The sequence below is a fragment of the Sebastes umbrosus genome, chromosome 21, assembly GCF_015220745.1.
Source record: "Sebastes umbrosus isolate fSebUmb1 chromosome 21, fSebUmb1.pri, whole genome shotgun sequence".
Taxonomy (NCBI): Eukaryota; Metazoa; Chordata; class Actinopteri; order Perciformes; family Sebastidae; genus Sebastes; species Sebastes umbrosus.
The window spans coordinates 10487316-10548508 of NC_051289.1; the positions used below are offsets into that span (position 1 = coordinate 10487316).

The following is a 61193-nucleotide window of genomic DNA, read 5'->3' on the forward strand; positions in this document are numbered from 1 at the left end:
TAATCACATGCAGTTTTGGGGCAAGTCATAGTCAAGTCATCACACTGACAGCTGTTGTTGCCCGTCGGGCTGCAGTTTGCCATGTTATGATTTGAGCATATTTTTTATGCTAGATACAGTAACTGTGAGGGTTTCTGGACAATATCTGTCATTGTTTTGTGTTGTTAATTAATTTCCAATAATAAATATATACATACGTTTGCATAAAGCAAGTATATTTGTCCACTCCTATGTTGATAAGAGTATTAAATACTTAACAAATCTCCCTTTAAGGTGCATTTTGAACAGATAAACAATGTGTGATTAATCAGGATTTTAATCAATTGACAGCCCTAATGTAAATACATGAAATTAATTGCGTGCACTTACAAAGATATTCCTCATCAATAAAAAGCAGCTCTTAGCAAAGGAGAGATAAATACTTTGAGTTCCATTGACAGATTAACACTTTCATTGACTGTTGAACAAGGGCTGTGTTTGTGACCGTGTACAGTGCCTCTGTGGGCCGCCCCTGACCCAGCATTGTTATGTGAAACCCCGGGCGCCATGCTCCAGTGCTCAGCTATGCCGTCACCCCCTCCAGGCATGTAGCAAACACAGCCCTTTGAGTAGCCAGTGAGTGAGTGAGCGAGGGAGCGAGCGAGCGGCTGCCCTCCCAAAGCCTCGGAAAGCAGCTTAGAGGCCCGGCCGCCTCCACGGTGGTCACACGTGTGAAACGTGCACTCTCGCTGACACACAAACACATGGGCTCGCCGATGCTTTGTGCATGGTCACACAGTGGGAGGAGGCGGGGCTTGCCCTGCTTCGTATGGACAGAGAGGGGACGGGTTAGGTCACAGGCACTCCCACTCAGCTGTACCGGAGCACGTTGCCCCTCAGGCACAACACACACCTGCAGAGAAACAAGCAGGGCAAAGGGACAGCGAACACACATACAATGTAGTGCTGCACGCTCATGTTCTCCCTCGGAAAAGAGGGAGTGTTTCAACAAATCATAGCCATGTGTTGGGAGAAGCTAACAGTGTGTTCCAGTGCTGGAAAGAATACACTTTCCTAATGACACATAGATTCCCACTTAGAGCCTTCCATCGGGCACTGAACACAAATGAAGTGAGAAATACTTTGGTCAAACTCAGCTTTAGTTTTTGCTCTGTTTTCCTCCAAAACATGATGCAGCCTGGGTGAACTGCTACACCTAATTACAATCAATTATGGGCAACAAAAACAGCCAAACAAGCTAGTCTCTCTGACAACAGAACAAAAGCGTGTTTATCTTGTATTCCCTCTCTGTGGACATGCGAATATCATCACCGTTTGTGTCGACTCCTACCACTGCCTGTTATTTTGGTGATCTAAGAAGCTTTTTATAGCTCTTTTCTTATCAATTAAATGACTAAAATCTTAAGCTCTGTAAGCTCAGCAACCACAGATCAGTTTTTTGGGGCTTCTTCTTGCATAAAGTAAGGCTTTGTGATTCCTTTCGAGCCTTGGCTCCTCTCCAGTTGTTTCTCTGATTTGTGACTCAGCTAAAGGATAAATATATACACCTTCATCTTGCGCCTTTCATTCCTCCTCGTCTCCTCCTCCTCCTCACTTTTTTCTCTGCTCGGGTAAGAATGAAGAACTAGCCAGTAGCGACCAGATTCACAAATATGTGAGGATCTGAAATCTATCCTGAGCTGATATTATTCTGTCTTCTCTGCTGACACAGACATTAATATTACAAAGTTCTCGCCTCAAACATTCAATAGTCTTACCAAAATGAAGTTTAGTCGAGTGTGCTAGTATACTTCTTATAAACTTAAAATAAGAGAGTATGCTTTCAGTTGACTTATTATGTACTTATCAGAGATATACTTAACAAAAGTATACTTAAGTATGGCATGGCCATTTTCAAAGGGGTCCCTTGACCTCTTATCATTGGTTCAGGTTTAGGTACGGGGAAACACATATCGACGGGGAAACAGTATTCAACACAACACTGGCAGTCAGTAGTTGTACGTACAGTAGACTGAGGGAAATATGAGTAGGTCTTTGTGGCGTGAGAAAGGAAAATATGTTTTTACGTGTTGGCCTGACACTTCTTTTCTAAAATGTAAAAACTGTCGACAGGAATTAAAGTGAAACCATTAAGAGTGCAAATTAATAGTGAGGGAAAGTTAAGTATGCTTCCTCTATATATATATATATATTTATATATATATTTATATAGCTATGTTTCTTCTTCAATGGTGGTCTGATTCTAAAAGATCTAGACTACAGATGGGACATTTCTAACTAATTGGGCTTCATCTTGGCATCAAAGTAAGCTGGCCAAGAGACGACTGATGAATAAATAAGATATTCTGTCATGTGCCAAAAATTATTTGAAGAATTAGTTTCGCAGTGTGTGATTATTAGACAAGCAAAACTACACCAGATGCGGTTGAGAGAAGTCTATTATTAACAGCTTAAATAAACATTTGGAATTAAAAAACATGTTTTCACAAATGACGAGTAATGTTTATTCTCGAAAGGCTCTGAATGAACCAGATTACCTCAATTACATGTTGGGCAGTATCACTAGTAGCAGCATGAATCACACACACACACTGCTGAGTCACAAACACTGTGCCTGGCCTCTGTGTCATGATGCATGCGTGTTATGCATCTTCAGGCGAACTCATGACTGCCGGTCGTGTGAGGTGCGTGGTGTGTGTCTGTCACTCATATCCAACAGGCCATCCAACCGGTATCACACGCTCCGTGAAGCACTGCAGACATCAGATTGGCATTTCTGTGATGCAGACAGGAAGAAAAAGAAATGACTGCAGCAGGGTTATATGAGGTAACAACGCCGTATGATAGCAGAATATCCCTCTGATACATGATGAGACAGACTGCATATAAATTGATTTTCACTGCTTATGTAAGAGCCAAACATTTATTAAACAGTGTCGACCTTATCTTCAACTGTCTGCTCTCACTGCTGTGCATTCTGGGTTATTTTGGTGCACTTAAATAACCTAGTTTGGCCTTGAATAGCCCCACTGTAAAGTCCCCACATAACCCCAAAAGGGGAAAAGACAATACAGAGCGTTGCGTCTTAGTGGTCTCTACCTCCCCCTGCTGGACTACCGTATAACTTACACATGAACAATGTGAGTTGTTTTTACTCACTCAAACACAGGCAGATGTGTCTATGAGTGTATTCATGGAGTGTAATCTGCAGGTATTTAAGTCTCCTTCCAACCAGCCAGGGATCCACCCTCTAAAAACAGCTGGCTGGCGTAAAGCAAGTGTGTTTATAACGCAGACAGGGCCAGTAAACTTCCCCTAATAACACCGCACAGTTCACAGTCAAAGGCGGGCGCATTGCATATTCCCTTTCATCTCTCCAGTGCCTTTGAGACAGAGACAGGAGTGGGTTTTGAAGGGAGGGATGAGGGTTGTAGTCAGAGGAGGGGCAGAGGAGAGGAGGGGTTGGGGGGGGAGAGACAGCCAGGCTGAATCTCTCATTTTTTTGCCCCAGGGGTGTGTGCTGCTGCTGCTGCTGTTGTTGCTCTCTCTTTGTCTGAGGACTGATTAACAGAAAGCAAGACTAAAGAGAGTGAATATGAATTGTGCGTGCCGACAAAAGCTTCCATTGTCTCAAACCTCTGCTGCATTTTACAAGTGTGTGAAAGAGAGGGAAACCCAGATAAAGGATACTACAAAGATGTGTTCAGATTGAGTAAAAATAGAAATACAACAGTGTAAAAATACTCCATTAGGAGGAGAAGCTTGTAGCTAAATAAATGTGTGAATGTTGTAAAAGTAAAATTAGTTATTAAGCACAAAGGCTCTTTTAAATGTTGTGGCTGGTTGTGGTAGCATTAGCTCTGATCAATTTTTTTTTAGGGCTGTTAAACGTTTAAAATATTTAATCATGATTAATTGCCTGATTGTCTATAGTTAATCCTGATTTATCGTAAATTAAAGTCCTATTTTTTATCTGTTCAAAATGTATCTTAAAGGGAGATTTGCCAAGTATTTAATACTCTTTTCATGGGAGTGGGCAAATATGCTTGCTGTGTTCAAATGTATGTATATATTTATTACTGGAAATCAATTAACAACACAAAACAATGACAGATATTGTCCAGAAAACCTCACAGGTACTGCATTTAGCATAAAAAATATGCTCAAATCATAACATGGCAAACTCAAGCCCAACAGGCAACAACAGCTGTCAGTGTGTCAGTGTGCTGACTTGACTATGACTTGCCCCAAACTGCATGTGATTATCATAAAGTGGGCATGTCTGTAAAGGGGAGACTCATGGGTACCCATAGAGCCCATTTTCATTCACATATCTTGAGGTCAGAGGTCAAGGGACCCCTTTGGCCATTCCAGTTTTTCCTCACCAAATGTTGCATATGTTTGGAGCATTATTTAGCCTCCTTTGCGACAAGCTATCATGACATGGTTGGTACCAATATAGTCCTTAGGTTTTGTAGTTTAATGTGATACCAGTATCTTCACTCTGGCTTTAAAACTGAGCCCGATACAACCTACAAACCTAACTGTGACAGCCCTAATTTTTCTATATTTACTCTATGGGTTTACTAGTAACTACAGCAATCTTGTAGTGGAGATAAAAAAAAATCAATTCCCATCTGAAATCTAGAGCATTATGTTTCAAAGAATGGAAATACCTCAAATGAAAAGTACCTCAAATGCAGGGATGCAGCTGAGCAGATGGGTAGGGAGGGTCAGGTGACTGCAGGGCTGATGAGGATCAGGTGTGTAGATGGGCGCGGCAGTCAGGTGACAGGGAAAGGAGGGAAAGTCCAAGGGCATCTGGTGGATGGATGTGAAATGGCAGTGAAAGGGCCTACGTTCCAAATCGCATACTTTTTCTTTTTACTTCTATTACGTACTGCAGTTGCCCTTACAAAGTTGGTACTGTTGCATGCAGTATGCATACAATTGGGACAAACTACTTCCTCATAACATTGCACCTTGAACTTTGACCCTCTTGCTCATATATCTGCTGTGCAGAGGATTGTGGGTCAGAATAGCCAGAAAAGCATGCTGGCTTGCATACTGCAAAATGCGACCGGATGTAGTAGAACATCCTGGTATTTTTTGGCATACTGCATTTGACATACTATGTATTGGGACATACTAAATCTTTTTGTGGCATACTAAATAGCATGGTAGTATGGGTATTGGAACGCACAGTAGGTACTAAAGGCGCAATGTTATGCATACTGCATGCAACACTACACAGCTGCAGTATGTACTAAAAGTAAAAAGAAGAAGTATGCGATTTGGAACGCACCCTTTAGTTACCGTACTTTACAAAACAGCTTGAAGAGCTTTCAGCGATTATTTTACAGGGTGTACAATTTATTTATTTATGTATTTTTTACTTAGATTTTCTTCCTTTCTGTATTTTGTTTTTAGTCAATGCGATGAATGTTCTTCAGGCTTCTGTGGTTTTACTGTAGTAGATATATTTTACCACAAGATGGCATTACTATCAAAATTGCCTATCATTTCACAAAAGGAAAAACCTTCTATGTGCACATACATACTGTATGCACTGTGATTATACCAACCAGAAAACTCAAATCATAACTACAGCACTGGAAGCTAAATGTCATGATGAGTAATTTGTTTGTTTAATAAACATTTAAACTTCATATTCAAATTTACTCAGGTGGAAAAGTTGCAGTAGAGACCTCATTTGTTAGTTGATGCAGTTTTGCTGCAGCATGTGTCGGGGGGAGTCTGGTTGGTGTCGTCGTAGTCAGCGAGGTCAAACGGGAGCAGAGCTTCCTGCTGCTCCTCCTCGACCTCTGAGGGTCAGCAGGTCTTGGAATTCCTGAGCGGAGACGAACTTCCACAACACTTGTTCCTCGCTGGCTGTCTGGGACTGCTGAACCCCAGCCAGATGAAATCTAATTTAAGAATCTTTAAAAGAAGCAGTAAAAAATAATTGTTTCATTTCAATGGCTATTTTAAATGGGGCTTTCAAAGGGGGGAACAGACTTAAAAGAGGGTTGCAAAACCATGTCATTTTGGATCTTCAGATTTTTGTGGTAAAGCTATGGTAAAGCTTACCAGATGTTCTCCTTATTTCTTGTAGTAGAGATTCATTAAAGTGCTATACTTAACAAAAACACTCAACAAAAGTGATATCTATCAAGAGTACAATAGTGAAACCGATAATGTTGTTGCATCCACCCTACTGGATTCAATAACCAGGGCCTCTAGGGGTGCTGTACAAGGGTACTTAACATTTATATTACTTAACATCTCTATTGTAGTGCTCCTTCAAAGTATTCAAATACACCTAAATGTACACATTGTTCTGTCTTTACAACCCGATGCATAATACATTTTTTTCTATTATCTTTGTTTGCATGGTTGAACTGTTTTTCTTGATGCATGTCATTTCTTAAGTGCGGCTGAAATCCTGGACCACTGGTTGTTTGTCCAGTAATAATCTAGCTACAAGTGATCCTTTACAAATATTTAGGAGTTGAATATTATTCCAATAGGCATTTTTCTCCAAAATAAAATAGTTATTTTTGCCCACAGTATGTTGTTTAGAAATCTCCTATTAAAATACAACAATGCACACTTTGAACATCTACTCTTGTGGATAGGTAGTACAGTTTACAGAGCTCACATGTTGCATTGTAAATGTGTAAATCTGTAACCTGTGTTAATCACTAACTCTCAAATGCCCACACAAAATGCTGTCGAAGCAAGATAGCTGCATACTATTATAATACTCTCATTTTCAATATTTTCTGTCTGTTGTTCTTTGTCTTTATCCCACTCTTTGCTGCGGTAATGAACCAAGATCAATAAAGTTAATGTTATCTTAATGGATGGTGTGTTGCTGCTCAAAGATCAAGTAATTACATCTGAGCTTTGGGGGTTTGATCTGACATCAAACATCAAGGATTCTCCTGAAAACACACAATAATGTCATAAGAAGCTTGATATAAAGTAAAATAGGGATATTGGATATTATTTCTGAATTGACAACAGATATTAGTTTCTGTATTTTCAGATGAAAGCAGCAGATGCAGTGTGTATTATTGATTGTTTTATCCTGTTGTTTGCTACTGTAGACATTTTTCATAGATCGTTTTGCAAAGTCTGGTGGTAATGAGGAAGAAAAAGGACTTTGCTCACAAACGCTTCCCATCGTGTGCAAGTCTTGTGATGCTGCGGAAGAGTCTCTGATTGTCACAGGGGAACAGACACTGACTGACATCTGTAAGGTAACGATTCGACTCAAAAACTACTTTATATAGCCCCGAATCTTGTTTTTTCTTTTGCAATGTTGTTAAATTGGATCTTTGTACATCACATTTATTACGGGCTGTGCATTATTGATGTTAAAACCTGCCATACTAGTGGGAAAATGTTTAGCTTTACGAGTAGATAAAATGCTCACTCGCGGTGTTAAGATGATGGTTAAACCAGAATTCATTGCTTGGCTTAAAGAATTAACAGACTATGACATCCAGGGTCTGCTGATCCTCTACAGAAAAAATGCTACTGCAATAATATATTGATTATCCGTCATGTATATTTGGTGATAAAGCCAATTGCCTACTGTGTGCTGCTGAAACGTGATTTGCCATGGAGTGGAAGAGTAACCTGAGGCGTACCCAGTCACTAAGGAGCGTCCCCTCGTCATGTGACAAGCCCAGCTGGACAGGTGCAGGGCTGCAGGACAAGATAACATCTGTGTCCCAGCTAGTTGCCAGGTGAGAGAACATCATCTTCCTCACTCTTTCTACGTCTGTGACAACTAAACACACACTCCAACCCTCTCTGTAACCTTCCATGTTCGGTACTTGTATGTTAGTAGATCCTCACTACAATTCTTTTTATATTTTATGTCCTTGGGGCAATAATCAATGTTTTTTTTTAAACAGACCCCACAGTTTTTTTTTAATATAGGCCTCTACTGAACGGTTATGATGTTGCTTCATGGTAGAAGAAAAATACAAACCATGTACTGTTCTTATGCTTGTAAAATATTTCAATTTGTTACCATGAAAGTAGTAGTATTACCAGTATTAGTATTATTTCCATATATTTATTCCAGATATTTACCATATTTACAGTAGACTAAAAACATCCCAGAAAAGGTGAAAAATCATATAATTTCTTCATCAAATATATAATGGAATAACATTAAATATATGAAGTTAACAAATTATATTAACAACAGTGAATGTTAATAAGTTTTTTTTATTTCATAAAAATATTAATATATTATCTTAGCATCATTACTTTTGGTATCTTTGGTTGAGCATGTTTTTAGACAGTAAAAAAAAAATCATACTTATTGAATTATTTCAGCATATATATATAATGAATTAACATTACATGTATAATATTAACAACAATCACTGATCAGAAGTTTTTTTTTATTTAGTAGCAAATCTAAAATTGTAATTACATTATTAGCTTTACTAGCTTTACCATAAAAGGACAATTGAACCGTTTGGTAGAGCAGGTTTTTAGAAAATGATTTGCCCCATATTAGACTTTTTTTGTTAGGTTACATAATTCTGTTTAGTAAGGCCTCTGAAACTATCATATGTCGATAAAATATGCTTGTCTTTGATAATTAGACCAAACAGAGTCCTCATGTCTGGAGTGGCTTTTTTGTTGCTCACTTCCTGTAAGGAGGCGGACTGAGAAGGCATGCTATTTAAAGACACAGCGACATCTAGTGTTTTTTTTTTAGCATAACATACCTAAATTGAGTGGTAGAGATGGCTCAATCAGGTTAAATTAAGTTCAACACATTTGTCAATAAGTTAAGTGACTCAATATGTGCTCTACCAAAGAGTCGAGCAGAACATTAAAAGATTAACATGTTTTTTTGTATATGCAACAGGTATCAAACTACAGTGGAAGTAAGCGCATCTCTTCAAGAAATGTCAGAAAATATCGGTGAAGCGAAGCCAAAGCAGGTGTTCAAAGAGGTAACCTCAAACACAAAGCATCTTCAGTTTGGGGAAAATAATTAACACAGCTGCATGCCAACATTTTTAGTTTTTTTTCTCACTGTCAGATAACACCATCTCTTCTGGAGAGTAAAGAGACTCACCCGGAGTCTCTGATGAGGAGAAACGACGCAAGGGAACGGTCTCGAGACAAAACCAATTTGACCCGCAGTAAGTCAGTGGGGAGCCTTCAAAGCAGCGCCGGGTCCATCGGGGCCCTGAAGGCTCTGTTTGAGTCAAAGGCAGACACACAAAACAAGGTGAAGAGCAGTTTCAGAGCTGCGAGTTTCACGTCACCTTACAAGGCAGCAGACATCGCGCCAATGGTGAATGGAGAACTTGAAGAGGTAAAGAGCTCTGCAGAGAAACCAAAGATCCAAATTCCTGCTGGTGCTCCAGTTAATGATGCTAAACCTGATCATGTGACTCGAAAGGTAAATACAACTTCCATCATGTTTCTTCTAAAAAATAAAATAAAAGACTACACATTGTCACATAGATGAACATATGGCTACTTAGCAGCAGTGACTGTTCATTATTCCTCTCTCTAGGTGGTGAATCAGACCCGAATGGAGAGGAGAAAAACAATAGGAGGCATTGATTTTGAAACAATTGCGGCCTCTCAATCTGGTGAGTACCAGACAACATTCATCAAAGTGTGCAATGTGATGAACCGCCAACCTGACCACTATGTTGTCCAATCTACTGCCCCATAAAGCATTTATAAGGTCACTGCAACATTTATCAGTAGCACTTAGACTTTTTTATTGTTCGGTGACGGAAATTTGATTGGCAGACAGAGATAACAAGAAAACACAAAACAAATATTAATTATAAAAAGTCCAATCATAAACTAGGCAATATAACAATAATATTTTAAACATCTTGAAATGAACACAATACAGGACAAAGACCAGTTGATAAGACCAAAAAATATACTGTGTATCATATACAGCCCTAATCAAGGTTGTGAACTGTAACTGGCATCGTGGCCTCAACCTGCTCCAGACCTCAAAGCAGCAGTGGATAGAAATGGAGCAAATATGATTTAAAAAATAGTTATTTTTATAAAAAGGTCACTATAATCTGACAGTAGTGCATGAGACAGGTTATCTGAAAAAAAAAAATCATGTGCCTCTGTGTCAACCAATCAGAGCCGAGCTGGAGCCTGTCGTCTCCGAGCAGCTGTCAATCACTCGCCAACTCGGATCAAACGGTCAAACTAGGCAGCGCTGATCAAATATGAAACAATATTCTGTTACTTTAATGCCTATTTCTCGCTTGAAATGTTTTCAGAAACATCTTGTAGTGTAGTTTTTTTAAAGCCTGAAAACAGAGCCATGAGGAGGTGCAGAAGTATAGTTATCTCTCATAACACTGAAAGGTTATTATGGATTTTTTGCCCGATGATGCCAGAAACATTCTGCCTACTGCAGGTTTAATTTGCTATAATTAGTTCAAATATTACAGTGAATAACAACAAAACTTTTCAAATGTTTAAAAGACACTGGACTGTCAGAGTAACACAAATATAATAGAAAAGTTCCACAAGAAACTTCCTGGAAATAACAATGTAATTTAGCACAATTTACACAGAAAATAGAGACAGTGTACAATAGCAAATATCATCTCAATTCAGTGTCTAAATCCTCCTGCAACTAAAAACAAAAAAGATCCCCTGGTAAACATTCCCTGGAAAGCCGTCTCTGAGTCCTATGACTCAGGTCAAAGCTGTGCACGGTATGAATGAAAGGGAAGAGGTGAAATGGAGATGAATATCAGCACAGTGACTGTGCAAGAAGCCGTGATTGACTCAACCTGGTGCGGGCATACATAGTAGTAGGACACTCCAGAACAGGACAGAAATAGCCAGCAAGCAACAAGTCCTGAATAAGTGCAGGAGGGTGAAAGGGTCAGCTGTCACTGGGGTACGAATGAGGCAGAGAGAAGGAGCGACCGAGAGCGGCAGAGGCTCCATTACCAGACACAAACCGACAGGAAATCGGACCGAACAAATTCACAAATATTGAAAGAAAATAAGAAGACAGGCAGGTCAAAAGGAACTAGGAGCTGTTCATTTTCTGTGAGTACAGATTTGTATTTTGATCGAACGTGTCTGCTGAGTTGAAACAACCTTACCCTATGGCTTGTACACGCTCTTGAAAACCTGCGTACTACTTCAAACCCTTAAAACCCTATGAAGCATAATAAACACAATATATTGGGGCAGCTAATAATACCTATAATTGATAGTTTTTGCAGCTATGTAAATCTTGAAATATTAGGCTCTTGACCTAAATGTTGTTGTCAAAATTCTCCAAATCCTTATCCTACAGGATTCTTGCTTTATACTTGCATCACAGTGTCTGTTTTGTCATGTGTTCCTGATCGGCAGCTGCTGACCGTGAACTATTGATTTACAATCTGTACTTCTACAAACAATTTTAAGACATAATGTGTGTTTACTGTTGCTCTTCTATGCCTAGTCAACTGTAGCTGCGGTGACATGCCTGTCCGTTTAACTCTCAGTATTTGTGTCAGCGGAGTCAGGTATCTGTGCCTCTCCACCACAAGTGGTTCATTTATAACTCGACCACATGGCAGCTGTTACATATCAACTTAGAAAGTGTTACAAGGGACCCTCAAAATGCTAACTATTAACACACAGTTTGATGCGAACATATAAGTCATCTTTCAAAATGAGTCACTTGTTAAAGTTCACATGTCACATGATGCTGTATCAGCCTCTGAAAATAGGACTTTATTTTGACACCAGCTGCCTTTTTAATAGCTAATATTAATCATGAAACTCAGTGAGATCAAATTAGGACTACTGTTATATTTAACCCAAAATTACACATGAAGAATTTGAAGATTTGCCGCATTTACATCACGGAAAATACTTGACAACATTGTCAACATGGATCTCAGACAGCTCTGATTAGGCCCACAGTATATCTTGTGTCATTAATACATTTAACACATTTAAACTTCTGTGTCTGATGTCTCTGCAGATGACAAGAGGAGGTCAATTGCAGATTTTAGAGACAGCTCCTTCATCCAATCCAAGGAGAAACCGTGTGTCTCGGTCAAAGCTATGTCCGCTCTCTATCTGTCAAAGGTGGCACCTCAGGATTCAACACGCAGCCTTTTAAAACCGGTAAACATCTGCTTACTCATTGTGTGCTCTCTTCTATTTGGTCCTTACCTCTATTTTATAGCATAATCTCAAAGAAAGTTAACTATAAATGCATTCTGGCAGTTACATCTTAAAATTTAAATTATAAGATTGCATTACATACATTAAATACCACCATAAAACTGTCTATCTATCTATCTATCTATCTATCCCAGCAATTATTTAGAAAGATTCATGATTATCAGAAAAAAGTTGTCTGTTGTGTCTGTTTTGACCTTTAAACTTCACTCCAGAGAGAAAAATGACAAACAAAACATAAATATCCAGTCCATTAATGCACACTTACGCTGCGGCAACATGTTTCACAAAGTAGATTTATGGCTGCACACTGCGGTTCATTATCTTTTACAGTGTCATATAACATATCATGAAACTGTAAAAGTAAAACATATCATATTATGATTACCAAACTGGCAGCACACATTGCTTATGTCAGGTAAACCTGACCTGAAATTGTTATTGATTCCGTGCAGGCACAAGGTCAGTCATCTGAATCTGGGAGAAGAATCAAACTAACCAAGGTAAGGTAGAATTTTACCACACATTATGCATGACGGTGTGCATTGGATTTGTAATGTCACAATAACATTGTCCACACATACTTAATGCTTGCTTTTATTGAGAGTTGCAAAAAATAGATACTGGATGCTAGTGATGGCGAGATGAAGCCTCATGAAGCTTTGAAGCTTTCCAGCAAATTGGTTCGGAAAAGGGTTCATTGCTCGAGGCTTCATGTGCTCACGAAACCACCTGGTGGTCAAAGAGTGTAAAACAGGCAGATATGATCTTAACCATGTGATAAGATAAGACAAGATATTCCTTTATTAGTCCAGCAGTGGGGACATTTGCAGTGTACAGCAGCAAAGGGGATAGTGCAAAAAACAAGATGCATTAGCTAACACAGTAAAAAAAGAGCTAAACAAAGTGCAACAAAATATGAACCAAGTATAAAGATAGGAAGTATAAAAATAGGAGCAGTATATACAGTATTGACAATAAACAGACTATTAACAAAATTGCACAAGTGGAAAATGATATTGCACAGTGAGAATTAAATGAAAATCCACCTGAAAATATCAGGTTATTGTCAGTTTGTCAGTTTTTGGTGTGTAAGTGGTCTACTGGGAGCCGTGCTGGTTGTGGTCTACTGGGACCACAGATCTGTGATATACTGTATTTTGCACCAGTAAAGGCTGTTGGGAATGACTATAAACAATGAAAAAAAATCTATTACCATGTAATCAATTTATATATATATCATATTTTAATAAAATGTCTATTTAGTAAGTATATTATGAGTATATAAAATACATGTATAATAAACTGTAATTGTTTTGTGAGTAATGCATCTTATGTGTGTAAACCAATCCTTTGGTCAATAATTGTATTGTAGTGTAGTGTAGTGTAATATAATATAAGAATTGCAGGAGGGGTAATGTTAGTGTTCTGTGTCACTTCTGGAAAGTGGCATTGGTTGAACCAGTGAAGATCTGAACCACTTCATGAACCAGTCAGTGGTATGGCCGGGCAGCTACGGCTTCGGATGTCATCAATGACGTCATTGGTCTAAAACGATACAAGCCTCGATACACGCATCGCAGGAAACTTCCTGGATTACTTGACACACGCTCCGAAGCCTCGGCACAGCACGTAACATCACTATTGGATGCCATGCACTCTACATTTATTCGATTTTATTTATCATTGTGGTTGTATTTGCTGGTTGCTTTGGAGCTCAACTAACCCACTGACACCTGGCATGTGGAAAGCAAATTCAACTGGCATGAAATGGAAGGTAACATCACTCTCATTGCTGTAAGCATGTCAGCACACTCAGGAGCATGGTTTTCATTGGATAGCTCTTTTCTGTTACAAAGGACTCAATGATGAGAACGTTACTTTGTTCTTCTAAGATGGCTGAAGAATCCCAACAAAGAAAAGATGACCTCCCTCCACCTCCTTCAGCCAGACATCATTCTGGACCAGAAGACATCTCTGGGACACATTCCCCACAGTCCGTGCCATCCCAACTTTCCAAAGAAAAGCTATACCAACAGCGGCAGAAATGTGAGCTGAGAAGGCTTCTGAAGCACACTCACCCAGAGCTGAAGATGTTAGATGAAGTTGTGGATGAGGAGCTTGCTGAAGTTTTGAGCTCAGAGACTGGGGTGACAGCTGGTGAAACTGGATACGAGGGAGAGGTCCTTTCAAGACGCTTGATATTTGAGAACTGTGCCCTGAGTAACAGAGTATCTCCTTACATACCCAAGATGCACAAGGCAGAGGGAACAGTGGGAAGAGGCGATGCCAGTAAAACATCAGCTGTGTTTGAGAAGCATGACGGAAGGCCATGTAATGAAAGTGATAAAGGGATCGTGGTGGATGACAAAATGCTTGGGTCTGGTCCAGATCCTAACAGAGAGTGTGAGGAGGAGATGATAAGAATAGATGTTCAGGCTACCAGAAGGCTATTTGAGAGTCAATCTGTGAACACATCGACACCAAATCCAGATAATAAGTTCCAGGGGAAAGTTTCTATTTATGGGGATGAGACAGGGGCAGTTCAAAAACGAAAACAGGAGTTTGTAATGTGTAGCAAAGAGAATTTACACAGTGAAAACAAACGCAATGCATGTACCAAAAGTCTTGATTTTACCAATCAGCCAGATAAACAAGGCCCATGTGTCCATAAAATTGGTCAAAGTACTGACGATGAGTTTTCTAGTAGGGAAGAGATTTCTACTTGTGAAACAGTCTTTGAGGGTGAGCCTACAAGCCTTCCTGATCCAGAAGAATACAGAGAAATAGTTAAAACGAGTGCAGCTCTTTTCCAAAACAACCCATTTATCCCAACAAACATAGAAAGAGAGGATTCCTTTCTGCATAAATCCCAAAGCCCAGCAGGAGACAGTGGGTCAGCTCAGGACTATCTGATAGCTAATGTCAAGAACAGAGCCCACTTGTTTGAATCAATGCCATTTGACCAAATTAGGCATCAGAACAAGGATGAAATTGAGACGATGGTGGAGAACATCAAGGAAACACTGAATTCCCTTCATCATGCCAATATTGTACATTCAGATGGCTCAATTATTGAAGTAAATGAGACAATGATAGCCAAAAAGGCCAAATTCATACTATCAGAGAGTGGGCCTAAGATAAAATATGACGAGGTGGCTGAAGGTGGTGCACAAAACTTCATACTCCAGTTGCTACCACGGGCAAACCTAAAGCCTCAGATCACTTACCTAAAGGAGGGTAGTAAAGGAAGTATGGAGGCCACAGTAGTGAATGTACCCCTGCACCAGCATCACTTCCCTTCCAACCAAGACGCAGAGTTTAAAACTGCAAATGTGGTTCAGGTTGTTGAGGATATTCTCAATCAAGATAACTCTTTGCGGAAAGGAGTGGTTATCCAGGAGGATGCGGACAGATGTGCTGAAGTCATTGTTTACGCCCTCTACAATTATTTTGATAACGAAGATGTGAAAAGTTATTGTCGTCCACAAGGTGCAGAGTATGATGAACCAGAGCCAGAAAGAGCTGATGTGAGCAAAACAGACAATCAAGAACTAAGAAAGGGAATTATTGAATCAACCATAAATTGCCTTTTAGAAACTCCCAAAGATCAAACGTGCCAAGGATCCATGAGGCCTGAAATCACAGTAAAAGGGAATGTAAAACTGTTCAAGAGTTGTATTGAAAAGGGAGATTTGGAGTATTTGAAAACACTTCAGGCTGAGCCAACAGCGCAAGAACAAGAACTCCCTTCTAACCAAAATATGGCTGGACAAGAAATGGAGCTTCATCGTGAACAGAGAGGTGATCAAGCAGAGGAGATTTCAGAATGGGTCCCAGTGGATGTAAAGAAACTGAAAAACAGGTTTTCTGGAGATCAAAGACCAGCCCAACCAAAGCAACATGTATATGAAAATCTTGCCCAATCCACTTCCATTTCTTGTGCATTCACAGGTCAAAATGTGCCACTTGGAAAGAGCCAGTCTTCTACAGAATGTATTCATGGGCAAGTAAAGAATAACTTTAGGGAGTGTGGTGGTAAAACACCAGAAGAAGTATGTAACTCTACAGTTGCACCACTCACCTCCTCCACTCAAGGATCATACCTGCATCTTGAGACACAGGACGATGGCTTGGTCAACCAGGTCAAATTAGTCAAGGTGGTAGATGACAATGACGAGATCTCTAACCTCCAAACTGCAATACATAGCCTCCAACAGGCCACAATCGAGTCCAAATCTTTGCATCACTCATCACAAGAAAAACATGAATACCTTGTTCAAGAACCCGTTGTCTTAGTTAAAGCAGGTAATGTCAAACAAACAGAAGCAGAATTATCTCAAGAAAGAGAGGACCAAAAAGAGGACACATGCACTGAGTCAACATGGGATGAGCTCCCATCAACTTCCAACATCACCTCCGAACGTAAATCAGACCGCCAACACGAGAGTACAGAGGCATGCTGTAAAGACACTAATTCTGAAGAAGTACAAACTACCGAGGCATGCAGGAAAAGGGTTCAAAAAGGCATAGAGGTGGTCGAGAAACAACATGTTCAAGCTGATATGGTGTCTGCACATAGTCCAGAAACAACCAATACACAGCAAGAGGATGAGGAAGTTGATTTTCAGGGTAAACTTCAAGCAGCTTTGGATTCCCTGGAGAGATCAAACATCAATGTCAGTAGAGGAGATTTCAAAGCAGCTATGATATACAGAAACGCGTCCAAACCTAACAAAAAAAGATCACAAAATGTGGATGCATTGTCTGCTCAAAAGCCCACTAAGGAGGAGTTTTGCCTTGTGACTGAACCTAAATCAACTCAAGCAACACTGGCACAAGAGGTCTCCAAAGAACAAGTGACAGCAGCAAATGTAGAGCCCCCAAGCCAAAGTGGAGCTCCAAATAAACCAGCTTTAAGTGCTGTCTCAGAGAAAATCAGAAGGCCTGTTGGTCCAAAACCTGCCATCCCACCTAAACCTGAGCATTTGAAAGTGAAACAAAGAGACATTCAATCAACCAACACAACAAATCCTGAGGCATCCCAAATTAATACTGTGAGACCTGAAGACACAGTTCATCAACTATTGCCAATGAGATCAATGTCACTTAAGGATGAACATAAGCAAGGCCTGTTCAAAATTAACACTGGTGTAGACTCAGGGCCTGATACAGTGGATCATCAAAGAAATAAGCTTTTTGATGAAGCTATACAGATGACTCAGGAAACTGAAGTAAGGCATCAAGTCCAAGGTTCAGTCATCACCTTGGAAAGTGATATTACAGATAAGAATATCATTAAGCGACAACAGGATATAAATACCACAGCACAAGAGAAAAGCCGCCAGGTTTTCCCCATTGAAGAGAATGTGAATGAAACAGATGAAAGCCATGTAGATTTTCATGAAGCATGTAAGAAATTTGGAGGTAAAAAGGCAATTTCAGCAAAGAATGCTCCTGTAAAGCCAAAAAGGGTAAAAATTGCCCAGTCTGACATCAAAAACCTAAAACACATGTCTAAAGATAATTCTGAAATTCTCACACATGTGGTTGAGGATCCACGACAAACTCTAACTGGACCATCATGCAATAACCCAAACGCCTGTGGATATAATGCTGACAGCAAAGACGAGCACAAGAAAGAAATGAAACAAGAAAGCAAAGTCGAGATGAGGGAAAAGAAAGGACGAACCGAGACAGAGGACGAACGCCGACAGCGGCTGTCAGTTCACATGGATGAGATCATGAGAGGGAACATAACAGCAGCCATGGAAATTTGTGACAACTTGCGAAAGCAGGAGGAACTGAAGAGCATTCTCAGTCGAGTTGAAGAAATTGAACAGGACACGAGTGAGGTTGATGTCCGGTCTCTGAGGGGAGTTTTTGAGAATGTTCCTGACTGGGTTGTCAGCTCACACAAAAAGAAACAAAAAAAGGCAAAAGTAGAAAACAAAGAAAAGAGGATGCCATTAACGAAAGACAACACTGAAAGCAAGTCCCCAATGGCACATGTTTTTGGAGATCTTGAGCGAGCCAGTGAGGAAATCATGAATCTAAAAGAACAGACATTAGCCAGGCTTATGGACATAGAGGAAGCCATAAAGAAGGCTCTTTATTCTGTCTCTACCTTGAAATCTGACTCAGATATTGCTGGTTTGTCATGCCTGTTCAAAGAGTCATTAGGGACAGAGCAAGGATCCCTATCCTCTGGTAGTATTAGCAAAATTAGCATCGAGTCCAGCAGAACAAAATCACTGCAGACACATGAAAGCCCCACAGCACAGGGAAACACGGCTCGACCAGTTAGTGCAATAATTGAAGTAGCCCCTGCAAAACGAGCAAGTCCTCCATCTTCACCTGCCTTCATCTCCATCCAGTCGGCTGCTAGAAAGACAAATAACACAGAGGTGCTTCCACCAGAGACCACAATCTGCCCGACATGTCAGCACATCCCAAAGACAGAGGAGAAATTCCGGACAACTAAAACCCTGATATGCAACAGTCCAGCTCAAAATAGGAAAAGGGACCCCAGAATAGGAGGTAATAAACAATCCTCTTACAACCCTAAACAAGAGCTCAGTATACTCGAGGTGCAGACTGACCGTGAGGGGAACAGTGTCATGGGCACCAAAACAGTCACAGAGAACTGCGAGAGGACTGATCATTTTGGAAACCGGATTTACTCTTCCAAAACCTCCACTGTTGTCCCTGGTCAGCCAGAAACTACAACATCCACAAATCAGGCAGCGGTCAGTCCAGCTACGCACCAGATCACCAAGTACCCAGATGTTCAGCTGCCGATAAATCAGAAACCTTAAATCATTCAAACAGGTGTAGTGTGTTACCTATTAGCTAAGTGTTTTCATATATTTTATGACAAAGTTCTTATGTACATAATTTTACTTGTGAAGATATAAATTATGTTGATTTATTATTGCTTGTTTGTTTATGTATTTATAAGAGGTCATTATTGGTTTAAGATTTTCTTCTTGATGTTTGAGGATTTATTTGTAGCTTGCATTCTTTAAAACTGTTTTTGATTTGCATTTAAAATTAAAGAAGTGTTATTGGTTTTCATTTAAGCTTTTGTCTTTGTTATGCTAATTACATATATTTTTGTTTTAACCAAGCTCGGTCTCATTTCTCTCATCAGTTTCAACCAGCTTGTCAAGAGACGTGTTCAGCCTGTTTGAAGACGGTTTATCCGATGGAAAAAATTACCGCGGACAAATACATTTTTCACCAAACTTGCTTTTGTTGTAAAAAGTGCAAGAAAAAATTAAGGTGAGATACTGAATTATTTTACATAAAATCACCTGTGACATTGATCAATTACTTCCAATTTTGATCTCTTGTGTGTTCCAAAAATAGTTACTTTTATCACTTTGATATTGATAAATTTTGCATTGTATTGTATTGATTGTATTGTATTGATTCCCTTATTTATTTACTCTTCTGTTAAATTTTCCCTTTTATTTAATTATGTATAGCTAGCTAGCATATAGTCATGCACCCTGACCCCATGATGACACACATTGAGTGACAGCCCCCTCAATTGCATAATGAAGCAGAAATGCATAAAGAAATGTGTAAAGAAATGTATAAAAAAAAGAATACAGAAATTTTGTTTGGGGAAATAAATAAGGTGTGAAATGCAAAGGAAAAATCTTGCATGAATAAATAAATTAAAAAATAAATACAAATTAAAAAATAAATAAATAAATAAATTCGAAAAATAATACAAATAAATACATAAATAAATAAAAGGAAAAATTATACAGAATAGTAAATAAATCAGGGAATTAATACAAAGATAAATAAATAAAGAAGCAAATTAAAAAATAAATATCAATTCATGTCACATTTTATCAATTAATTAATGGTTACATTTATTTCTAATATTATTTTTGCTACATATAATGACATATTTATTAATTTATCAAGTCATTTACTTATTTGTTTATTTATTTTTGATTTTGGAAGGTTCCGTCCTCCATATGCTAGAAACACTGCTTGTTATACTTATATTTAAAATAACAGCAAATAGTCCATATTTAACTCTGACATATTTAAATGCATTATCATGTTAAGATAATATCTGATATGGTTATTTAATAAAAAGAAAAGTAAATAACCAACAAATGTAATAACATTTGTCAATTTTACAACCACCTTTTACCATAAAAGGATTATTTTCAACATCTTCCCCAAGGTACAACTCTTCTATTGATTTCCTGTCCAAGTAGGACATGACAGACCTATTTGTTCATTTTGTATGACACAAGAAAAAAATAAGACTTTATGGTGTCTGAAAATTAATATCAGACAAATATAACTGATAATTAACCAAATTTATTTTGGTTCACGTCATACACATTGAGCAAGAACTTATGTCATTTCCAGCTACCATCTTTGTTTGGATTGGGGAAAACAGTTGCAACTTGGGAAACAGGTTAAAATCCTTTGTAGCATGCAGCAGGTGATATAAACAGAGGCTTGCTGGCATCCTGCTTCACTGTAGCAGTGCTTAGGTTAGCAACTTGTCCTGCTTGTTTCTCTTGTGAAAGTCATGTTTGGCAATATTTCAGATAAAGGATAAATCTTACCTGTTTCAGCTCATCCAAATATGTTTTAGAGTGTTGAGGCATTCCTGCCATTTTTCCTCTTACTGTTAGCCCATAATGCAACACTCTCTTAAAGTAACAGGCTCACTTTGTTAGCTCTGTTCTGGCCTGGCCCTGGCTCAAAACATTCAGAACATCTACTGTTATAAAATATAATACAACCCCAATTTTTCCAACACAGTTGTGAGAATATTCATCTTATATTCAGGCCAATAACTACAATAAACTTAATGTTTGTATCTTTCATTGAATAATTGATTGATTGGTTGAAAGATTGTAACAGAAGCCATACTTTTTACAGATTAACAAGTATTTACATGTTTCTATGGAGCACTGGTTCTCAAACTGGGGTGCCACATGACTGGAAGACACATGTCAAATGAAACTTAAGTTGAATAGACCTTTTTTCACAGCAGACTCGTCAAACACAAGTATAAGCAGTAACATTGTCAATTGCTGCAATGCATTGCAGTATAGACATTTTCAAACTTGACAACATAAATACTCTAAATGGGGCCCTTTGTATTTCCTGTTGCAATGGTAGCTGACAGGAAGTAAACTTGGACCAAAGCTGTTACCCTAGCAACAGAAAGGCAATGAAAATGTCTAGACTGTAATAACTGGAACCAAGTCATAAGTAATGTTATTTTATTTGTCCCACCTGTGCTTTTCCTGCTATGACAAGTAAAATTCATAACAGAAAAAACAGAAATGCACGATTAATTGAAAAAAAAATGGTAAACTCTAGATGTGCCACATAGCTACTGTAACTACAAAAATACCTGTATTACCTCTAACCAGATGCAGTCCTTAAATTGAACTGAACTGTAACTGACAAATTGTTCTCATTTGTAGCATGCGCAATTACGCACCTTTATATGGGGAATTCTACTGCATATTTCACTACCAACAACTGTTCAGAAGAAAAGGGAATTATGATGAGGGCTTTGGACATGCTCAACATAAGAACCGATGGCTTCCAAGGAACACTGCTGACGTGGTGTCCAATGAGTCTGAGGCATAAACACTCAGGGACAATGTGAGTACCAGTAATACTTATCTCTATTATGTAGGATCATATTCATGATCATTCATTAACGTGGCCTCCCTCCATTAAAATTATGTTTGTTTCTGCCCTCAGCTGATTTGATGGTGACGGTGACAACGTGGAAAATTTTTAATATGTGTTTGAGCACCATGAAATGGCCAACTGCGGTCCAAATGTGTTTGTATACTGATTGGTAATGAATGACAGTGTGTTGACACAGACACATAACCCACAACCTTTTTGCAGCAATGGCTTAGTCATTCAGCCTTTGCTTTATATTGTTCACAATTACTGCAACAAACTGCAGTAAACATTTTTGTGGACACGAAGTGAAACTGAAGTTTGTAAAATATATTTTAACTGGGATAATAGAGAATAATCAAAAACCAACATCATCCTGGGTACCAGTGTGGTACTTGTGCAAAAAATCGCTCCATTGACAGATTTTTTTTAAACCAAAAATAAATATAGTTCAATAATGGTCAAATACAATACAAAAAGCATTAAGATGGTTATGTACATATGATAATAAAGAAGCTAATTCACTTGGTTCCTACTGCTGAACTGTTAACATCAGTGGTATTTCATGTCTTTGTCAGTGTCCTTCCTGAATACTTATAAACTTTATTCCACCTCATACATTTCTACTTGCCATGTTGACATTGTGGTCTGAAACATTTCTAACTGATACTGAAGACCTGACGCAACATTACTGTAATTAGTGAATTTCACAAGAATGTACAAAGAAAGGCAAGCATTGTTGAGTAATTTGATTTACTATTTGTTTTACTTTGAAAATATAGCATATATAATGAGACTATATTAACGTTTTGGTCATTGGTCCCTGATTCCAGGGTGGTGCCCCGTTTATTATTAATGTTTATTGATAATCTTTATTAATATTAATAATTCTATTATTATTTATTAATTAATTTGCTAATAACCAAAACCTATTACAGTGGAATCCCTACACCTCCCAAGTAATAATTACAAATTAATGCACTGGTGGAGAGTTTTGTGGAGAGCTTCCATTATCAGGATGTCAGAATCATGAATGAAAACAAATAAGTAATTGACTGTGATTGACTTGACTTAGTTCATTTCGAAGGTGTATGGCCAATATGCATATGACTGTATGAGGCATTACAGTGAAATGTAATAGTAATTGAAGTACATGTTGGGTTAAGCATTCGAATTATTTGACTTTGAACACAACAAATTGTGGATGTGAATCAACTTATTACAACCTTTCAGTTCTAAAATACAATGCAATAAAAACAAATGTCAACCAATTGTGAGAATAAAATAAAATTGCTCATATATATTTTAATGTTTTATTTTCTTGGGGTCGGGGTGGGGGGGTGGGAGGGGTACATGCAACAATTAAAAGTCACAGGTGCATGGTCATAACAGTTTTCCGCTCTTCATTAATTTGTTCAGCATGGATAGTTCCCTATAGGCCCATTCCCTGGTTTTCTAAAATGAAAAGCATAAGGAGGATTATTGAATAGAGTTACTGTGTTTAAATATTAGTGTCTTTTATCCTTAAAATCATGAAACACGTTGCAATCTAGTGTGGCAGCCGATCCACAACTTCTGACTGATGTCACTGAGTGCCTTTTTTTCTTTGTATCCTTAAAATCATATTGCACTTAAGTATTTATCCATTTGTTCAATTACACTATTTGCTGCTACTTGATAAGAGAAACTGTGAAAATTAATGTCCATTTAATGTACAATTGTGTACTACTCATTGTTTTCTCCTCAGCACTTCCATTCTCAGGTTTTCTGCAATACATATACTTGCTCCTCAGTTCCTTCTCATAATTAAGCCCAGTATGTAAGCCATATCACTAAGATCATATTCGTTATAATGATTTATTACACGGCTGTGTTGATCACTTGACGCAACGTTGCCTGAGTTCTGTGTGGTCCTGAAGTTCAACATTGAGAGTTTCAGGCAGTAGCAAACAGAAACCTCCAGCAGCAATGGGACAATACCGTATGTCAGAATGGGGATGGTGTAATGGTAGATGTCGCATATGCTATCTCATACAAAGGGCTTCATAGTGAAAAAAAAAATCAAAAAGAACAAAAACCATATGTTCAAACAGTATATAGCCTACATGCAGCCCAGACTAACACCTCCACACGTACGGCTTCAAACAAACAGCAATAAACGTGGCATCAGGCATGCCCTTTTGGACTTGGTTGCCTGTACTGACTGTCTGTCAGGTGTCGAAACCTGTTACGATCAACACATTCTCACTCTCATCTCGTCAAATATGGCAGTTTGGTCAATGGCCCTACGCGTCAGTTTTGCACGTGTCAATTTCTACTCGTTACATGCATACACTGTCCTTTCAAAATAAACCTCTGTTTACACAGGAAAAAACTTGGTTAGGTTTAGGCAACAAAACAACTTGGTTAGGTTTAGGAAAAGATCGTGGTTTGGGTTAAAATAAGTATGATTGTTTCATAGTTAAGTAGGCAATGTTACGTACGCGACATAATAATGTAACATTACTTAACGTGACGTGACCTACATAAAGTTAAGGAGGCTACGTTACATAAGCAACGTGCCTCATTTAAAATAAGTCAACGTTGATTTTTGGTTTCCCACTGGACACGAATGCCGGTCTCCTGGGTGAAAGCCCTGTGTTTTTACGCAGACATTATCGCTCTTTATAACACGGCATTGTTGAATACTATATTCTGATTGGTCAATCACGGCGTTCTATGGTCTGTTATTTCTTTATAGCAGACTGTTGCTATGGGCGCAGTTCTGATGTCGAACTCTGGATGACCGTTTTTGTGTAAAATTATTGATTTCTTAAGTAAGTAGCCATGTAATAAGCGGAATAATGTACAGCAAGGGAGACATTGTTGTGAAATTCTGGAACTCCGCTTCGCATCAAGGTGCCACATCGCCCTGTCAGGGTTTATTTCACAACAATGACTGGCTTGCTGTACATTATCCCTTACTAATACTACATAAATTGACTTCCTCCTTTACTCCCGCCATAACTATGGTAGGGACTGCCCATTGTTTCGAAAGCCCATTGCTCTGAAAATATACACTCTCCGTGCAACAACCACAAGAATATTGCTAATTATTATGCAGAATGCCATCATTAGACCTTCCTGTCTCATTGCCTTGAAGGGCTACGTTGGTTGGGTTGGTTAGGTTTAGGCATGACGAGTGGCATTAGGTAGGGTAAGGGTAGGAATATCAGGGTAAGCCAATGAGAGGCAGAGTAGGGCGGGTCATGCCTTCGCCATGGTACTAAATTGCAACCGGGAAGGTCAGATGACATTATTTATTAATACGCGTAACAATTAGCCATGTGCTTGTGTTCGGGATAAAAGGCTGTTGGGAGATTTATCGGACTATTGGGGTTTCAGAATAATGGGCCGTTGGATCAATGGCATGGCACCACTATGGCCATGTAGAGCGAGAGTGAGAACGGGCTGTTACGATCAAAGACCCAGTAAACTTTGCTTTCACCTTAGCTGTCCTGTCTTCAAGTCGTGTGTTTGACATGAACTGACTTTCCAGTAGCTTTATCTTTCATGTCATTGTTTTTCATATAAATAAGGAAAAAAATGAACAATGAACGATTGATTATGAAACAAATTAAAGTTTGTGCTCTTCAATTATTTCTTCAGCAATGTAACTGTTCCCCGTAGGTCCATTTGCTGGTTTTCTAAAATTAAAAACAGAAAAAAGGATTATTATATTGAATTATTTACACTCAATGCAGTCTATTTTGAAAACATGTATTTTTTTTCAAATACAGCATTTATACTCAGCTCACTTAAGCTCAGTGTGGTCCTGAAGTTCAACATTGAGGGTTTCAGGCAGTAGCAAACAGAAACCTCCAGCAGCAAAGGGGATGATGCCGTATATCAGCATGGGGATGGTGTAATGGTAGACGTCCAGGAGGCTGATCAGTGGAGCGAGGATGGCGGACACACGAGCACACATGGAGTTTAGACCGAAACCATTCTGCCTGCAAGAACAAACAATGGACTCATCAGGAATCGCACACGGATTGACATGATTCGGTAACGCTTTAGATCACAGCCCATAAATTACAGTGTACTTGATATGGATATATGAGATATCAATAAAATACTTGGTTGTTACCTATACCAATATAAATATATAATTAAAGGGTGAAGAAGACAAGATATAAGGAAAATAAGTCAATAATAACTTCATGTTTTAAAAAAAGATTTCACCTAAATATTTTAGAAATACTGAGTGTCTATTTAATAATTACAGAGCATATAAATATTGTTACTGTGTATAATATTGAGAAATTAAAGTGTAAATAGTTTTTATATATGGAGAACTTATTATTAATAATATTGTGTCCGATGTTCCCGTCATGTTACATGTTACATAAACAGGCTGTAAAATGTGTTCTCGTCATTATTCCTTTTTCACTGTAGATACAGTGTAGGTTCGGGGTATGCATGCTGTCAAATAAAATGGTCCATTGTTCACAATATTTTCACAGTAATTACTATGTATGCTGTAAAATAAAGCAGTCTTTTTCAGCCCTTTTCAAGATAATTACTAATTCAGTAAATATAGGATATGCAGTTTTTAATGAATACCAATAAATAAAGAACAAACTGACAAACAAAATATTCACAGAGATATCAGTGTTAACAACATGTGTAATGTAATCATGAGCAGCAGCAGAAAGAGTGACATTACCTTAAAATGGTTGGGTATAATTCTGGAGTGTAAACGTAGGCTGTGGTGAAAGAGGCGGTAGCAGCAAACTTCCCCAGTACGGCTAATGTTGTTACCACCACAGGAAGATCTGATGGGTAAATAGTATAACAGAAAATGTTTAACATTGACACATTGACACCTTTATGACAAATGTTTTCAGGTACTAAAAACATGTACAAGGTTTCGAAGATACCATTTGGGACAGCAAGGACCACGAGGCAAGCAGCACCCCCAATGAACAGGAAGCCTGCTTGACATATTCTCCTTCCAAAGTGTTGAATTGCAGCCAAAGTACTCAGGTCTGCAGGAATTTCGACAAGACCAAAGATGAACTGTGTGAGGTAGATATTCAGCCCAAAACCTCCAACATTCAGGCTCAGTCCATAATACAGAAGACTTGCTGAGAACCTAGTATCAGTTGGAGAGTTGGAAAGATACATTCAGTTTCCCTAGTTAAAAACAGGATTATTGTGACTAATTTGTCCTATCAACACTGTATCTATTACTCATACTATCTATCATTGCTAAACATTATTCATGTATCTCATGTATAATGATTCGCTGACTGCGAAAGACAGTGGCATGGACAATTATCTCAATTAAAGAAGACACACCAGTTAAAGCCCATGATGAGAGTACGTTTTCTCAAATACGGTATCCGGAAGATGTCCAACATGTTTCTTTTTTCGGATGTGCCCTCCATCTCAAGCTAAACAAGTAAAAAGTAAGTTTTTGAAAATGTACGTGTCATCAAGACGATTATTATGTTTTGGTTGAAGTCAAAGTGTGTTTGATGCAGATCACCTTGTCTAGCAGATCTTCTGGGACCGTCCTCCCGTTCACCCTGGCTGCCCTCCGGAGCTCCTTTTGTGCGTCCTCCTTCCTGCCCTGAGTCATCAGCCAGCGAGCTGACTCTGGGAGAAACCTATTGGAACACAGGTTCAAAATCACAAACTATGATTTGGATGTTCTACTTATAACCTCTCTGTTTTTGGCGAGTAGCACTTTATGAACTTTTCAAAATATTATAGTATAAGAGGCTGCTGACCAGTAATTGGTCCCCAGGAAAAGGAGAAGAGGGCTGAAGAGCACCAGCTGCAGGATCCTCCAGTTGTGGATTAAATAGGTAATGCCAGACAATAACATCAGTCCAACAGCAACTAGTATCATGATGAACGCTGTGCAAAGAGCAGCCTTAGAAGGATCAGTCCACTCCAAAGCTGTAAAACAGATGAGTATTGGACATATTGAGTTATTTTATTTCAGTGGTAACAACAGTGTTTAGTTTGTAGCTGATGAAACTGATGTCCAGCATCCACGTTAACTCACTTTCCAGACACTTCCTTCTTACCAAGTCAAGTGCTGATGACATCCCACTAATTCTGTCTGTTCCACAGTCTGAAACCCAGGTTGCAGCACACATCTCTGTGTGTCTGGCTGACACTGGATGACCTGCTGTCCTTTGCGTCCAACATTGCTCACAAAAGTGTCAGCTATATAAATATAATGTTAAAAATTGACAGTGCATACAAATTCATTGAGCAGTAAATAAAAGCTAGTTTAAGTGAACAGGTATGTGCCCAGTCAGATCATCGCCTGCGGTAAATTGTGTGGGTAATGGCAAGTTATGAAAAATTGCAGAATAGTGTTATTTTCTGGTTTATCATCTGTCCAAAGTAGTTGTTGTACCACCATTTACTTCCATCAAAAAAACGTGACTGATAATGATAATAAAACAAGACAAAAAGTGGACCTACCCATCACAGCTGCGTTCATCTGAATGACAACAACTGAAGTCCCAGAGAAAAATTTGAGAACCATATAAACATAGACGTTTGGTGAGAAAGCAGCACCCACACCAAACAACAGAGAGAGAAGGAGTGAAAGCAGGATCGCAGAGCGTCGACCAAACCTATAAAGAAAGAAGAAGAGCATGTAAGCGTCCAACTTAATGGAGCGGATAACATCAATTTTTCAGTCAAATCGTGCAAATAGTGATACAAGCACCAAATTTGGCATGATGATTGCCGAGGGGTCACTTAGCAAATATAAACGACTGGCCACTTGAAAATCCAAGATCGCGGCCATTTTTCAAGATGGCCACCAAATTGACCTGCTGATAATGATTTATCTCACAGAAATTCATCCAGTTGGTCAATTTGAGTGATCTTGGTGTCAAATTATATGTTTTTCTAGCATGCTGGATCTAATTTTGATAGTTTTAATCATTTTTAACTGCAATATGGCGGCCAGGGAATCAAGCATCAAGACCCAGCTGTTTTATTTTACCGCCGAGAAAGTGTGTGTGAAGCTGAAATATCTTGCACAGTCATTGCGGCATAAGGGGACAAAGCCATCAACAACAATAGGAAGTCCCTGGATGCTGTGACACCCCATGCTCTCATGAGGAAGCAGACACTAAACAGACACAAAATGGCTGCCATATTGCCGTTAAAAAGTGTTAAAACTATCAAAATTAGATCCAGCATGCTAGAGAACATATCATTTGACACCAAGATCACTCAAATCGACCAAGTGGATGAATTTCTATGAGAGAAACAATTAGGTCAATTTGGAGGCCATCGTGAAAAACGGCCGCCATCTTTGATTTTCAAGTGGCCAATCGTTTATATTTGCTCAGTGTCCTCTCTGGAATCATCATGCCAAATTTGGCGCTTGTATCACTTTTTGAACGATTTTTCCACTATCGGCTCCACTAACTCTTTAAAGGTTTAACATGTAAGGCTCAACGAGCGAGCGAGGGAGAGAGAGAGCAGCGATGGTTGAGCGAGCTATAGAGTGACTGAAGAGAGAGAGCGGCGTTAGTGAGAACAAAGCAGTAAATCTGAGAAATAAAACATTATTTTCGAAATGTTTCCCGGCAGTTTAGTTCTAAAGCACAGATAAATACACAATTAACTCGGCACAACTCCGCATAACCCTGCGGGAAGGAACCGAGTTGCCGGATTTTTAATGAATGCAGCCGGAGTCTATGTGTGTGGCTCAGCGCTGCTCTTGGTCAAACTACTGAAACACATAGATCATAGCAGCACTCGAGCCGGGGATCACTGGAACAACATGCACATAACACAACCCGTTATCATCCGTGAAATACGGCCATTTTGTATCGGACAGAGCTAAAGGGGGACTGGCAAAGACAAAGCAGCGATATTTGACAACATGAACGGGCTGCACACCCTGCATGCTGTTATTGGCTGGGGGTTACACCCACACGTGGGGCCCAAAGGCTGTTTGCAGACGCCCAGAAATGTCCAGAGTAAAGCGAAATCAGAAGAAAAGAGAAAATACAGGCAGAGGCATGCAGGGTTTCTGCAGAAACAAACACTGCCACACACTTCTAGTGGGGAGTAAGTGATGATTGGGAGCGATTACTTTAGTATCAGTTCATACATTGTTTTTTAGGAAATTCGTGGATATTATACCTTTAAATGAACATCATATGTTAGAACGTTGAAGAAGAATGGCTCTTTGCTATGAAAGCAAAATCATAGAAACTTGTGAAAGGAAGTGGATGTTTTATACTGTATATACTTACTTGTCAGAAATTGCCCCATACATCAGCGCCCCAACCAGAACACCTGCCATGGAGATAGACTGTGATGCCTCAATCAAACCACTTTTGTCACACACCAGATCAAACTGAAAATGGGAAAGGAAGGTGAAAGGACAAAAAGATAATTAAAAAAATCAAAGGAAGAACTGAGAACAGGGGCATAGTCAGTAATTATGGGCTCAACACAGGATTGGACTCAGGATTGGACTTCCTTGTCAGGAAGCGGTCTCAAACTACCAGCCCACAAACCGCAAACAATTTAATAATATTTAATCTTTTAATCATTAATCATTTATATCCATTTGCTTACCTCTGTCACAAGGCTGGAAGCACCTATGGGTGCGTCATAGTCCCATCCATCTATGCATCCAGTTGTAGTGTTAATCCCATACGCTTCAATGGTCTCCAAATCCAAATTCACAGGTGTGAACATTTTACAGCTTTCAAAACGTCCATCCTTTACCGGGAGGGTGAGATTTTTTTGTCTCTCATCTGTCAGATTTGGCCCAAGCGCCAAGATCCAGTCAGTGTTACAGTGATGTGGAAAGCTCATTCCTGTAAACACCTGACCAATCATGTCGAAAGCTGCAAATATGCAGGGAATGCATAATGCAACCAATAACCATTTCTGAAATAATCCAAACTCCCCAATCTCCTTTAGGATCTGCCCAAAGTTGCTCATATTGATATGCGGCTGAATTTGCAGAGGTTCCTCATCAAAGTGTAGTGTGGGAGATGAAGGAGCAGAGCTTTGAATGCTATCAGTCAATTTACAATATTATGAGGTTAAAATAATGAATCTACTAATTAATATTTAACCAAGCTCATTATATGAGTGTGATATGGTTTTAGATATAGCTCTCATGTTTTAGTAGGGACCAAAGGTCATGCTCTACTAACTGTACAAGTTGGAATGGACAATATAATAAAATGAGCAATAACTCTGATAGTGACAATACATAACTCTACTCACCTAGACTCAACCTACCAACACTAACAGATATTCAATATAGAGGCTAAAACAGGAGAAAAAAGTCGGGCAGAGTCAAAAGTCAGGGAGCATAAATATGTTTCTAGTTTAATCTTGTAAAATGTAATATATGTACATTATTCAATTATTAAATTAGCTAAAACTACTTTAGGAGCAAAATAAGTATTTAACAGACTTTGTATGTATATATATGCGCATACATTTACAAATATGAATACAAATATCTATACATATACAGATACATACACACATATTATATATACAGTATATATATAGATATAGAGAGATATCTAGCTATATATCTCTCTATATCTATATATAGAGAGAGATATAGATATAGATATAGATCTATGTATAGATCTATATAGATATATATATGCAATATATTAACATTGAAATTCCAATAAACTTCAAGCTACAAAATGTACTAAACTGGTCTTTAACAAATTATGACTTTTAAATGAAATAAAATCCTTGATTGTTTGACACTTCAAAATTACTGATCAGCTTAATTTCTGCTTCCTAAATTGTAGATAAATTGTGGTTGACAGCTACCATACCTGATTATAAATAAGGAAAAAGAGAAACTACAAACTTCTGATTATGATTTTAGTATAAATTAAAGTTTGTGCTCTTCAATAATTTCTTCAGTAATGTATCTGTTCCCCGTAGGTCCATTCGCTGGTTTTCTAAAATTAAAAACAGAAAAAAGGATTATTATATTGAATTATTTACACTCAATACAGTTAGTCTATTTTGAATATATGTATATTTTTTACAAATACAGCATTTATACTCAGCTCACTTAAGCTCAGTGTGGTCCTGAAGTTCAACATTGAGGGTTTCAGGCAGTAGCAAAGAGAAACCTCCAGCAACAATGGGGACGATGCCGTATATCAGCATGGGGATGGTGTAATGGTAGACGTCCAGGAGGCTGATCAGTGGAGCGAGGATACCCGAAACACGCGCACACATGGAGTTTACACCGAAACCATTATGCCTGCAAGAACGCACAATGGACTCATCAGGAATCGCACACTGATTGAGATGATTCAGTAACAGCCCATAAATTACAGTGTACTTGATATGTATATATAAGATATCAATAAAATACTTGGTTGGTACCTATACCAATATAAATATATAATTAAAGGGTGAAGAAGACAAGATATAAGGAAAATTAGTCAATAATAAATTAATGTTTAAAAAAAAGATTACACTTAAATATTTGTTGTGTCTATTTAAAGGGACTGTTTGTAACTTCTTACATGTATAAATCAATCCGGGTCGGTGTCCCATGCGCGCTCGCGTGTGGCTACGCTGTTCAGACAAGACTCCAACACAAACTACACGGAAGCACCAAAACCACAAAGTTATATCTAGTGAAGCCCGTCTTGCAAAACAGTGTTGGTCGCGGTCGGAGGACGCGGGGGAGACCGTAGCTTTGGTCTCCAGGGCCGGAGTCTCTGCTCCTCTGCCTGCCTGCCTGCCTTCAGTCACAGCTCACTCCACCTCATGTGCATGCGCGCACACTACACACTGCAGAAGAGTTCGTTTAGCTCTGAAAATATCTATTGGATGTACAGTGGACGTTTGGGCAGAAATAAATGCTGCAGATCCTCCAGACCAACAGAGGTTTCCCGTGCCTTGTGAAGTGACGGGGCTCTGCAGCGAGAAACGTTATCGTCTCTGACCGAGTGCCGATGTCTCCCCTGTTTCCTCCGGCCGCGGTCGGGAGGCTGAAGCAGGAAAAAACAACACTAGGATCAGTATTGATTCATGGAGAGACCTTCGTCTGGTCAGCTACCATTACTGCCAAACAGCTGAAATATAGAGTGACATTGTGGTTTTAGCTGATGTGTGTCGCCTCACTGTTTTGACAGGTGCTCGCTCACATTCACGTATCGCGTGCACACCGGCGAGCGCGAGCAACAGGACACTGACTTTCGTTGACTTAACGGCCACAGGTGTCGCTGTTACAACCAATTTCTGATTCTTACAAACAGTTCCTTTAATGATTACAGAGCACAGAAATATTGTTTCTGTGTATAATATTGGGAAATTAAAGTGTTCACAGTTTTTATATATGGAGAACTTATTATTAATAATATCATGTCCGATGTTCCCATCTTGTTACATGTTATATAAATGGGCTGTAAAATGAAGTGTTCTCATGTTCATCTCTTTTTCACTGTAGTTACAATGTAGGTACGGGGTATGCGTGCTGTAAAATAAAATGGTCCATTGTTCACAATATTTTCACAGTAATTATTATGTGCGCTGTCAAATAAAGCAGTCTTTTTCACAGCTTTTTCAAGATAATTACTAATTAAATAAATATTGGGTATGCAGGTTTTAATGAATACCAATAAATAAAGAACAAACTGACAGACAAAATATTCACAGAGATATCAGTGTTAACAACATGTTTAATGTAATCATGAGCAGCAGCAGAAAGAGTGACATTACCTTAAAATGGTTGGGTATAATTCTGGAGTGTAAACGTAGGCTACGGCGAAAGAGGCAGCAGCAGCAAACTTCCCCAGTACGGCTAATGTTGTTACCACCACAGGAAGATCTGATGGGTAAATAGTATAACAGAAAATGCTTAACATTGAAAAATTGACACCTTTATGACAAATGTTTTCAGATACTAAAAACATGTCCAAGGTTTCGAAGATACCATTTGGGACAGCAAGGACCACGAGGCAAGCAGCACCCCCAATGAACAGGAAGCCTGCTTGACATATTCTCCTTCCAAAGTGTTGAATTGCAGCCAAAGTACTCAGGTTTGCAGGAATTTTGACAAGACCAAAGATGAACTGTGTGAGGTAGATATTCAGGCCAAAACTGCCAACATTCAGGCTCAGTCCATAATACAGAACATTTGCTGAGAACCTAGTATCAGTTGGAGAGTTGGAAAGATATATTCAGTTATCCTAATACATAAAAACAGGATTATTGTAGGTGTACTATTAACATTGTATTAAATATCATTGCTAAACATTATTCTTGTTTCTCATGTATAATGATTCACTTACTGAGAAAGACAGTGGCATAGACAATTATCTCAATTAAAGAAGACACACCAGTTAAAGCCCATGATGAGAGTACATTTTCTCGGTATCCGGAAGATGTCCAACATGTTTCTTCTTTCGGATGTACCCTCCATCTCAAGCTAAACACGTAAAAAGTACGTTTTTGAAAATGTACATGTCATCAAGAGTGTAGCGAGATTGGTGCGTGCTACTCTGAGAAGCATTTTATCTCGTTTTGCATCTACTGGGAAGAGAAAAACACATTCTTCTGTCCGGGAAGATTTGGTCACTAACAGATGGGAAGGTTCGGAAGAAGGAACAATTTGTTTTGTTAAGGGGCCGTGAATCGTCCATCGAGCGTCAATTTTGACATTATCCAGGTAAGATAATAAAATTGTATTACTCTGGGAGAATCCTCTTCCCACTTAAGTCAACAAGAATTGTTAACCCTTTCTGACTTCAAAGGAACATTGGTAACCCTTTCCCATTTACCAAATTAACCCCCCCTCCTCAACTATGAACAACCTCAACTATGAAGCTGCGATGGAGCGACATCCCCACCTAGTTTTCATCTGTGGTAATGTGCACATTGTATGTTGACCAATAATAAATTTTTTTAGAAGTCATCATGTGTTGGACTAAGTTTTGACGTCTTTGTTGTATAATCATTAATGGTATTGTAATACATTTTTAATGTTTTAATCAGTGATGATCAATAGATGTAATACCTTAAGTTTAAAGTTGTTGAGAATGAGTAATAACTTGAACTTAGAATTCAATTTTGATACTAATGTTTGATCAGAATATTAGTGGTTATATAGCTTTTTGATATGTGTCTGTTTCGTGCAAAGGAAGGAACTCTAAATTAGTGAGGAGGCAATTGTGATTTTGCTGTGTAACGGTTTTATTCAATAATGAATCGATGTGAATCTGAGAGGATTTCGACCTCTACCTCCTTGAGGGGGTTAAAGAAAAGGTGACACAGAGTCACCGACAGCAGATCGCTTCAGAAGTTTGCTCCAGTAGGAGGGGTTCTGGGGATCCTCTGAGATCTCTCAGAGAACTTCCTCCAAACCTCTCTGTTTAATACACACATTTCCATTAAGTGTTTATTTTCTACTTCATGTTAATTTTTCTTAGTCAAGTGACTTCTAAAGGACAGCATTTTTAAGATCTTTTGTTTATCTCGCGTGATTTAAATGACAAATGTTTGGCCGGCATTTCAAGGTTTATCCGCGAAATAAATTATGAATAAATATATTCTCAAAACTTTCAGAAGATCGTCTGACATCAAGTTTTTGTATTTCTCGACGAACTATCAGCCAATCAACTCAAAGATCCAACTTTCACTGTTATGGCAAGAAATTTAAAGACTTCCCAGCTTTGGTATCTGAGGGCCGGGTATTGAGGTCTCCTCTCCACTGAACCGACAGGAGGAGATCCGCACAGAAAGTGTGCAAAGAAAACAGCTTGAACCCACCAGAACCAACACCGCAATGGAAGTAAGAATTTTCCGTAGCTGACTTTGTTCAAGAGTTGTTTGTCAGGCGTATTTTCTAAATCTTTTAATCTTCCAAATTACTAATTGCAACTTTTATAGCTTCTAGAGAGAATAATCATACAATTCCAATCAGTTGCTTGTGTCATTGGATTTTCATTTCATTCATCCATTAATTACCAGTGTTAATTATTGTATATTCATCACTTAATTTATTCAATTATCACAATTTATGGTAAATAAATGTTTTACTTTATCATTACGTCGTGGTCTGTGTGTGTATTTCAGAGCAGAGCTTGGATCAATGAATTCAGAATTTACACTTCAGATTTGAGACTGATCAATGATCAATACTAATATTAAAAATAATTTCCTCTGTTTTCTATAAAAGAAAAAGGTGGTGCCCCTTTTCTAATTTACGAGTGTTAATATTTAATTACATGTAGAGCGGTTGAAGGCTACAGGAGGATGGTGTGTTTGAAAGTGTGTTTGATGCAGATCACCTTGTCTAGCAGATCTACCGAGACCGTCCTCCCGTTCACCCTGGCTGCCCTCCGGAGCTCCCTTTGTGCCTCCTCCTTCCTGTCCTGGGTCATCAGCCAGCGAGCTAACTCTGGGAAAAACCTATTGGAGCACATGTTCAATATCACAAACTATGATTTAGATGTTATAATTAAAACCTCTCTGTTTTTGGCGAGTAGCACTTTATGAACTTGTCAAAGTGTGCTGACCAGTAAAAGATTCCCACGACAAGGAGAAGAGGGCTGAAGAGCACCAGCTGCAGGATTCTCCAGTTGTTGATTAAATAGGCAATGCCAGCCAATAAGATCAGTCCAACAGGAATGAACAATACGATGACCATTGAACAAAGAGCAGCCTTAGAAGGATCAGTCCACTCCATAGCTGTAAGGCAGATGAGGATTGCACATATTGAGTTATATTATTTCAGTGGTAACAACAACTTTCAGTAGTCCAATTTTTGCCACTTCAACTACTTCATACAATCTGAGTGTCCATAGACACAGACAAACACTGTACCTACCCATTACAGATGTGTTCATTATAATGACACATGCTGAAGTCCCACAGAAAAAGTTTAAGACCATGTAAATATACTGTAGATGTTTGGTGAGAAAGCAGCACCCACATCCAACAATAGTAGGAGAAAGAGGGAGAGTAGGATTGCAAAGCGTCGACCAAACCTACAAAAACAGGAGAAACAACAATTGCTTTGTTTTAAAGGACACAAAGTAAATCGATATACTGTTTATCTTTCACTGTTTGCTTGTTATAGAATTGGTTTCATTTTTGGGTAGATGTCCATTTGAGGGTTTGTGTACAGAAGTTACCTTTTATTTTTTTGCCATGTCTTAAACTGACTTTTTGTTAAAAGTAAAACTTTAAGGTCTTGATTTCACAGCTTTATATTTCAACTCTGAGGAGACCTTTCTTTAAGTTGGTGATATGCACTTTGGGGGGATACATGAATGATAAAGGGGATAATAAAGTGTCCTCTTGGTTGCCCATCCAGTAGAGGAAACGTGATAATGTGCCCTCTAGGGTGCCCTTCCAGTTGAAAAAACGGGATAAAGTGCCTTATAGGCTGCCCGTCTCGTGGAGAAAACATGATGAAGTGCCCTCTAGGGTGCGCTTTCAGTGGAGAAAACAAGATGCAGTGGTCTCCAGGAGGACATTAAAATGGAGAAAACATGATGCAGTTCCACATAGGCTGCCCTACATGCTAGAAAATGTTCTGCATGCTGGCAACGACTACTCTGAAACCAAAATCTTCTTATGTCTTACAAAGAATAAGAACTATCATTTACATTGGACAGGAAGTGAGAGTGAATGCATTATCCGTACCTGTCAGAAATTGTCCCAAACACCAGCGATCCAACCAGAGCACCTGCCATGTAGATGGACTGTGATGCCTCAATCAAGCCACTCTTGTCACACACCAGGTCAAACTGAAAAGACAAAAGGATTATGAAAGGAGGAGAATGGACAGGAATGGATCAAAGAAAGAAAGCAGGGCCATAGTAAGTAATAATACAAAAAACTGAGGGACTGTGTGAGCAACAATTTGGACCCTGAGGGTCTAGAATATAGTAGGGACCCTAAGGTATGTGCTTGCTTACCTCTGTCACAATGCTGGAAGTATCTATGGGTGTCTCATAGTCCCATCCATCTATGCATTCAGTTGTAGTGTTAATCCCATACGCTTCAATGGTCTCCAAATCCAAATCCACAGGTGTGAACATTTTACAGCTATCTATGCTTCCATCCTTTTCGACCGGATGGGTGAGATTTCTTTGTCTCTCATCTGTCAGATTTGGCCCACGCTCCAAAATCTAATCAGTGTTACAGTGATGTGGAAATTTCATTCCTGTTAACGCCTGACCAATCACGTCGAAAGCTACAAACATGCTGGGGATGCATAATGCAGCCACTAACCGTTTCTGAAACAAACCAAACTCCCCAATCTCCTTTAGGATCTGCCCGAAGTTGCTCATATTGAAATGCGGCTGAATTTGCAGAGGTTCTTCATCAAAGTGCAGTGTGGGAGATGAATGTGCTGAGCTTTGAATGCTATCAATGTACAAGGTTAATCCACTGTATCTACTAATTAATATTTAACCCATATGAATGTGATATGGTGCTGAATATAGCTCTTACGTTTTAGGAGGGAGCAACAGTTGTCAAGCCTCCAACAAATGTAAAAGTCCGTCCCGACAAAATATAAAAATGAGCAATAACACAGATAAGGACGACACATAACTCTACATACCTCAACTTAAAGTAATTTCTGTAAACAAATGCACTCAGACTACCAACACTAACATATATTTGGTATAGCACCTAAAACAGGAGAGTCTGATACAGTCAAAAGTCAAAGAGCAAAAATGTGTTTCAAGTTTAATCTTCAAAGCATTGATTGAGATCAGATAACACAAACACTGCGTAATAAGCACACATACATTATATATCTACACATATAAGCCTGGCTGTTGTAGTGTTTTTATACCTACATGTTATGATAGCAAGATCTATCTATGTTTTTCTTTGTTCATTTTAATCAAATGATCAAGTTTTATTCAGTGGTTTATATCGTGTAGCCGTTTGGTACCATTCTGCAGCGGATACGGCACTACTGTCAAATATGGAAGAATCAATTATTTGAAGCAAATCAACTAGATGAAATACATAAAACTAACATCTACTCACATAAAGCTTCAGACAAACAGCAATAAATGTGAAGTCAGGCATGCCCTTTTGGACTTGGTTGACTGTCAGGTGCCGAACTCTGTTCTGATCAAGGACCATATATATATATATAAACAGACTGTAACAAAAATAAACAATAAAATCATGTTTAATAAGTTCAACATGGTTCCATTGATGCTTTGTATTTAGGTAGCTTCATTCTGATAAATCCTTGTTCCCAGTTATCGGTTGAGGAAACTATTTTTCTGATATAAAAAAATAGTGAAAACATTGACGTCCCTACAAATTACATTTTTGTGGTCTTTCCTGATTTTTCCTATTTAGTGAAGGATCGTATCTCAGTCAGTATTCTCGGATTTTCTGTAATTAAAAATGAAAAGATCATTATATAGAATTGCTTTGAGTTTCTTGTTAGCGAAATAAGTTGTGAAAGGATTCATCAGCTCACATGAGTTCAGCGTGGTCCTCGAGTTCAACATTGAGGGTTTCAGGCAGTAGCAAACAGAGACCTCCAGCAGCAATAGGTACGATGCCATATATCAGCATGGGGATGGTGTAATGGTAGACGTCAAGAAGTCTGATCAGCGGAGCGAGGATGCCCGCCACACGAGCACACACGGAGTTTAGACCTACACCATTCTGCCTACCAGTATACAGTAGACAATAGACTTATCAGCAATCTCATAGCATGTAACAATAGCAAAAACTGCATTTTCTGCCAACATACTGTAAAGTATAATAACAGATTATATGTTTTACTTCCTTACCTTAGAGTGGTAGGGTATAGTTCTGCAGTATAAACATTGACTATGGAGAAAGAGGCAGAGGCGGCAAATTTTCCCAGTACAGCTATGACTGTTACCACCACAGGAAGGTCTGATGGACAAATAATAAATATGACAAAAACACATCTGTGATACATACATTATGTGAATGGATGTAGCAAGGATCAAAAGGCATAGAATACTGCTTTTCTTAAAATGTCTTTGATGGGATTTGTCCTTGTACTCAAGATGTAAATGTTCAAGATACAACAAATTACCTTTTGGAATAATAAGTATCCCAAGACAAGCAGCGCCTCCAAACAACAGGACCCCTGCTAGACATATTTTCCTCCCAAATTGCTGGATAAGAGGCAAACTTCCCAGACATGCAGGAAATTCTACTGCGCCAAAGACAAACTGTGTGAGGTAGATATCCAAGCCAAAATTGTCAACATTCAGGCTCAGTCCATAGTACACCAGACTTGTTCCAAACCTATTAACAGAGTGGCAGAGATATCTTCAGTGCAACTATGAGGCAAGAGATATACTAGCTTTTTAACCATGCGTTCACGTAGACAACCGGCTGCGTCATGAACAGAGTTGTTCACATGCTTGCCTATGTGCTAATGTGTTACTGGAGGATTCCACCAGAGGGCACATCAGAGAACTCAGACCGTATAGAATATCCGGACTTGCATATAAACAATAATCATGCCGACACTCGAGGAGGTTACTGTATTGTTAATTCTGAGATCACGGAAGAATAAGTGACAGCGGCTCCATCATAGATCATCATAAAGTGAACAGGCTCCATTCCTATAAAAGTTGCTCAGAGGCGCATGAAAGCCAAAATGGCTCAACTACCGAGTGATAAAGTACCCGAATCTTCCGACGATCTTCCAACGATCTTTCGCATCCATTGGGCCCATAAAGCAAGCACTGTAGTTTCTTTTAACCCTGTCTCCCACTGGGACTCATTCATATGAATGGAGGAAGAAAAATAACTCTATGGGCGTGACGAATAAACGACACGGAAATGCAAAATACTTGGGTGCAAATATTTCACATCAAAACTAGTACTACTACTACTACTATACCAGTAGTGGTACGAATTTGCGACAGTTGCAGCATTTTTTCAATAAAAGGTTTGAAAAGATAGGTAGGCAGAGACCAAATCCGAGATCCTATTGACCCTTAATTGTAGAAGGTAAGAACGGATGGAGTGGATCCATGGATGTATAAAGAGAACTGGATACAGTGTTGGAGGCGGGCTCCCATTCATTCCTATTAGAGTTGCTCAGCAGCGCATGATGCCTCGGTCTGGTACTCATTCACATGAACAGAGGAAGAAAAATAACTCTGGATTTGGATCTTGGTACATTTTACAATTTTTAAGACCTAATGATTTAAATAAGGACTGTTCAAGTGTTCTTACCAGGAAGTGGATTTACCTAAAAAAAAAATTATCCGCTGATTTACAGACATTTCTTTCCCAATGTAAGTCCAGGGGAAAAAATCTTTTTGGGCCCAATGGCATCATGTGACAGACACAGAAGTTGTAATTTCACCGTTTGGCCACTACGGAAATTAGCTTCGAAGCCCGACACACTTTCTGGGCGCTTGGGGTAGATGGTACATAAGGCACCTAAATCACGCATGTCATGTAACATCACCATACTGCCCCTACCGTTGTGGAAAAATGACCATTTAGATTTAATAACCAATGTATTGATTTGGGGATGCCTATGTGATTCTCTGTGTTCAAGTTGAGAGTCAGCTGACAGTCAGCTGTACTGAGGAAGTCCTCAAGGTGAATGCCTGATTGAATCAACCTTGTCATGAGGTCAGCAACTTTCGGTTTACCTGATGATACTGTAGATACAGCAAAGCACTCTGACGGTCTAGTCAAAGAACAACCATATGGGTCTTCTCTCCATGCTGCATGAAGTAAAGAGATTTGATTCATCACAGAGTCTATAATCTCTAAGACAACTAGCAACTCTCAGTATTTTAGAAAGATTGTATTCACACTCTACATGTCTTGCGGACACGTAGCGTTCATTTCTGAGGCTGTGCACAACCAACGCTCCAAACGGACACAGGATAGCCTAGGCAGCCATCATGTGCACGTGAACATGTAGTTAAAAGCAAGTATATCTCTTTCTTAAAGGTATACATGTAGATGTGGCAGCAGGTTGTGGTTGAAATGAATACCCACCACACGTAGCTCATTATCAATGAACGTTTTCTCAGATACGATATCCTGAAGATGTCCAACATGCTTCCTCTTTTGGGTGTACCCTCAGCCTCCAGCTAAACAATGCAGGTGGCATTTTTTAAGTTAGTGTAAATGTATTTCAGAGCATTATTGTGTTTGATTTGGGTTGAAAGTGTGTTTGAAGCAGCTCACATTATCTAGCAGATCTTCCGGGACCGTCCTCCCGTTCACCTTGGCTGCCCTCCGGATCTCTTTTATGGCCTCCTCCTTCCTGCCCTGGGTGATGAGCCAGCGAGCTGACTCTGGAAGAATCCTAATTGACAAATAGGTTGATCACAAACTATAGCTTACACTTTTTCTATAGCTAAAATGGAGATTAGCATCCAAAGCATTAAGTGGTCTGAGAGGCTTGCTGACCAGTAAAAGATTCCCAGGACAACGACAAGAGGGCTGAAGAGCACAATCTGCAGGATCCTCCAGTTGTGGATCAAATAAGCAATGCCAGACAACAGTATCAGTCCAACAGGGCAGAAAGTGTGGCAGATAATGGCGCAGAAAGCAAACTTGGAGGAATCAGTCCACTCTCCACCTTCAAAGCAATAATGCAACATAAATAGCATAATTTATGCCATACCATGAAGTTAGCTGTATAGAAAGTTTGCATGTAACTTCATACTTACAGCTGTTTACATTTTTTTTACTAATTTAATTTTGACAATATTTTGTTAAATGTACAGTAGTATGCTTCTGTAATGTAAATTGCCCCAATATTCACTTTATTATGTATATTAATTACTTTATTATAAGGTTACTTGCTAATTATTACCATGAAATCTGCGGATCTGTAAAATGAAGTGTTACCGCACTTTGTTTTGCTGATTATAAAGTAAACTGCAAAACCGAATTTCTTCCCTCTGTGGGGCTGCGACAAGACAGCAAACCACAGCCTAACTTAACACAAAATGTGATGTTATTTGTAAAATTAAAATGAAAGTCAGTTGACTTTCAGTTTGTGATGGGTTTCAGCTGAGAATGTCGACACGTACATTATGATCAGGCCCTTGATGTTTTTAGTTTTGATTTGATCCATGTCCATGCCCAAACTGTAAAGTAAATGAGCATGTCACTTAAATATATCATTCAATCAACTGCACTAACCCAAGCCATTTCCTTTTCAAAGTTTGTGTTAGTGCCTCTGTCAGTCAAATCTATCAATCGCTTAAAGATGCTATGTGTAGAATTTAAAAATGTCTGACTTTGGCGGCCCTCGGTGGTTGTATGACAAAGATACTATGGCAGAGAGCAAAGCAATGCAACCACTATATTAGCAATTTAAAGAAATCTAATTCGAATGTCATCACTCTTTTTAATAACAATAATGCTCTTAAAATGGCACATTCTTCCTGAAGAACAAATGAAGACGTTTTACCTACCTAAAACAAATGGATTAACCATAAGGCCTGAAATGGAGAAGCCACTTAAAAATTTCAGAAGCACATAAACATAGACGTTGGGTGAGAAACCAGCACCGACACTAAACAACAGCAGGAGAAGGAGTGACAGCAGGACCACAAAGCGTCGACCAAACCTACAAAGAGAAGAGAAGAACATTGAGATCCCATAAGACAAGATACACTGCATGTATAAATCTTTGAATTGTTAAAATTAACTTCTATTGATACTCAGTTGATGTAAAAGTAAAAAGCAACCAGTTCAGAATCACAAGTATCAAGCACAATAAAGGAGGGAGTGAATGTGCACCTGTCAGCCATCGGCCCCAACACCAGCGCTCCAATCAGAAGACCGAACATGTAGATGGACTGTGAAGCCTGAATCAAACTGCTCCTGTCACACACCAGGTTGAACTGATAACAGGAAGGATGGTGAAAGAAGAAGAAAAAAAAAACACCTAACTAAGAACTGATCAACTTTTTAAGAACTGAAAATGCAATTTCAGTTGTGAATATCGGTTAAAAACAAATTATAACAGTAGTGGTGATTCCATCATTTTGCACTCTCAAATCTTGTCCCTATAACAAAGTGAGCTTGAGTGGATGCAAATCATTCTAATTTGTTGTAATTGTAGTATTGAGTACTTAAAGCTGAAGTAGGCAAGATTGGAGCAAATACGTATGATTAAAAAAAGTTCCAAGTTGCCAAGTTCCAGTCACATGACCGGAACACAGCCAATAGGAACGCTCTCTCAATGAAATGACCTGTGATTGGTCAAAGTCTCCCGTCACGGGCTAGATTTTCTAAAGCCTGAAAACAGAGCCATGATGAGGTGCAAAAGTATAGTTTTCTCTCAGAACACTTGAATTACAATATGCTGAAAGGTTATTATTTAATTTCTTGCCCAATGATGCCAAAAATATACTGCCTACTGCCACTTTAATGTCATGAAGTTTTAAAATGTGTTGTTTCCTCTTGTGTATCATTTTATGTTGTGATTTGTATCAATATGTTAAACACTATTGCTGACCAGCAGCATTGCCAGATGGGAAACTATCGTACCAGAGGCTTCAAATTATCATATTTTAAGGAAAATTATTGCACGAGTCATAGCCACGAGAACAAATAGGCCTAAATGGGTAATTTTACATGTATTTAAACAGTTTTTGACACGACGTAGCCTTGATGCGTGGAAGAGGGTATGTGTCCATAAGTCTGACATGTTTTTTATATTACCAAATTAAATTACAAGATAGCACGACTGGAAGCCTTTTCATATTCAGCATGAAAACATTTAAGGCCATAAGCTAAGCTAATTAAATAAATAACTGGGCTTACTGGTGCATTCAACGTTATCTCTCGCGCAAACTCTTTTCAAATGAGCGTTGAGTAGCCATGCTCACGAGTCATATTCTTCAACATCATAGCCTACACCAAGCGTGATTGGCTGGAAAAAGATCATGAGAAGAGATTCCTAAACAACGTACAAATTCATTCAGAAATTAATTAAAATGAGACAGCACAGACTAAAACCAACTTGTAAGCGTCACAAAATGGTCAAATTATCATACATTATGGCACTTTCGGTCGTAATTGATGGTAAAGAGAGCAAAATTATCGTATAAATATGATAATTATCGTACATCTGGCAACACTGCCGACCAGCAGCAAGGACCAGACCTGCTGCCACAATAGTTAATAGTAAAAAAAGTGCAAACCTATAAACAACTATCTCTTACCTCTGTAACAATGCTGGAGGCACCTTTGGGTGCCTCAAAATCTAATCCGTTTATGCATCCAGTTGTAGTGTTAATCCTATACGCTTCAATTGTTTCCAAATCCCAATCCACAGGTGTGAACATTTCACAGCTTTCATACCTCCCAGCCTGGTTCACCGGGAGGGTGAGATTTCTTTGTTTCTCATCTGTCAGGTTTGGCCCACGCTCCAAGATCCAGTCAGTGTTACAGTGATGTGGGAAGTTGATGCCTGTAAACATCTGACCAAATATATCAAAAGCTGTAAAAATAGAGGGGATGCATAATGCAGCCACTAAACATTTCTGAAACAAACCAAACTCCCCGATCTCCTTCAGGATCTCCCCGAAGTTGCTCATATTGGTAGCTGGATGTTCTCAGAGTGCAGCGTGGGACAGAGAAAGTTCTGGCTTTAATCAGTATCTATGTATAATGTCTCTCTTTAAGTCAAAAGTAAACAGTATAATGTGATATAAAAGAATAAATACCTGGAGGGTTTGATTTAGAATAAAAACAGGTTCCCCCCTGCCTATCTTTAAAGGCGACATATGAAAAACTTTTTCAGTGCTTGTGCACATATTTGTCCACCAACTGTGAAATAAGACGCACCACTGGAGCTCAGCATAAGATCCATGTCTATGAAAATGCGCATTACGTCCACTGCTATGTGCATCAGCTGAACCGCATCATGCAGCAGGCAACATCACACTATAACCAGGAAGAGACCATTGATGTGTGTTAGCACTACACTTTATAACAATGAAGTTATTGAATATTTCTCCTAATAAAATTCACCAAAATTATGCAAAAGGATATTTTCCGTAGGTTAACTTGAATTAGCAGCAATAGCAAGTTCTTAAATGTAACACTATAAAGGCTTAAAGTGTTATTAATCAAAATCACTCAATAAACAATTCTAACCACAATGTACTTGTTTAAAAGTACAGCTGGACGTCTACTCCTGTGGAAGACTAATGGTGTAGAATGAAAACACTTTTGGTTGGTTTAGAAGTGTAATATGACATTTTTGGTTTTGACCAAAAATTATGCTGAAAATTAATACTGTACAATTATGAACAATTTGCCAACAATAATAATATGCCTCAAACGGGGCACCATAATGTTGGGGACGCATATAGGAGCTGGTCTAGTTATTCGAAAATATTAAAGATAATTATCAATATTAATAAAATTAATATTAATAAATTATCAATATATGTTAATAATAACAGGGCACCAAATTAAGCTCAAAATAAGCTCAAAAGACATCAAAATGGCTTTCAAAAGTAAATAATAATCATACAATTTATAATTATTATTTTATTGAATAATATGATTTAATGGATATTAAATCATCCTCGGGGCACCACTCTTTGAAACAAAGAGAAAAATGATAGCACATTAATGCACTCTCAAAAATAAGTCTCATTAAATATACTAAACTATCAATTTGGAACTTTGATTAATAATTAAATTAATAACTATAACCAAAAATCAAGAAAAATCTTGAAGGATTGTGGAGTTCTTGACACAGCAGCGGTTGGCATTATTCACTCTTGTACAATATTAAACAGACCAGCATGTATAATCCACAAACATTTATTTACAAGATAATAAAGGTTTAAAACACAATATTAATCTAATTAAATAACTAAATTAAACAAGCCAAACAGTGTGTGAGCATGTGTGTGTGTGTGAGAGAGAGAGAGAGAGAGAGAGAGAGAGAGAGAGAGAGAGAGAGAGAGAGAGAAAGAGAGAGAGGGGGGGGGTGGGGGGGGGGGGGGGGGGGGGGAGAAACAAAGACAAGATGGCTACTTGTCTCAAGATGTCTGCATGTGCCTACAGACAATATGGTGAGCAATGTAAAACTACAAAGATGGCTGGATCAAAGATGGCCGCCAACATGTTACCACATGGCCTCTTTGTTCTTCGGAGCACATGTGCTCAGGAGGGACAAGGGGGGGTGTGATGTGGGGGTTGAGATTATCTGAATGTGTATGTTTATGTTTAAACCTAATTCACAGTTTACGTATGTGATCTTAATGTGTGTCAGATAATGCATCAGATGAGACGAAGCCAGCTACGCAAATATCTTAACTACAAATAATATCACAACAATCAAACTCAATGAATAACATTAAACATATCAATACAGGTACATTCACAGAAGTTAAGTTGAACAGTCTTGCTCAGCCATGTGCAATTGCTTATGCTAAAGTAAGCCCAGTACATTACCAATCCATGGAGGAAAAGGTTGCAATTCCAATTTGGAGGAGTTGGAGAAAGCAGGCTGGAGAAGGTGGTTCCAGGGTCAAAGATTGTCCTTGCTGTGCTCAAATCCAGTTGTGCAGTTTGGAGGGAAACTGGTCCAGTCCAGTTTCTGCAGCTTGGTAGCTTGGTGCTAACTTCCTAGCTCTTGTTGCTTGAAGTTAGCTGGTCAAAAAGGCAGGCACTCGCGTCTTCTGTTTTAGAAGTTCCTTGTGTTTATGTCTGTTTTCGAACAAGACATATCCAGAGCAGAGCTGTTTCTACAGCTTCTGGTCTGAAGGGAGAGCTGGGTGTAGGTGAGGGGAGCAGCATCTCACCTCCCGCAGGGCCAAAGGGAAAGAGGAAAGAGGAAAGAGGAAGAACAAAGGAGTGTCCTTTGGTTTTGTCCTGGGTGAATTTCACAAGTATGTGTTAATGAGTCATCATGCTACAGTAGCCATTGGCTACTGAGCTGAGTCCATGGGTCAAGGATCATGTGACTGAGTTCATGTGGTCTCTTGCCACCATCTTTGTATGGTGAGCCCAACACAATTTTACCGAAGTTAGTTTTTCTGCAGTCGTGTCTTCTTCCCTGAGTCACACTCTTTTATTGTTTCGAAAACTACGTACTGATCCATGTCCATCTCCGTCAGTTATACAGCAGCACCGTCCTCTTTTTTCTCTGATGCACAGCACCATCTTCATACGGCTCTTACGCAACTTTCGGTTGTAGAATATAAAAAAAACAGATGTTTTTTTCATTTCTGTCTTCTAGTGATTTTTATTTTTTGCTCTTAGAAATAAAATATGAAAATTAACCCGTTTTTAAATTTAGTTCATCCCTTTTTGACCCTGATAAAGAAAAACGCCTTGTATTTGAATTTAAATTTTTGTACTTTACAATGAAAATCATTTTTTGTATTTTAATATCTTTTTGTGAAAGGAAAATCAAATGACCAAAAGGTACACTGACCAAGCAGCACCCACATCCAACAATAGTAGGAGAAAGAGGCAGAGTAGGATTGCAAAGGGTCGACCAAACCTACAAAAACAGGAGAAAGAACATTTGTTTTGTTTTAAAGGACACAAAGTAAATCTATATACTGTTTATCTTTCACTGTTTGCTTGTCATAGAAGTGGGTACATTTTTGGGTAGATGTCCCTTTAAGGGTTTGTTTACAGATGTAAGTTTTTCTTTTTTTGCCATGTCTTAAACTGACTTTTTGTTAAATGTAAAACTTTAAGGTCTTGATATCCCAGCTTTATATTTCAACTCTGAGGGGACCTTTCTTTAAGTTGGTGATATGCATTTCACTTGGGGGGGATACATGAATGATAAAGGGGATGATAAAGTGCCCTCGTGGTTGCCCATCCAGTACAGAAAATGTGATAATGTGACCTCTAGGGTGTGCTTCCAGTGGAGAAAACATGATACAGTGGCCTCCAGGAGGACCTTAAAATGGAGAAAACATGATGCAGTTCCACATAGGCTGCCCTACATGCTAGAAAACGTTCTGCATGCTGGCAACGACTACTATGAAACCAAAATCTCCTTATGTCTTACAAAGAATAAGAACTATCATGTACATTGGACAGGAAGTTAAATTGAATGCATTATCCGTATCTGTCAGAAATTGTCCCAAACACCAACGCTCCAACCAGAGCACCTGCCATGTAGATGGACTGTGATGCCTCAATCAAGCCACTCGTGTCACACACCAGGTCAAACTGAAAAGAGATAAGTATTACGAAAGGAGGGACCCTGAGGGTCTAGAATATAGTAGGGACCCTAAGGTGTGTGCTTGCTTACCTCTGTCACAATGCTGGAAGCACCTATGGGTGCCTCATAGTCCCATCCATTTATGCATCCAGTTGTATTGTTAATCCCATACGCTTCAATGGTCTCAAAATCCAAATCCACAGGTGTGAACATATTACAGCTTTCAAAACTTCCATCCTTTACCAGGAGGATGAGATTTTTTTGTCTCTCATCTGTCAGGTTTGGCCCACGCGCCAAGATCCAGTCAGTGTTACAGTTATGTAGAAATGTCATTACCGTTAACACCTGACCAATCATGTCAAAAGCTCCAAAAATGCTGGGGATGCATAATGCGGCCACTAACCGTTTCTGAAACAAACCAAACTCCCCGATCTCCTTTAGGTTCTGCTCAAAATTTGCTCATATTGATATGCGGCTGAATTTGCAGAGGTTCCTCATCAAAGCGCGGTGTGGGAGATGAATGTGCTGAGCTTTGAATGCTATCAATGTACATGGTTAACACAATTCATCTACTAACTAATATTTAACCCAGCTCAGCATATGAGATGATATGGTGCTGGATATAGCTCTCATCTTTTAGGAGGGAACAACAGTTGTCAAGGCTCCAACAACTGTAAAAGTCGGTCTCGACAAAATATAAAAATGAGCAGTAACACAGATAAGGACAACACATAACTCTACTCACCTCAATTTACAGTAATTGCTCTAGACAAATGCACTCAGACTACCAACACTAACATATATTTGAATAGAGCCTAAAACAGGAGAGTCTGGTACACTCAAAAGTTAGAGAGCAAAAATGTGTTTCAAGTTTAATCTTGAAAGCATTGATTGAGATCAGATAACACAAACACTGCGTAATAAGCAAACATACAGTATATGTCTACATATATAGGCCTGGCTGTTGTAGTGTTTTTATACCTACATGTTATGATAGCAAGATCTATCTATGTTTTACTTTGTTCATTTTAATCAAATGATCAGGTTTTATGCAGTGGTTTATATCTTATAGCTGTTTGGTACCATTCTGTAGCGTATACAGCACTACTGTCAAATATGGAAGAATTAATTATGTGAAGCAAATCAACTAGTATTAATCCTGCAAAAGAAGTTTAAATGAAAGAATCAATATAGTTTATGACATGGGAGGAGTGCTTTTTCCTGCCAACTAAATGCTGTGCCCGTACCTCAGAAGATCAGAATCAAGGAGAAGTCAGAATTTGGCTATAATACCTATGTATAGATTATAGTCATTTAACCAAAAAAACTTGTTTTATAATTTACAAACAAAACGTGATTCAGTTGAAGCTTTACATTTAGGTAACTGCACACCGACGAATCCCTGTTACGATACAGCTGAAAGCAAACAGTTTATTGGTCCCCTGTTTCTAACCTGTAACGTGTACCAGGTAACAAAAGGATCTTGGGTGTAGATATTCATAGTTTCCTCCTAAACGCAAATTTGTTACCCGCGTATCCGTTTTTAAGTTTCAAACTTTCAACAAAGACAATTACTCAGCTCGGGTCAATTCAACTTTATTTATGTAGCACTTTTAACACAATACGGTTAATTAAAAAAAAAGCTTTAAAAAAAGAATTAAAATGTTCATCAGTATATACTGTACATGCAGAAAACAAACATCTGCACACATACAGTTTCAGACAAACAGCAATAAATGTGAAGTCAGGCATGCCCTTTCGGACTTGGTTGACTGTCAGGTGCCGAACTCTGTTCTGATCAAGGACCCTATATACTATATATATATATATAAACAGATTGTAACAACAATAAACAATAAAACAATAAAATCATGTTTAATAATTTACCAGTTCAACGTGGTTCCATTGATGCTTTGTATTTAGGTAACTTCCTCCTGATAAATCCTTGTTCCCAGTTATCGGTTGAGGAAACTATTTTTCTGATGTAAAAAAATTGTGAAAACATTTACGTCCATACAAATTACAACTTTGTACTCTTCCCTGATATTTCCTCTTTAGTGAAGCATCGTATCTCAGTCCCATTCTCAGATTTCCTGTAATTAAAAACGAAAAGATAATTTATATAGAATTGCTTTGAGTTTCTTGTTAGCGAAATAAGTTGTGAAAGGATTCATCAACTCACATGAGTTCAGCGTGGTCCTCGAGTTCAACATTGAGGGTTTCAGGCAGTAGCAAACAGAGACCTCCAGCAGCAATAGGTACGATGCCGTATATCAGCATGGGGATGGTGTAATGGTAGACGTCAAGGAGTCTGATCAGCGGAGCGAGGATGCCCGCCACACGAGCACACACGGAGTTTAGACCTACACCATTCTGCCTACCAGTATACAGTAGACAACAGACTTATCAGCAATCTCATAGCATGTAACAATAGCAAAAACTGCATTTTCTGCCAACATACTGTAAAGTATAATAACAGATTGTATGTTTTACCTCCTTACCTTAGAGTGGTAGGGTATAGTTCTGCAGTATAAACATAGACTATGGAGAAACTGGCAGTGGCGGCAAATTTTCCCAGTACGGCTATGACTGTTACCACCACAGGAAGGTCTGATGGACAAATAATAAATCAGACAAAAACACATTTGTGACACATACATTATGTGAATGGATGTAGCAAGGATCACAGGGCATGGAATACTGCTTTTCTTAAAATGTTACTTTTTTATGGGATTTGTCCTTGTACTCAAGATGTAAATGTTTAACAAACAAACAAAACAAACAAACAAACAACAATAACAAATTACCTTTTGGAATAACAAGTGTCCCAAGACAAGCAGCGCCTCCAAACAACAGGACCCCTGCTAGACATATTTTCCTCCCAAATTGCTGGATAAGAGGCAAACTTCCCAGACGTGCAGGAAATTCTACTGCGCCAAAGACAAACTGTGTGAGGTAGATATCCAGGCCAAAATTGCCAACATTCAGGCTCAGTCCATAGTACACCAGACTTGTTCCAAACCTATTAACAGAGTGGAAGAGATATCTTCAGTGCAACTATAAGGTCAGAGATATACTAGCTTTTTAACCACGCGTTCACGTAGACAACTGGCTGTGTCGTGAACAGAATTGTTCACATGCTTGCCTATGTACTTGTCTGTTACTGGAGCATTCCACCAGTAACTCATTCCGTATAGAATATCCGTACCCAGATCTTCCGCATCCATTGGGCCCATAAAGCAAGCGCTGTAGTTTCCTTTAACCACGCCTCCCACTTGGACACATTCACATGAACGGAGGAAGGAAAATAACTCTGGATTTGGCTATTGGTACATTTTACAACTTTTGGTACATATGGCACCTAAATCATGCATGTCATGTCACATCACCAAACTGCCCCTACCGTTGTGGAAAATGACCATTTTAGATTTAATAATCAATGTATTGATTTGGGGATGCCTATGTGATTCTCTGTGTGCAAGTTGAGAGTCAGTTGACAGTCAGCTGTACTGAGGAAGTCCTCAAGGTGAATGCCTGATTGAATCAACCTTGTCATGATGTCAGCAACTGTTGTCTTTTAGTTTACCTGATGATACGGTATATAAAGCAAAGCACTCTAGTCAAAGAACAACCATATGGGTTTTCTCTCCATGCTGCATGAAGTAAAGAGATTTGATTCATCACAGAGTCTGTAATCTCTAAGACAACTAGCAACTCTCAATATTTTAGAAGAATTGTATTCACACTCTACATGTACACATTGCATCTTGCGTACACGTAGCGTTCATTTCTGAGGATGTGCACAACCAACGCTCCAAACGGACACAGGATATGCCAATCAGCCATCATGTGCACGTGAACCTGTAGATAAAAGCAAGTATTTCTATTTCTTAAAGGTATAGCTGTAGATGTGGCAGCAGGTTGTGGTTGAAATGAATACTCACCACACGTAGCTCATTATCAATGCACGTTTTCTCAGATACGATATCCTGAAGATGTCCAACATGCTTCCTCTTTTGGATCTACCCTCAGCATCCAGCTAAACAATGCAGGTGTAATTTTTCAAGTTAGTGTAAATGTATTTCAGAGCATTATTGTGTTTGATTTGGGTTGAAAGTGTGTTTGATGCAGCTCACATTATTTAGCAGATCTTCCGGGACCGTCCTCCCGTTCACCTTGGCTGCCCTCCGGATCTCTTTTATGGCCTCCTCCTTCCTGCCCTGGGTGATGAGCCAGCGAGCTGACTCTGGAAGAATCCTAATTGGCATACAGGTAGATCACAAACTATATCATACACTTTTTCTATAGCTAAAATGGAGATCAGCATCTAAAGCATTAAGTGGTCTGAGAGGCTTGCTGACCAGTAAAAGATTCCCAGGACAACGACAAGAGGGCTGAAGAGCACAATCTGCAGGATCCTCCAGTTGTGGATCAAATAGGCAATGCCAGACAACAGTATCAGTCCAAGAGGGAAGGAAGTGTGGCAGATAATGGCGCAGAAAGCAAACTTGGAGGAATCACTCCACTCTCCACCTTCAAAGCAATAATGCAGACATAAATAGCATAATTTATGCCATACCATGAAGTTAGCTGTATAGAAAGTTTGCATGTAACTTCATACTTACAGCTGTTTACATTTTTCCTACTAATTTAATTTTGACAACATTTAGTTAAATGTACAGTAGTATGCTTCTGTAATGCAAAGTGAGCCAACTACAGCAAGTCAAAGCATCAATCCTCAGTGGCTTTCATTTGGATTTTACAAATAACAACCTCTGCATGCACCTTGTAAAACAGACGCACTTTGGGTAACACATTTTACAGGTCCGCAAATTTCATGGTAATTAGGTGATAATTAGCAAGTAACCAGTTTGAAATTTCTGTGGAATTACTGCCAAATTACCCTAATATGTACCTCAAAATTTATAAAAAAATACTTTATTAAAAACATTATTTAATAATGACATGCTAAAATTGCATATAATCATTAAAATAGGGCCATTAGGCTTGAGAAGCGGCTGTGCGCTGCTCTTCATCGGAGGTGGAAAACCAAAACTAATAGAAGACACTTCTGATCAGGCACAAATCTCACAATTGTGTGACTCATGGTTTACACAAATGTGGCCTGGTAGCTAATGTCATGATTCAGGGAGTTTTTTAAGACATTTCAAAGAAGTTATTTGCTAATTATGATCTATTTATCAGCAGACATGGAAATAAAGCATATCAATTAACTTTGTATTCTTTTCCTGGAAATATATTAAATAAATGATCAGCTATTGGGAAATAGCGGAATATAATTATTAAATAATGTTTATAATAAAGTAATTTCCATTACATACATTTTGAGGTAAATACTGTATTGGGGTAGTTTGGCAGTAATTCCAAAGAAATTTCAAATAGGTTACTTGCTAATTATTACTATGAAATTTAAGGACCTGTAAAATGAAGTGTTACCGCACTTTGTGTTGCTGATTATAAAGTAAACTGCTAAAAAGAATTGTGTTTTCTTCCCTCTGTGGGGCTGCAACAAGACAACAAACCACAGCCTAACTTAACACAAAATGTGATGTTATTTGTCAAATTAAAATGAAAGTCAGTTGACTTGTAGTTTGTGATGGGTTTCAGCTGAGAATGTCAACACGTACATTATGATCAAGCCCTTGATGTTTTTAAACTCAAACTCAATCAACTGCATTAACCCTAGCCATTTCCTTTTCAAAGTTTGTGTTAGTGCCTGTCTCACTCAAATCTATCAATCGCTTAAAGATGCTGTGTGTAGAATTTCTTCCTGAAGAACAAATGAAGACGTTTAACCTACCTATCACAAATGCATTAACAAGAATGCCTGAAACGGAGAAGCCACTTAAAAATTTCAGAAGCACATAAACATAGACGTTGGGTGAGAAACCAGCGCCGACACCAAACAACAGCAGGAGAAGGAGTGACAGTAGGACCACAAAGCGTCGACCGAACCTAAAACGAGAAGAGAAGAGCATTGGTGCTTGAGTTTTGTTTGGCGATGTATATAAATCTTTCCTTCCCATAAGACATGATACACTGCATGTATGAATCTTTAAATTGTTAAAATGAACTTCTATTGATGCTCAGTTGATGTAAAAGTAAAAAGCAACCAGTTCAGAATCACAAGTATCAAGCACGATAAAGGAGGGAGTGAATGTGCACCTGTCAGCCATCTGCCCCAACACCAGCGCTCCAATCAGAAGACCGAACATGTAGATGGACTGTGAAGCCTGAATCAAACTGCTCCTGTCACACACCAGGTTGAACTGATAACAGGAAGGATGGTGAAAGGAGAAGACAACAAAAACACCTAACTAAGAACAACTTTTTAAGAACTGAAAATGCAATTTCAGTTGTGTCGACAAATCTCAACAAAGTGTTGTGAGCCTGTTCTACTGCTAATGTTGTGCTGCTATTGAATGGATGTAAATCATTCCAATTAGTTGTAATTGTAGTATTGAAAACTTAATGTTATTAAGTTTTAAAATGTGTTGTTTCCACTTGTGTATCATTTTATGTTGTGATTTTTATCAATATGTTAAACAAACCAACCTATTGCTGACCAGCAGCATTGCCAGATGGGAAACTATCGTACCAGAGGCTTCAAATGATCATATTTTGAGTAATAACCATGAGAACAAATAGGCGTAAATGTGTAGTTTTACATGTATTTAAACCCTTTTTTTTTTTACACATGCTCACAAATTTACTAACTTTGTTTTTTTCATTGTTGTTTTTTAAGCAAGCTGACGTAGCCATGATGCATGGAAGAGGGTATGTGTCCATAAGTCTGACCATTTTTAGAGATAGACTATTACCAAATTAAATTACAAGATAGCCCGACTGGAAGCCTTTTCATATTCAGCATGAAAACATTTAAGGCCATAAGCTAAGCTAATTAAATAAATAACTGGGCTTACTGGTGCATTCAAAGCTATCTCACGCAAACTCTCTTCAAATGAGCGTTGAGTAGCCATGCTCACGAGTCATATTCTTCAACATCATAGCCTACACCAAGCCTGATTGGCTGGAAAAAAGGTCATGAGAAGAGATTCCTAAACAACGTACAAATTCATTCAGAAATTAATTAAATTGAGACAGCACAGACTAAAACCAACTTGTAAGCGTCACAAAATGGTGTAAATTATCATATATTTTGGCACTTTTGGTCGTTATTGGTGGTAAAGAGAGCAAAATTATCGTACAAATATGATAATTATCGTACATCTGGCAACACTGCTGACCAGCAGCAAGGACCAGAACTGCTGCCACAATAGTTAACAGTAAAAAACTGACATAAACCGCAATAAGTAAGAATGGATAAGTTAGTGTGTTCTGTGGGAGTATAAACAACTATCTCTTACCTCTGTAACAATGCTGGAGGCACCTTTGGGTGCCTCAAAATCTGATCCATATATGCATCCAGTTGTAGTGTTAATCCTATGCGCTTCAATTGTTTCCAAACCCCAATCCACAATTGTGAACATTTCACAGCTTTCATACTTCCCAGCCTGGTTCACCGGGAGGGTGAGATTTTTTTGTTTCTCATCTGTCAGGTTTGGCCCACGCTCCAAGATCCAGTCAGTGTTACAGTGATGTGGGAAGTTCATGCCCGTAAACACCTGACCAATCACATCAAAAGCTATAAACATAGTGGGGATGCATAATGCAGCCACTAAACGTTTCTGAAACAAACCAAACTCCCCGATCTCCTTCAGGATCTGCCCGAAGTTGCTCATATTGGTATCTGGATGTTCTCAGAGTGCAGCGTGGGACAGCACAGCTTTTATCAGTGTCTAGCCACCAACAGTCAGCTAGACTCTTGTCACACAAGTTAATGTTTAAACTGACAATCACTGTGCAGTTATGACCTGCTTAGTTGCTACCACACAGACTAAGTATAATAGTATCATATATGACCTCAGAATCCCTTAGACTAAAGTCCAGCTGTTGTGCAGCTTATCGTCATTAGCTCTTGATTTTGGGCTCAAACAGTCTTATCAGGAACACTCTTTAAAGTCTGAGTTCACATTTGGCCACAATCTACAAACCAGCAGCTCCTCTCTCTGATTGATCACCTACATTTGGTGATTTCCCAAAACAAATAAAACTAAAGCTGCAAGCAGCGATGATCGGGCCCTCGCACCTTCGCGCACGTCGGGGCTACTTGCAGGACGACGATCGACGCAGCCCTACATTTCTGTGACCATCTGACACTGCACGCACAAGTTAGACGTCATTTCCTGCGTGGATTGAGTGGCACAGGAAATGATGGATTGCAAATTTTTCACCACTTCCTGTATACACCATGTGGCGCCAGAGAACACGCGCTAAAAATGCATTATGTTGCTCTATATCAAGTGTAGATCACAAAATGTAAATTTCATGTAAATCAGATGATGTTTGTCACATAGGGCTGTCTTCCTGTTGCCAGTAGGTGGCGCTATCACTATGAACCAATATTGCCATTTAGATGTCCTCAGGCTTGAACTGCTATGAAGTAGGTCAAGTTTGGGGCAGATTTGACCAAGTACCGTCAACAGTTACAACAGTTTGTCGTTTAATCACGATTTATGTAAATTCTCCGCCACGCCACGTCAACACCGTTTCGCGAAAACTCACAATTTGAGCAACTTTTCATCACAAAGGCTTTTAGGTCGTAATGACCAAATCTGAAGTTCATCGGGTTAAATCTGTAGGAAGTTTTGTCAGGGACGCTATTGAGCCCACTTGCCACACCCAAGCACAAAAACCATATCCCTTAACACATTTTAGCACTTTTAATGAGTGTGCCAAGTTTCGTTTGTTTTTAAGCAACCCTAATCCCTCAGAAACAACTTCCTGTTTGATGGCGAAAAATGCACCGCCACAGCAACGGCATTTCACGAAAACTCAAAAGCTTCTCCGTCTGGCATCATGAAAGTCTTTTTTTGTCAAAGTCAATTTTTGTGACCAAATTTGAGGTGGATCTGGTTAATATGCTAAGAGTAGTACGCCAATATATAGCCCCTGTAACTTCCTGTTGCCACTAGGTGGCGCTATGAGTATGATTCAAAATTGGACTGTAGATGTCTTCAAGCCGGGACGCTCATCAAACGTATTTAATTTGTTTGTTCATGGCGACTCATTAAATTTCGCCATGCTGCCACGGCGCCGCTGATAAAAACTCACAATTTTCAAAAGGGAAGCATCATCAATATCTTAAAGCTTTTCTGACCTAATTGCAGGTGGATCTGATTAATTTGTGAGGCAGAGTACATCAACATGTAAAACATGACATTTCCTCTTCGATAACTTTTTGATCTTTGAGCAACTTTTCATCACAAAGGTCTTAAGATACTACTGACCAAATTTGAAGTTGATCAGGTTAAATCTTTAGGAGGAGCTCGTTAAAGTACAGCGCTTGGACATGGTAAAAAAAACAACTCAATATGAAGATTCTATATGGCCGACTTCCTGTCGAGTTTACGGTATACCTCCAAATGGCTTTTTTTTTTTTTACGTCTCAACATGCTACATATACCTATCAAATTCTGATCACTGTCGGTGCTCGGGCCCTAAATATATATTTTATATTATATATATTATATATTTTCTTTCTTCTGTCTGGCTCCACAGGCTGCAACAGGACAGGGACGCTGCTGCAAAAAACACAAAGTAGTCCACGTCTCATCTACTGTTTAAGTCAAAAGTACACAGTATAATGTGATATATCAAAATAACTACCTGGAGGGTGTGAGCCGGGAAGAAAAATAAGTTCCCATTTGCCTATCTTGAAAGGCGGCATATGAAAAACGTTTTCAGTGCTTGTGCACATATTTGTACACAAACGATCAAAGAAGACGACCCAGGCAGTTTTTTTGTGGGCTGCCATTCAAATTTGGCTCCCCATACAGTACATCGCCTGCAGGCTCATTAGAATATACCAGGAGATTCTTGTGCCAGAGATTACGCAAAATTACAACAAGTTCAAGTGTATAAAATAAAAAGTACTATTTCTAGCACCAGTGCCTAATAGAATAACAATAAAGTAAGATACATTAAGTAAAATGAGTAAATAAGATAAGTACAATAAAAAAGATTAATTGATGATATTATTTAGAACATTTCCAGGAAAAGAATACAAAGTTAATTGATATGCTTTATTTCCATGTCTGCTGATAAATAGATAATAATTAGCAAATAACGTCTTTGAATTTTCTTAAAAAAACTCCCTGAATCATGACATTAGTTACCAGGTTACATTTGTGTAGACAATAAGTCACACAATGGTGAGATTTGTGCCTGATGATCAGAAGTCTTCTATTAGTTTTGGTTTTCATCCTCCGATGAAGAGCAGCCGCTTCTCAAGCCTGAGGGCCCTATTTTAACCATTATATGCCATTTAAGCATATAATCATTAAAGGGACTATTTGTAACTTTGTACGCGCATACATGTAGCGGGTCGTTACACATGCGCGCTCGCATATTCGCGTTCGCGTGTAGCCGCTGTACCCTCCTCCTCTGCCTGCTCGCCTTCACTCAGACAGCTCAGCTCGCTCCACCTCTAGACGTGAACGCGCGCTCACTCCACACTGCAGAAGAGTTAGTTTAGCTGTGAGAATATCTAGTGAATGCACAGGGGATGTTTGTGCAGAAATAAATGCTGCAGCTCCTCCAGACCAACAGAGGTTTTCCGTGTCTTGTGAAGTGACAGAGCTCTACAGAGATTTACGTTGTCTTCTCGTTACCGACTGGGTGCCGGTGTCTCCTCTGCTCTCTCCGGCTGCGGGCGGAGAGAGCAGAGGAGACTCGCTGCAGAGCTCCGCTGCATCAGCATGCACTTAGGCAGGAAAAGCCAACACTAGGATCAGATCTAAATCATGTTCATGGAGAGACCTTCGTCTGGTCAGCTAACATTACTGCCAAGCAGCTGAAATATAGAGTGATATTGTGGTTTTAGTTGACTTGTGTCGCCTCACTGTTTTGAGCGATGCTCGTTCAGGTATATTGAGAGCGACCAAGCGCAAGCCCGATGCTGACTTTCGTTGATTTCACGGCCACAGGTGTCGCTGTTAAGAAGCATTTCTGAAAGTTACAAATAGTCCCTTTAAATAACTTTTATAATAAAGTAATTTTGGATTATTTTTTTAAGTAAATATTGGGGTAATTTGGCTGTAATTCCACAGAAACTTCAAATAGGTTACTTGCTAATTATCACCTAATTACCATGATATTTGCAGACCTGTAAAATGAAGTGTTACCGAACAGTTGTATAACGTCCTCTGTAAGTCTGAAAAAGCTTTGTCAAAGCTAGGAAAGTGATGTCATCAGGGTTATCTCAGATCAGGCGTAGAGCCTGTGTTATAAACTGGGAAAGTAGACCGTAAAAGATATCAGCATTTACCAGACATGGTGGTTCTAATGAAGAGAAGCTGTCGAGATGCATTATGGGGATTGTAGGATCTAGGGTTTTGGAAGATTTGATCCATACTAGGGACTAAAAGTCTGTATATTTTTTACCATTTAAAAAGGTTCAATCTCTTAAAAGTGCTATACTGAACGGCTGGAGTGCCCCTTTAATGTTTAGAAGAACATATAGACATATGGACTTTATCTGGGTGAAAGTGTTGTAAAAGGACAATTGCAGTCATAAAGATAGTGAGAACAGTAACCTTGGAAGTCAGTGAGAGCAGAGGATAAAATCCTTGCGTTTATACTGTTAAAGAGCTATAAAATAATTATTAATTGAGTAATATAACTTCATAAAGAGAGAGAGAGAGAGAGAGAGAGAGAATGCTTAGGGCAAGAGTAAGACCATGTATAAAGTCCAAAAGGGAACTTACCTAAAGTTGCTCTGGTGTCAGTTCAGTGTCTAGTCCTCGCTGTAATATTAATTTCTATAAACATTTATTTATTTACAGGAACAAAATGACACGTAATGGTACACAATTAAAAAAAAAAAAAAAAGTACACAGGAGGGGCTGATATGCTCATTCTTTATTGATTAAAAATAATCAAGAGAAACATGCTTTGAACTCCAAAACGATCAAAAATA

General features: G+C 38.8%; 4 protein-coding genes, 2 long non-coding RNA genes and 1 pseudogene across 7 annotated transcripts; 2 read left to right on the plus strand and 5 right to left on the minus strand.

The window, feature by feature from the left end:
* Positions 1–2480: 2480 nt before the first annotated feature.
* LOC119480554 lies at positions 2481–4825 on the minus strand. The gene is made up of 2 exons (XR_005204951.1): positions 4677–4825; positions 2481–2776 (listed from the first exon to the last, which is right to left on the minus strand). It is a non-coding gene; the product is annotated as an uncharacterized LOC119480554 (long non-coding RNA).
* Positions 4826–7125: 2300 nt separating this feature from the next.
* LOC119480576 lies at positions 7126–8969 on the plus strand. The gene is made up of 3 exons (XR_005204957.1): positions 7126–7265; positions 7592–7757; positions 8903–8969. It is a non-coding gene; the product is annotated as an uncharacterized LOC119480576 (long non-coding RNA).
* Positions 8970–10939: 1970 nt separating this feature from the next.
* Positions 10940–19500, plus strand: LOC119480572 (xin actin-binding repeat-containing protein 1). 2 transcript variants are annotated; one of them, XM_037756960.1, is made up of 5 exons: positions 10940–11094; positions 12026–12171; positions 12684–12731; positions 14124–19059; positions 19382–19500. In XM_037756960.1, the coding sequence occupies exons 2-4, from the start codon at positions 12109–12111 to the stop codon at positions 19044–19046; spliced, it is 5034 nt and encodes a 1677-aa protein (XP_037612888.1). In that variant the 5' UTR covers positions 10940–11094; positions 12026–12108; the 3' UTR covers positions 19047–19059; positions 19382–19500. The 2 variants fall into 2 exon arrangements, with proteins under 2 accessions (XP_037612888.1, XP_037612887.1); XM_037756959.1 differs by lacking the exon at positions 19382–19500 and having other exon boundaries at positions 14124–19310.
* A 6214-nt stretch (positions 19501–25714) lies between these two features.
* On the minus strand, positions 25715–31298 carry LOC119480575 (solute carrier family 22 member 13-like). The gene is made up of 9 exons (XM_037756962.1): positions 30535–31298; positions 30207–30310; positions 28408–28562; positions 27699–27870; positions 27455–27575; positions 27265–27359; positions 26844–27058; positions 26630–26738; positions 25715–25913 (listed from the first exon to the last, which is right to left on the minus strand). The coding sequence occupies exons 1-9, from the start codon at positions 30904–30906 to the stop codon at positions 25715–25717; spliced, it is 1542 nt and encodes a 513-aa protein (XP_037612890.1). The 5' UTR covers positions 30907–31298.
* Positions 31299–31663: 365 nt separating this feature from the next.
* Positions 31664–38439, minus strand: LOC119480573 (annotated as a pseudogene).
* A 981-nt stretch (positions 38440–39420) lies between these two features.
* On the minus strand, positions 39421–45726 carry LOC119480574 (solute carrier family 22 member 13-like). The gene is made up of 9 exons (XM_037756961.1): positions 45150–45726; positions 43720–43823; positions 43392–43546; positions 42376–42547; positions 42151–42271; positions 41959–42053; positions 40019–40233; positions 39744–39852; positions 39421–39619 (listed from the first exon to the last, which is right to left on the minus strand). The coding sequence occupies exons 1-9, from the start codon at positions 45522–45524 to the stop codon at positions 39421–39423; spliced, it is 1545 nt and encodes a 514-aa protein (XP_037612889.1). The 5' UTR covers positions 45525–45726.
* Positions 45727–50712: 4986 nt separating this feature from the next.
* On the minus strand, positions 50713–57021 carry LOC119480231 (solute carrier family 22 member 13-like). The gene is made up of 10 exons (XM_037756295.1): positions 56521–57021; positions 55319–55422; positions 54954–55108; positions 53494–53665; positions 53269–53389; positions 53077–53171; positions 51940–52154; positions 51634–51742; positions 51315–51509; positions 50713–51225 (listed from the first exon to the last, which is right to left on the minus strand). Exons 1-10 carry the CDS (start codon positions 56893–56895, stop codon positions 51153–51155), a joined length of 1614 nt encoding a protein of 537 aa, XP_037612223.1. The 5' UTR covers positions 56896–57021; the 3' UTR covers positions 50713–51152.
* Between the last annotated feature and the right edge of the window lie 4172 nt (positions 57022–61193).

Bases quoted from the DNA above. Each gene is read 5' to 3' on its own strand.
- LOC119480572 (XM_037756960.1), top strand. From the start codon at position 12,109: ATGTCCGCTCTCTATCTGTCAAAGGTGGCACCTCAGGATTCAACACGC. The intron at 12,172-12,683 runs GTAAACATCTGC...GATTCCGTGCAG, and splicing joins CACGCAGCCTTTTAAAACCG to GCACAAGGTCAGTCATCTGA. The intron at 12,732-14,123 runs GTAAGGTAGAAT...TGTTCTTCTAAG, and splicing joins GAAGAATCAAACTAACCAAG to ATGGCTGAAGAATCCCAACA.
- LOC119480575 (XM_037756962.1), bottom strand. From the start codon at position 30,906: ATGAGCAACTTTGGGCAGATCCTAAAGGAGATTGGGGAGTTTGGATTA. The intron at 27,360-27,454 runs GTGATCTGCATC...TTACTTGTTTAG, and splicing joins CAGAAGATCTGCTAGACAAG to CTTGAGATGGAGGGCACATC. The intron at 27,059-27,264 runs GTGTGTCTTCTT...AACTGATACTAG, and splicing joins CTCATCATGGGCTTTAACTG to GTTCTCAGCAAGTCTTCTGT.
- LOC119480574 (XM_037756961.1), bottom strand. From the start codon at position 45,524: ATGAGCAACTTCGGGGAGATCCTGAAGGAGATCGGGGAGTTTGGTTTG. The intron at 42,054-42,150 runs GTGAGCTGCTTC...TGCATTGTTTAG, and splicing joins CGGAAGATCTGCTAGATAAT to CTGGAGGCTGAGGGTACACC. The intron at 39,853-40,018 runs GTAATTTGTTGT...TTTGTCCATCAG, and splicing joins GATACTTATTATTCCAAAAG to ACCTTCCTGTGGTGGTAACA.
- LOC119480231 (XM_037756295.1), bottom strand. From the start codon at position 56,895: ATGAGCAACTTCGGGCAGATCCTGAAGGAGATCGGGGAGTTTGGTTTG. The intron at 51,510-51,633 runs GTAAGGAGGTAA...GTATACTGGTAG, and splicing joins CTATACCCTACCACTCTAAG to GCAGAATGGTGTAGGTCTAA. The intron at 51,226-51,314 runs GTGAGTTGATGA...TTTTAATTACAG, and splicing joins GAGGACCACGCTGAACTCAT to GAAATCTGAGAATGGGACTG.